The 72,089-nt window shown below is 35.7% G+C and overlaps 1 protein-coding gene across 3 annotated transcripts; it reads left to right on the plus strand.

The window, feature by feature from the left end:
- The first annotated feature begins 44,182 nt into the window (after positions 1-44,182).
- On the plus strand, positions 44,183-46,150 carry LOC149140818 (uncharacterized). Of its 3 annotated transcripts, none has more exons than XM_089448825.1 (3): positions 44,183-44,805; positions 45,082-45,138; positions 45,307-46,150. In XM_089448825.1, the coding sequence occupies exons 1-3, from the start codon at positions 44,545-44,547 to the stop codon at positions 45,631-45,633; spliced, it is 645 nt and encodes a 214-aa protein (XP_089304951.1). In that variant the 5' UTR covers positions 44,183-44,544; the 3' UTR covers positions 45,634-46,150. The 3 variants fall into 3 exon arrangements, with proteins under 3 accessions (XP_089304951.1, XP_089304952.1, XP_089304953.1); XM_089448826.1 differs by having other exon boundaries at positions 44,663-44,914; positions 45,314-46,150; XM_089448827.1 differs by having other exon boundaries at positions 44,663-44,914; positions 45,082-45,128.
- Positions 46,151-72,089: the final 25,939 nt, after the last annotated feature.

Raw genomic sequence — 72,089 nt, forward strand, 5'->3', positions numbered from 1 at the left:
ATAGTAAATATGGCATATTATGTAAGGACAAAGAAAATACTTACACTTGAGATAAACTCATTTCTACCTTGTAATCCCATATTATGTGCTAAATGGATTTTCCGTTGCTCGTTTTCGCCATGTGTATAGAGTTATTGAGAATTGTCATTTTGTGTGATAATTGGAATCACTTAATATAAACGAATAGAATCAAAGAATATATATATATGATGCATATGGTTAATATTATAACTTTTTTATTATTGGATTAGTATTATTAATTGATTACTTCTTCTATGCCCTATATAATCCCCACGATTAACCCTAAAACTTTACTAAGACCTATATACTCATTGGTTGAATTTATATTGTTATGTAGGATACAATATTTTGTATTTTTATTTTAGTATTATTGTACCATTCTCTATATCTAAGGAAACATAATCTTAGCATCATTATTTTTTTCTTTGTACATTGTATTAGTTTTAAAGGGAAGTTTTATTCTTAAACTGGATTATAATTACTGATTTATTATTAATTTTAAAGTTCATTGTTTATAAAATTTGGTGCGAGAGACATAATTTTAGAAAGTCATCATGTCATTTTATCTACGGCCATTTTTATGGGATGTTTTCAATGGTGAATCTCTAAGGATATCTGGAAGAGCTGTAAAGTAACATTTGGTTAAAATTTAAGATTTTGGTTCACTATAATTTTGGAGATATAGAATGTGTTTTAAACAAGTCATGTTGGTATTTTCACTATAATCTTTTTGGCCCATTTCAGATAATGAAATTTGGAGAAAATTGAGTATGTATCTCAATATACATTTGGTAAAAAGTTTAGATTATGTTTTACTATGCATTCAGAAAACTAGAAAATGTAGGAAGACAACACAAATGAGTGAGACTATAAGTCCTTAGGTGAGGAGTCCCTGAGGCTACCCAGAGTGCACTCAATTCATTGATTCATAAAATAATCAATACAGGGATATAAAGATGCATTCAAATAGGGAGGTTAAAACAAATCCCATAAAAATAGGATCTAAACCTAATATAGGAAACAATGAAAATAACCTAACATTCGTTTATCAATTATTTTCAAGTTCCCCCCCTTAATGGAGAAAGGATTGATTTCCACACCTAACATATCCCTAAAAATTTCAAATTTTATCTTCACAAGGGGCTTTGTGAAAATGTCAGCAACATTTTCACAAGTATTACAATATTCAATAAAAAAATCCTTAGACTGTATCTTCTCTCTAATAAAATGAAACTGGGTATCAACATGCTTCTTCCTTTCACGAATGATTGGATTATTTTCCAACTTGATTGAGCTCTATTTATCACACTCCATCATTGTGGCCTTCGTTTTTTCTTCTCCAACATATTGAAGAATTCTCTTCAACCAAACAACTTCACAAGTTGTTGCACACAATTATTTATCCTCTTCCTTTGTAGATGACAAGGATAAAGTAGGTTGATTCTTGTTGCTCCATGAAATAATCCTGGATCCAATACTAAATGCATAACCTCTAGTAGATAATATATCATCCAGATTACCATCTCAATCTGAATCTAAGTAACTTGTCATCTCAACATCAAATGAATCAATATAATTAAGACCAAAATCAATTGTTCCTTTAAGAAACCCGAGTACTCGTTTTGTTTCCCTCCAATGGCTTTCTAGAGGTCTCGCCTTAAATTAAATTAACAAACAAACAAGGTATGTTAAATCAGGTTTGGGTGTAGTAAGATAATTCAAGATACCCACTAGTTGTCTATACAATGTGCCATCTACCTCCTTTGATCCATCATCAAAATGCAGTTTCACATTCTTTTGCATTGGAACAAAAGTAAATTTTCACTCATCCATATTAAACCTTTAACTACTTCTTTGACATACATACCATGAGCAACAAAATTCTAGCCTACATCTCTCCACACTTCAAGACCCAGACGATAATGTAACTCATGAAGATATTTCATCTAAAATACTTGTGACATCTGCACCTTAATTTCATCTATTAGATTGACTAAATTTAAAGTAATAACTAATTCATCAACATATAAGGAAATGAGTATTGCATGCCTCTTTCCATCAAACTTGGTATACATATTTGGATCTCTTTGTTTCTTCATAAAACCCTGTAGAAGAAAGAAGGAGTCTATCTTTTCATACCATGACCAAGTTTTTGCTTTACCTCATACAAATATTTGTTTAATCTGCAAACCAAATTTTCATTCCTTTTTCCCATAAACCCTCCAAGTTGTTTCGAATACACCTCCTCCTTTAAATCACCATTCAAAAAACTAGTTTGTACATCTAATTGGTGCAAAATCCAATAGTACTTTGTAGCTAATGTAATTAACGATCTAATAATATTCAATTTAGCTACTGGTGCAAATGTTTATGCATAATTGATGCCCTCCTTTTTTGAGTACCCTTTTTCCACCAGTCTAGCTTTATATTTATCTATACTACCATATGCTTTAAACTTGGGTTGGTACAACCTTTTACATCATATGGGCTCTTTTCCTTTAGGTAGTTCAGTTAATTCCTAGGTTTTATTTTTAATTATCGATTCATATTCTTCCTCCATTGCTTTTATCCACTCTTCATGTTCATTAGCTTCATTAAAACACATGGGTTCTAAGACATTAAAAACACTATTCATGGGAGCATAGTCCTTATATCTTTCAAGTATTCTAACTTCTGCATAGATCTCCTTCGTGCTTCACTGTTTTCACCTCTATTTTCTGAAAGTATTTGTTCACTTTTGATTGGGCTTTGACTACTGGTGATGTCGACATTGCAAGATTTTTCGTGAGGATTTTATTGCTTGCTATCTTCTACATTTTCTTCTTCTTTATTTTCTTCAATTTCAGGAAGAATGTGCCATGTTTCATTGTTGCCTTCATCTTCATGCTAATGGAAAATTACATCTCTACTCGCAAATACTCTGTGAGTAGATGGAACAAACATTTTATATGCTTTAAAGTCTAAACATTATCCTACAAAAAACATTTAATGGCTTTAACATCATACTTCTTTCTATTATCCTTTGGAATATTTTCAATGGATTTACATGAAAACGCCCTCAAGTGATGAATTGTTGGTTTAAAAGAATACAAGGCTTCAAATGGAGTCTTGAAATCAAGATACCTTGTTGGACTTATATACTTTAAATAAACATCAGTACTAATGTATTCTACCCAAATAGAATTTGAGGGGTTCTTACATATGGTCATACTCTGTGTACACTCCGCCAATGTCCTATTTTTCCTTTCTAGAACACCGTTCCGCTGTGGAGTGTAAGGTACTATGAATTGTTGCATTATTCCATGATCCTTGTATTACTTGATGAAGTTTCCAAACCTATATTCTCCCCCTTGAGCTCAATAGAGGATCCTTATAAACTTCCATGTCTGCTTCTCTGGCATGTTTTTGAATTCCTTAAAATACTAAAAACCATCACTCTTCTTCCTAAGGAAGTACACCCAAGTGAACCTTGTGTAATATAATAGGCTCATCGTAGGGACCTATCTAGATGGTTCCACAAACATCGGATTTCACAAGTTCTAATACATCTCTTCTTCTCCTATCATAATTAAAGGGGAATTCATCTCTCTGATTTTTTCCTAATGCACAACCTTCACAAGAAGCATATTCATTCTTTAACATAGGGAGTTCTTCAACCATACTTTATTTCAACAACAAAAATAAATTATAATAATTGACGTGACCATACCTCTAATGCCAAAGACTTTATGTTGACACAGTTGTAGAAGTTAGTTCTTGATGCATTTTGTTAGTAACATCAAGCTTGTACATGCCTCAAAATCTAACTAGTGAAGAAATAGGTTTACACTGATCCAAAAAATATTTCACTATGCAATGTGTTTTAAATAATTCAACCTTCAGGTTCTGATCTGTAATTGTAGACACAAAGATCATTTTTGTTTTGATCCCGTGCACATACATAACATTATGAATGTGTCTCACATTTCCATTTTGTAGTGTTATAGGAATACCCCGACATTCATTGATCCGATGTGGGCGATCGTCTCGAAGATAGATATTATCACCATTGCATACCTCAAAATTCTCATACCATCTCTTGTTACATGTCATATGAATCGAAGGTCGGGAGTCCATAAACCATCTATTAGAATCATTCATTTTAGCAGAGAACGAAAAATTAGACATGAAAAACTTGAGATTTTTTGGAAGAGAATTCATAACTTCTCCTACAAAATTCCATGACTATCTTCTATGTTTATGCCTAGAGTCATCACTTTTCTTCTTATAATATTCGCTGGCAAGATGCCCACTTCTACCACAGTAAAATCATTTTATTCCAGATGACACACCTTGATTTGATTTTGGAAATGGCCTCTTCTGAGATGATCTTCCACCTTTGTTTTCTCCTATTTCCCTTTCAAGAATTTCTTCTTCACCACAGGTACCAAATTTGGATTTTGAGGCTTCAATTTTTTGCACCTCTCTTCTTCCAGCAATAGTATGCTTGCCAATTCCTCAAATTTTTGTGTTTTATCCCTTGCTACTAGACCTATAATAAACATCTAGTAGTCCTCTTACATTCTATTTAAAATGATTTCCCATTAGAAGAATTTTCATTTAAAAATTTTAACATTGAATTTCCATGTCATAATGTGTAATTCAATTGTCACGCTAATACATAACTCCTCAAATGAAATTGTTTTTATTCATTTAGATTGTTCATAGTTATATACACGAGGGAGTGACTCTTGAGTTTCATCTCCCGATGACTATTCCTTTTCCATTATTTAATATTTACATTATTTACAATTGTTCACCCAATCCCCATGATTAGGTGTCAACATTCCCCCCTTAATTTGAAGGGATGTTGGTGAGTCCAAGCACCATTTTGAATCTTTCAAGCTTTTCTCTTCCAATCGCTTTGGTGAAGATGTCTACAATATTCTCATTATTGGAACAATGGTGTAGATGGATTGTCTTGGCCTCAACATGATGTCGAATCAGATGGTATTTTGTATTGATGTGCTTTGTTCGATCACTGAACTTTGGGTTCTTGGCCAACTTTATTGTAGAGGTGTTTTCAATCATGAGTGGAGTCGAATGTACTTGTTTTACCTGCAAATCTTCCAAAATTTTCTGGAGCCACACAATTTCTTTTCTTGCCTCAACTGCTGCCACATATTCTACCTTTGTTGTGGAATCTGATGGAATTTATTTTTTGCGTGATCTCTAGGAGACAGCTCCTGATCCAAGACTCATAGCATAAATAAAAGTAGATACCACAGTTTCTTTGTCTTCATCGATGTTTGAATCAAAGTATGCAATCAAGCTAAAGTTTCCCACCTGTGTATACTTGAGTCAAAAGTCTTGAGTTCCATTCAAGTACTTTAGAACTATTTTTGCGGTAGACCAACGTCCCTCACTAGGTTTTTGCATAAACTTGGAGAGGATTCCAATAGAAAAAAAAATGTCTAGTCTGGTAGTAGTCAGGTAGTTGAGACTTCCTACAAGATGTTTATACCTTGCTTCATCCTCAAATTCTTTTCCTTCAATGGATGTGAGCTTTAAGTTTTGTTCCATTGGAGTGATTAGAGGATTTCACTCAACCATGCAAAGTTTGTTCAACAGATATCCAACATACTTATTTTGAGAAATGAATATAGACTTTGAATGTTGAGTTACTTCAATACCAAGATAGTAATGAACATAGCCCAAATTAGTCATTTCAAAACCTTTCCTTAATTCCTTATTTACAGATGCAATGTAGCTCTCATTTTTCCCTGTCATCAAAATATCATCTACATATACCACAAGATATACAACTGTTTTTCCAACTTTCTTGAAAAACAAATTTGCATCATCAAGATCATAATGTTTGAAATTGAGTTTCAGAAGATGCTCAGTTAAATTTTCATACCAAGCTCGCGGTGCTTGCTTGAGGCCACACAAGTAATTCAAAAATTTTCATACTTTATGTTCCTATCCTTTCAGAACAAATCCTTTAGGTTGAGACATAAAACACTCTCTTTTAGATTTCCATTTAAGAAAGCAGTTTTTACATCCAGTTAATGGACTTTCCAGTTGTTTTGAGCTGCTACAGAGAAAATTTCTGGATGGTAGCCCAATTTGTTGTGGGGGAAAAATTCTCCTCACAATCGAACTCTTGCTTCCATGCAAAATATTTTTCCACAATCCTGGCTTTGTTCTTGTCAAGTGAGCCATCAACTTTATACTTGTTCTTGTAGACCCACCTGCAGTCAATTGGTTTGGTTCGCAATGGAGGATCAACCAGATTCCAAGTGTCATTCTTTATCAAGGCATCATACTCCTTTTGCATCGCTTCTTTTCATTCATCATGAGAAGCGGCTTCCTTGAAGGAAGTGTTAGAAATAATACTGAGAGGGGGGGTGAATCAGTATTATCAGATCAGATAAAACTTTTCAATTTCATACTCAGATTCATACACGCAGCTTCAGTTAAGGATATCAGCGTATATACGCGACTTCGTTAAGGGCAACTAGCGTACATGCAGTAATCTTATGATTCAGTTAGCTTATCTTCAGTAAATGCATCAGAACATTATTAACCATATTAACAGTAAACAGGTGCAGTATAACAGAACAGATCATCACACATAAGGCACACACATGAACACCATGATATAAGGTGGAAACCCAATGTGGGTGAAAACCACCTGCTGCAATTTGTTTCTATCTTCCTTTAATAAGAAACTTCTTTTACAATGTACTGGTGCAGTCCTTTACTAGCACGCAGGCTACAGCCTGCAGAGGGCTACAACCCTCTTAGCTCTTGTACTAGCCGATCCATTTACTAGTACGTAGGTGCCTGCCTACAGAATTCTCCAACCTTTACTCGTTCTCCAGCTGCTCCTGGAAGGGAGCTACAACCCCCTGGCTCTTGTACTGGCTGATATGTTTACCAGTACGTAGGCGCCAGCCTATTGAACTCTACGATCTTCCCAGGACCACGTTTCATACATTTTCATACTGGATCCATAAAACAACCTGCATCATCAATCTCTGAATCACCCAATACTGAATCACTGAAACCCTGTCAACAACATAGACAACATGACAATAACCAGATCCAACTTCATCTTCAAATATCATACTTCACATTGTATACGCTACTTTGACAAACCCAACCTGCGTGTATACTCTCTTTTGCTAAAGACAACCTGCGCACAGATCTGCAAATCCTAACTTATAATTCCGTAGCTATATCAGACATCAAAACATACCCAGATCATAACAATAAACATGCGTCAATAGATCTAGTCTATCCACAGTCAAACCATATGAAGATAATCATTCCAAGCCTTGAGATCCCGTTCCATAGTTCATCATCCTCCACATGAGTGAAACCATGGTTCAGATCACCAACCCATAACCAGCAGTTGGATCTCACACTTCATCAGATATTCATTACTCACTCACAACCTTTGGCCTAATGATCTTCTCCTTATATAGGTTTAGGCCTTTCATAATACCACGGTCCAAAACCATAGTAAAACAATACCATCAACTCAATACTAGGGATCAACACGTCTGTCGAGATACTTTGGTCCAAAAACATAGGCTCAAGTACCAAGGACTAACTACCACGGACCAAAAGTAAGCTTTCCAACATGTACGCTCTTTTCCGTTCATGAACCTGCGTGTATACCCTACTTGGTATATAGTGAACCTGCGTATACGCGACTTGGTATATAGTGAACCAGCGTGTATACGCGACCTGCGTATATGAATTTTCTCTTCTTCTTATAGTCTGATCATCAATTCCTTGTTGCTGACCTTCTGCACTATGATTTGTCATCAGTGTGGTTTTCCATCAAGGACAACACTTATCTCATAATGCCAACAATCTCCCCCTTTGGACTTGATGGCAAAGCTAACTTGTTACACTTAGAACTATCATCTGATTCCTTTGAGTTGTCCTCCATTAGTCACATCTGATATCTCTTCTGAAGATTCATCCAGTTATACATAAGTGAGATGTTCTTCTATGAGAGGGTTGCCATCAAGTACAACACATGCATCATAATGCCAACAATCTCCCCCTTTGGACTTGATGGCAACAACACCAAATCACTCTCCCCCTTTGACATCAAGGGCAAAGGGTGGACCAAGATGTTCTCTTCCTTTGCTGAACATTTCGTTGTCCATACTCCCCCTGAGTATCTGTTAAAATCTCTGAATGATCTTCCCCTTTGTATATGCCAAAGTGTACCAATCTGTCCATGCTCCCCCTGAGTACATGCCGAGTCTTTGTACTGCTGAAGTGTGCTATTCATGCTCTTCCTGACTGTAGGCAAGATCTGCAAAAGATGTTCTTCAAGAAGAACATAACTCTATACATCATAAAAGACCTTCCTATCACCAAAGACTCATACATACATCCATCTCTCAACTAAGTGAGGATATACAAAAAATTGACTCATCCACCCAACCAAGTGGGGATACATCAAAAGTTTACATATGACAACCAATCACATTGCATCAATCATCCCAGGCATAGTGGGGAAACCAAAATAGGCCGTTACATGACCTTGACACCATGAAAGAGATACCACAAAAGAGATATATGTCATAGAGACGAAATATCTAGAGCAAGACTTATGAATGTCACCAATAACTGATATTGGCAACATCTGTCAATCACCATTCAAAGCAGCAACCAAGAGATCCTTCTGTTCTCCTTTCGCCTTTGTTCCACCTGAAACCAACAACAAATGTGAACTAGAACCAAAAGCTTCTAAGATAATGCCAACAATGCATCATTGGAAGATTATCAGCTCCCCCTGAACCTGTGCCAGATGGTCTCTGTCAACCCATATCAGACTCTCTGTAACCAACATTGTCCCTGCTGATTTCCTTCAAAACTCCATATACGCGTCTGCATCCACATAAACAAGCGTATATACGCGGATAGGCCTTATGAAACTCGCGTACAATCATTTCCATATCGGCAACTTGTAACTGTCCTACAACAATGTATGTCTGAACATAGATGTCAACTCCTCCTTTTAAACATCATCGTGAAATCATTCACATTAAATGTGAAACCACCATAGCCATTACATCAACATCAAGATCTACATGATCCAAGTATTACTACTTGGGAACATCTGCATCAATCAACATATGTAAGTATCAACCTATCATCATATAGATAAGAGTTCATCATCATCATCTCTACCAGCTTTGAGCAATCATTCATGTATCCAACACTATCATCAACATCAACAATCCTCATCCATACGGGCACCAAGAACTGTAGGAATCTTGCATCACAGCAATATTATATGTCAGCAGCATCAAGTAATGAAGATTGTGAGTTAAGCTTTGTACTGCTCCCTGCCCTTATGAGGATCATCATATATGCACCATCTAAGAACCAATCCACTAATATGATCTGATCATCAAATATATATAACTCCAAGAAACATATGAGATCAACTTATAGCCACAACATATCATAAGCATCATCACCAAGGACTATCAACCATAATGCCAACAATGCAATATTAAAGGCATATTCTCCCCCTCAACCTGTGCCATCTGTTTTCTGTTAGATCTGAACATGCATAAATCAGTAGTAAGCATCAAGACATCATCATCATCAAGTTAGGATTAAAACACTTCTAGCATCTTACAAGTATCAAGACATTTCAAGACATTCTCAGCAGACTGTAACTGTTAACCAATAGAGCAGATACTGGATTGAATCATATTAGACCCCTTTTCTGAGCCTGTCCCCACTGTTTTTCCACAGAATGACATATACGCGACTTTGCAGTGTATAACTCGCGTATATACGCGACTTCAATTTATGAAACTTGCGTATGAGTTTCAGGACACTGAAGTTTTACACCTTCAGCTCCCTCTGAGTTTATTATGTCTGTGTTGTGCTGAACCTGAGTATTTTGTGCTGTGCCACATCTTTCTGGCTGAACTTCCTTCTTCTTCCATATCTTCATGTGTGATGTTGTTTTCTCCTTTTGGTGAGATGTTCGTCCTTTGTTCCTGCATTCCTTTGCTATATGTCCAAGCTTGTTACATGCATAACATCTTACATGTTTCATATTCCTCCTGTAGCAATCAGCAGCTTTGTGACCAAACATATTGCAAGCAAAGCAATATCCATTAAAGTGCCTTGAATGTGGAGATCTTTCTGCATGATGGTCTTGAACTCTTCTTCTTCCACATCTGGCTGCAACATGTCCAAGATTATGACATACATAACATTCAACATTATTCATAGGAGGAGTAAAAGATTTTCTTTGAAGAATTTCTTTCCTTGGTTGATGATGAGATTGACCTTTCATCTCCTTGTTGATCATTTTGGATTTCTCTTTATAGTTCCTTGCCTCACCTTGTGAACTAGATTCACCTTCAACAGATTCATGAAAACCAAGACCAGTCTTGATAATAGGAGACCTTTGACTACTAAGAAGATCATCCAAGGCTTTAGTACTATCTTGAAATCTCAACAGTTTATCCTTTTCTTCTAATTTACCTTTCAAGATATTTACCTCAACTTGAAGTTGTTCCTCCTTTTCTAGACATTGCTTCTTTATGTCTTCTTCAACTTTCCTTCCTTCTTCCAACTGATGCCTTAGTTTGAGAATCTCCTTTTCTTGCTCTTCATTCAAATCCTGTTGCATTTGATGAATTCTGAAGGCACATTCCAGTTCAGATTTTAAGCTGATATCTTTGTTTACCTGCTTTTCAATAGCTTGGAGTAGATCTTTATTCTGCTTCTTTGATTCTTCAAGATCTTCCTTTAGCGAGCAGATCGTGGCTTCAATACTTTCATAGTAACTGGATCTACCTCTGAGTTTCTTGATGGTTGCGCTTCTTTTGTTGACTTCATCTCTTAATGATGTCACTTCACCCTGCAACTTTTGACATTGATTTTCCCTGTCCTTGAGTAACTTTCTTACCTTGTTTCCTTCCTCTGATTGAGATTTTAGTTTGGTAACTTCTTCTTTGAAAGCACATTCCCTTTTTTTCAATAGATCTTGTTGATCTTTAATTTTGTCTGTAAGCCTTCTAAATACTGCCTCTATTTGATACTTTTCTTGCTCACCCATAAAAGCAAGTTCAGTAGTTTCACTATCACTTCCATCTCTTTCACAAGGAAGTATAGCTGGAACATCAGGGGATAACACATTCATACCTGATAATGATTCTGAGTCTGATTCTGAATCTGAAGAGCTTCTTATACCTAATCCCCAATCGATTCTCCCACTGTCATAGTCCTTCTGAGATGTCTTCTTCTTCTTATGAGCTTTCTTCTTAAGCTTCTTTCCCATTGTTCCACGGATCTCCTTCAAGCGATCAAGCTTCTATCAAAGGACCTGCTCTGATACCAATTGTTGGAAATAATACTGAGAGGGGGGGTGAATCAGTATTATCAGATCAGATAAAACTTTTCAATTTCATACTCAGATTCATACACGCAGCTTCAGTTAAGGATATCAGCGTATATACGCGACTTCGTTAAGGGCAACTAGCGTACATGCAGTAATCTTATGATTCAGTTAGCTTATCTTCAGTAAATTCATCAGAACATTATTAACCATATTAACAGTAAACAGGTGCAGTATAACAGAACAGATCATCACACATAAGGCACACACATGAACACCATGATATAAGGTGGAAACCCAATGTGGGTGAAAACCACCTGCTGCAATTTGTTTCTATATTCCTTTAATAAGAAACTTCTTTTACAATGTACTGGTGCAGTCCTTTACCAGCACGTAGGCTACAGCCTGCAGAGGGCTACAACCCTCTTAGCTCTTGTACTAGCCGATCCATTTACTAGTACGTAGGTGCCTGCCTACAGAATGCTCCAACCTTTACTCGTTCTCCAGCTGCTCCTGGAAGGGAGCTACAACCCCCTGGCTCTTGTACTGGCTGATATGTTTACCAGTACGTAGGCGCCAGCCTATTGAACTCTACGATCTTCCCGGGACCACGTTTCATACATTTTCATACTGGATCCATAAAACAACCTGCATCATCAATCTCTGAATCACCCAATACTGAATCACTGAAACCCTGTCAACAACATAACAATAACCAGATCCAACTTCATCTTCAAATATCATACTTCACATTGTATACGCTACTTGGACAAACCCAACCTGCATGTATACGCTCTTTTGCCAAAGACAACCTGCGTACAGATCTGCAAATCCTAACTTATAATTCCGCAGCTATATCAGACATCAAAACATACCCAGATCATAACAATAAACATGCGTCAATAGATCTAGTCTATCCACAGTCAAACCATATGAAGATAATCATTCCAAGCCTTGAGATCCCGTTCCATAGTTCATCATCCTCCACATGAGTGAAACCATGGTTCAGATCACCAACCCATAACCAGCATTTGGATCTCACACTTCGTCAGATATTCATTACTCACTCACAACCTTTGGCCTAATGATCTTCTCCTTATATAGGTTTAGACCTTTCATAATACCACGGTCCAAAACCATAGTAAAACAATACCATCAACTCAATACTAGGGATCAACACGTCTGTCGAGATACTTTGGTCCAAAAACATAGGCTCAAATACCGAGGACTAACTACCACGGACCAAAAGTAAGCTTTCCGACACGTACGCTCTTTTCCGTTCATGAACCTGCGTGTATACCCTACTTGGTATATAGCGAACCTGCGTATACACGACTTGGTATATAGCGAACCAGCGTGTATATGCAACCTGCGTATATGAATTTTCTCTTCTTCTTATAGTCTGATCATCAATTCCTTGTTGCTGACCTTCTGCACTATGATTTGTCATCAGTGTGGTTTGCCATCAAGGACAACACTTATCTCATAATGCCAACAATCTCCCCCTTTGGACTTGATGGCAAAGCTAACTTGTTACACTTAGAACTATCATTTGATTCCTTTGAGCTGTCCTCCATCAGTCACATCTGATATCTCTTTTGAAGATTCATCCAGTTATACATAAGTGAGATGTTCTTCTATGAGAGGGTTGCCATCAAGTACAACACATGCATCATAATGCCAACAAGAAGTTGTTTCAAAATATGTAGAGAAATTAAATTCACAATCATAAGAAACATCCATATCAATAGGTGAATCAAAATCATCTACATCACCTCCATTTTACATGGTTGAATTTCTTGTTCATGTCTTTCCAACCTCATGAGGATGAACACTTTCAAGTGTCTTTGCTAGCCACTTTGGGGGATCTTTCTAAGATGGTTTAGACTGTTCAGTTGATTGGGTTGGGACTGAGTCAAGATGAGTCACCCAATTCTGTCAATCACATCAGTCAAAGTATCATCAGTGGTTGGAGTTTCAGGGGGGGGGAAGTGCTTCAGAAGAAAATTCCACAGGTTGATCTAGTATAGGAATCCCCCTTCAAGATGTGGAATATGATTATCAAATTCTTTAAATGATTTTGCATTTGTGAATCTATCAAGCAATCAAGTTGTGGCTCAACAACATTGCTGGCTTTGGAAGATTCAAGAAAGATTACATCTCTAGATAGAACAAACTTTTTATTAACTCCATCATAGATACGGTATGCTTTGGAGGTATTTGAATACCCCAATAAGATACACTTATGATTTCTTGCACCAAGTCTATGTCTATGTACCTTTGGTATCAAGGCATAAGAGCTGGAACAAAAGACCCTAAGATGCTTTACCGAACGAATGTGCCCATACCACATTAAATAAGGAGTCTTGTTTCTAATAGCATTAGATGGAAATCTATTCTTTATGTATACAACACATAAAACTACATCAGCCCAAAACATTAATTTTACATTCTTGAAAAGCATCATGGAGCACACCATATTTAAGATTGTCTTATTCATTCTTTCAGCTACTTCGTTCTTTTGGGGATTATAAGGCACAGTTGTTTGATGTTTCATCCCATGTTTGCGAACATATTTTTCAAATTCATTTAAAGTGTATTGTTTTCCATTATCAGTGTGAATAGAGCCAATATGACATTGTGCATCATTTTTCAATACATGTATGAAAATTTTTGAACGTTTGAAAAGCATCAGATTTGTTCTTCAATAAAAAAACCCAACACATTCTAGTGTAATCATCAATAAATGTCATCATATATTTATTTCCATTTATCGATGGAATAGGCATTGGGCCATATAAATTTGAATGGATGAGTTCAAGTTTTCTATGTTCTCTCGAATCTAAATCATGAAAATATTGTTTGCTAAGCTTTCCTAGAATGCAAGAATCACATTGCTTAAGTTTGCTAGGAATTGTAGGTAAACCAGTAACACCATTTTTCTTCAACAAGCAAAGGTTGTAATATTTCAAGTGTCCAAATCTAGTATGCCATAATAAACTTGATGGAAATGTACCTTCATCATAATGAGAATTCTATGAGAAATTTTGTGCACTAGCAGAGGTACCTTGCCGCTTGAGAAGCCTTTCTTCTTCTATCCACGTCATGACAAGTGAGTGATCTGATGCTTTTCTTACCTCAACCTTTCCATCAAACATATTAATGGAGTGTCCTTGCTGGAATATGTGGACCAAGGACATCAAGTTTCTCCTCAGCTGTGGGAGATATAGAACATCATGCAGAAGAAAGTCTGGAAGACCAAGCAGTTTGAGCTTGATTGTGCCAAGCCCTGATGGCGTGAGTTTTGATTTGTCTACAAAGTATTCTACTCCATCAACATTGTTAGTAAATTCTTCATAAAAATATCTTCTAAAAGTCATGTGGCAAATTGCTCCTAAATCAAGCGACCAATCATTTTTCCAAGAAGCAAGTGAAACATTAAACAAGTCTTCATTTAGTCCAATTTTACAATGTGCGACAACATAGTGAGCGGATTCAGGTGCTTTACCTTTCTCTTTGTCAATAGTTTTACCTTTGGGTTGATTTCTTCCAGCTAAATTCTATACCAAGGTAACTTGCATATGGATGCATCATGTGAACCATCTCTATTTCAATGTATGCAATGCAAATCTGACTTTTCTCCTTGAGAGTGTCTACCCCCCCCACCTCTGAAATTTCTTCTTCCTCTTCCTCTTCAACCACCTCTTCCTCTAGAAGAATCTTGAGTAAGATTCTTTTATCTATGTTCAAGATACACAACCTCTTCAGAAGACTAAGGATTCGTCTTCTTCCCAAAAGCTTTCTCTCTCTCAACAAATTTATTCACAAGGGAGTCAAAGGTAAGTGGGATAAAGTTCCCTGACAAAATCTATCAGAGGAATGTCTAGTTCAACATTAGTGACTTTGATATAATGCATAATAGATTTTACTTCTGATGCAAAAGCAAGAGGATCATCATTTTGTAATTAAAGGCTGAACAATTTAATCATGAGTTGAACAACTTCAAGAGTAGAGTGCGAGTCATAGAGTTCCTTCAGTTTTTGTAAGGATTCGAAAGCATTTGACAATGGCGAAATATGGCTTCTCACCTCTTCATTTATAGAAGCTACAATCATGGAATAATCTTTGTTTTTCTTATTTTCCCAAATGGCGAATTCCTTGTCTGAGGTAGGACTTTTTGGATCTTTGTCTCCTTCTCCAACACAAACTCCTTTCCATAGCTCATTAAAAATGAGATTGTGTTTGATCTTCTGCAACCATTCTGGATAGTTCTCCTTCCTCGTGAGAACCACTCCCACAATAGATATCAATGAATGCATTGTAAAATCTGTGTACTTTAAAAGAAATTCTTTTGCTGCCAATATATAAAATTGTACTTCTCATGGTAATATGTATAAAAATTTCACTCTCATATATCAAGACATAAGTATTTTGTGGGGCAGGTGGTTTATGGGGAAGTGTTTATATGAATATCATATAATGGGAGCAGGGTGCATATGTGGAGGAAATAACATATGCAGAAGGGTTTATATGAATTTGAAGAGGATTTGTTTGAAGGAATTATACTACAGATAGTTCTTTGTCCCACTGATTGCAGGGTTAAAACAATTACAAACTCTCAAGCTTTCTAAATGTTCAGGGGACTCAGATACTCTATTGGATATCATCACTCAGCATGTCACAAGACTTGTTGAGATTCTTTTGGAAAAATGGATCTCGCTCTGATACCATGTTCGGCTAGCAGGTAACTCCTCAATTGCAATTGTGTTTATTAATTTAGATTGTTCATAGTTATATACATGAGGGAGTGACTCTTGAGTTTCATCTCTCGATGACTCTTCCTTTTTCATTATTTATTATTTACATTATTTACAACTGTTCACCCAATTTGTGTGATTAGGTGTCAACACCAATCAAAATCGTTTAAAATTTAAAAGAGATACATGTGTGACTAGGCACTGGAAATTTTTTTAATAATATAACTTACCTACTTTAAGTGCGAATGGTGCCAAAGTGACCCAAAACTATATTAAATATTAAAAATAAAATTATTATCTTAATCTATAAAAGTTAGAATATCAAGAATATTTTTAATGAAGGGTAAATCATGGCATGTTAAATAAATAAATTTAAATATAAAATATAAATATATAGTTATTTTGATAAAAGTGCATTTATTTGGGTAACTTAAATTTAAATTTAAATTAAATTTAAATTTTAAGTTTCTTTCTAAATTTAAATTTTATTAAATCTTGTGTTAATAAATTAAATTCAATATTTTTTTTATAAAAGTGACGTTTATTTGGGTAATTTAAATTTAAAAATTTAAGTTTCCTTTAAATTTTGAATTTTCTTTTTTAATTTAAATTTACTTTTTTTAATTTAAATTTTATTAAATGTTGTGCTAATATATTAGTTTAAATACAATATATATATACAATTATTTTGATAAATATGACATTTATTTGGGTAATTTTGGTAAAAGAATAATAAAAATGATATATTAAAAAATTGTCTACATGGCATTATTTTATTAGTTTCTTAATTTTTTCATAGGTGGTTATTTTTAAGTTGAAAATTCCTCTAATGACAAGAAAAATAGCTAATACTAATTCTCCTATATCTGTTAGCTTATCTCTCAAATATTTAATTATGGAAATAAAGGAACTAACATATTCATTCTCTTCCATCTTAATATATAGGAGATCTCTCTTCGAAAACAAGACTCCATTTGTGTTCTTAGTTTCGTATAACTCCTTCAATGCATTCCAGAAGGCATTGGAGGTCTCACAATCATGAATATAAGGAATTACATTATCTTTAATAGACATCCTTAATAATACCTCTTTTTTGCTCTCTTGCTTCTCCAAGTCCTGAATTGACGCAGTTGGCGCAACAAGTTTTGCTTCTTTTCCCTTGATGATTGTCCAAGCGGCATAACCTTCCAATAATGTTTTCCCTTCATGATTTTTCAAGTGCCATAACCTTTCAATAATGTTTGCAACTTGAATTTCTAGTTGACGTAATTCACACCATCCTATCCATTTTCTTCGTCGAGGTATGTCTCTGCCAGTGGATTCAACCTCTTCTCCCAATGATTTTCAAGAGAACTTCCAAAGCCTTCAAATAAATTTAAATGGAGGCTAAAAAAGAATTATGAAGGTTCAATGACTCAAAAAATAAAGCCCCTTGTTTGAAATATAAAAGAGCCCTTTGTTTTAAAGGAATCAAAAAACCACTTTTTACCAAAAAAGAAAATACAATATTTGCTGCTCTCTCTCTTTGGTGCCCTCTTTTTTTTAACTTCTTAAATGTGCACGTGCTCATGGGCTTTTAAAGAAAGGCCTTATGGGCTCCAACCTTACCACCTTCGACGCGTTTGTCTATGGAGAGGTGCACCACACTTTTTGAAGGAGGGAGGCATATCAATGCAGGATTTTTAATTTTGGAAAATATAGGAAGGAAACACAAATGAGTGAATTTCGCAGTCCTCAACTGACAAGTCCCGAAGGCTGCCCAAAATTCTTGCTCAATTCATTGATTCATCAAACAATCATTACAAACGTAAATATTCGCATTATATATGGGAGGTTAAAACAAATACCAAAAAAATAGGATCTAAGCTTAATCTAGGATACAACCAAAACAACCTAACATCCACTTCTCCATTATTTTCAAGTAGAAATATACCCTATATAATTAGGGCATGTGAAGGGTCATTAAATTAGTTTCAAACAAGTGGCTTTGGCATATTTTCTATAAATTTATTTTTTATGATATTTGAGATGGTGAAATTTCCCGAAATCTAAGGAGAAATAATGAAGTAGAGCATGTAAAACTTTAATTTATATTTGACTAAATGGAAATATGGAAATCTATAGACTTCTTCTCTTGTGAAGAAGCCAAACATCACTAAATTTTGGGAAAATTAATATAATTTTCACTTTGCACTTGGAATTCTAGTTAGACCTATTACAATAGTATAAACTAAAATTTTAGATCATAAGGGCTTAAATGTAAGTGACATATCATGAAAATGTTCAATTTTTCATATATTCTACAAATTAAGGTCTTAAAGGGATGTAACTTACAAGTGACATAACATTTGATTACAAGGAATACTTGTTTTTTGTTGCTAAAAGTTCTTATAAAATGGTTTGATATTAATATTTTCCAATATTTGGAATTTATATTCTCATCATTAAATTAAAAATTTGATGAAATCAATGGTAGTTCATTGAAAATGGTTGATAGATCACATTTTCAAGAAAATATCAAAATTCTATTGATGGATCAAATGGAAAGAAAAGCAATGAAAATAAGGAAGAAATACAAAAATCCATGGATACTATAGAAAATATTATCTTTCAAAGGATTCATAAAAGAGGCACTGAAATCTAGGGGAATCATGAAAGTAGGGAGAACAATTTGTGTTGGAAATCAACCACTTATCGGTAATATTTAAAAAAATGGAGAGTAAATATATTGAGTCATAGAACCATAGTCATGATGTTTCACGCTATCATCAAAGCTTTTAATTGACACCAAGGAACTACTAAATTATGAAATTTTATATCATTAGAATTTATTGATGATCCTATCATATGGATATTTCAAATGAAGCAATACTTTGATGTACACTAAGTGGATGTCTTACAAAAGATAAATATAGCAGCAAGGCATTAGAAAAGATCAACAAGTAATATATAAATGTATTTATAAAAAAAAATATGTTATATCCTAGTAAATTTTTCTTGAAAATTTGATATCACATTATGGCGATATTAGGAGAAGAAAAAGAGGAGAGGTTGGGGTTCAATGTACAATAAGCTAGTTTGTTTGAAAGCTCCCATCGAGACATACTTGAAGCTGACAACAAAAAATCACTTAATACTTTTATTGATCACCACAGATACAAATATATAGGACATAGATACTGACTTTGACATATCTAGATCATGACTCCAACTGATGCATTGGAATCAATAACTTCTATATTGACTCCTCGTAACTCCTAATGAAAACTACACATGACATGGAAGCATTACTTCCAACACCTTCCCTTGATGCCTACATAGAAAACATTAAAAACAAATATTACAATAGTAATATTAATCTTTACATGTGTGGTCTTCATCAACACTCACAACCACTTTGGAATCTCGCAAACACCCCTCTTTTGTCACCACCACATCTTTGAGCTATCACTTAACATCCATTTAAAACATAACCGCTTCAGACCATCTTTCACGTTTTTTCCAGAATTGACGTTGACCTCCAATGGGTGAGTTTCGATACTAAACCAAACTATGGAAATACCTCCATTTGTGAACACATCTGTGTATTAAGTAGTTATCTAGGAGGACAGTTTGACTACTGGATGTATTTAGAAGTCAACTATATAAGATGACTTCTTAAAAACATAATCAAATTAACCTGTAAGCTTATGTTCCTAGCTCCACATGATGCCACCAGCTTATAACAAATTATAAATAATCAAATTGGTGATATGTTCTTGTGTCACCGTAAGCATCAAAAACCACAAATTCGAAAATATGTTAATCTATTCTATAATTAATTCTTCACCTGATTTTTTCACACATTATAACATCATAACATACTGCAAGCTACATCAAAAACTTACAAACAAACACACAATCAATCTTATATTCATGTCACCATTAATATATTATATTAACATCCAACCTCCAATAGATGTCTGCAATAGCAGTTGCCTCCAATCAATTCTGATTTAACACTTGAAATGGCTTTTGGAACTTCGAGCCAAATGTAAATATTTAAATCTCAGAAAATAGATCCAATTGACAAAGTTGAATTTGGCAACCTTCAATGGCCAAGACAACTTCTGCACATAAGAATAGACCAAACAAAACTTGTCCTCTACTAATGTTAGATTTCTAAGAAATGACAATAAACTTCAAATCTCAATTTGTCCACAGAGATTTGAATTTATCTGCGGAGAAACGTAGTTTATTTTTAAAGGAGAATATGACCCTCTTATGAAAAAAATTAGGGCCTTTCATTGATCTTTCCTGACTAAATATATAACAAATCCACCATCTCTTCGTAAAAAATTACAGCAATCCACTCTCCTACCCTAGTTTACTTATTCATTTACATATTTATTTACACTTATTCATTTACAGTGAATCAAATATTATGACTCTCACATCTTTCTGGTCTTTTTTCTAGGGAGTTGGTCAGAATAAGGTATGCTACCATGTTAAAAAAAATAGAGAAAGCACATTATGACACACATAAATCATTTGATACTTTTATTGATCAGATACAAATATATAAGATATAGATTACTGACTTTCACATATTTAGATCATGATTCACATATTTAGATCATGATTCCAAGTCATGCCTTGGAATCAACAATTTCTAGATTGATTCCCGATAACTCCTAATGACAACTACATATGACATAGAAGCATTACTTCCACCATTTAATGTACACTAAGTAAAAGTCTTACCAAAGATAAATATAGAAACAATGCATTGGAAAAGGTCCACTAATAATATATAAATATATTTATTAATAATATATAAATGTATTTATAAAAAAGAAAAAGATTATGTTATATCCTATTCAAAATTTCATGAAATTTTGATAACACATTATAGGGATATTAGGAGAAGAAAAAGAGGAAACGTCGGGGTTCAATGTACAGTAAACCGTTGTGTTTGAAAGCTCCCATCCAGACATACTTGAAGCTCATAGCAGCGAAGGCCTCAATGGGAAATATAATTTTCCAGCAAGAAAGGCATTTATCCTGATTAATATATATGCGTATTTTTGCTAACCTATATATGGTACCAAGCTGAATAATCCATTGAATATATACAAGTTTGAATTTATTAAATCTTCAAATTATTTGGATTAATGATGGATCACTTTCATGGTGATCCATTCAAATGGCTTTGCGTCGATGTATTTGCTATAGTGTTGTCAGTGCTGGACATTGTGAGCTTGACTAGGAGTGTATTAGTCTCCAACAACTGGATATTTGTTGCTAAATCTGACATTTTGTTGGCAAAATATTGCGGAGAGCTTTCGAAAAACAAAATTACAGTGAGAGCAAGTTCTCTGCATCATTGAGGACCCTAATTTGAATAATGGAAGGTGGCAATTGCATGGAACACTACGGAATTGTAAGTTATTGAGACAATTTCTTGACTTATCTTCGAGTTAAAATATTATCTTCGATTCATATCGATATGTCATGTGAATGTAATTGTTGATACCAATCACGACAGACGACACTCGAAGAAAATTTGCTCGCTTATCTTTTTCGATGTTATAGACGACTTGAAGGAATCTTTTACATAGAAGTTAGCAAAAGTTGAAGAGGGTTTCGATGGCAAGATCAAGCACATGAATATAAATTCTTTTAGTACAATATATTATTTATTACTTGCTTTACTATGATCTAGTGTTTGGAGAAATAATATGGATTAATCCGTGAGGGATGTTTGATATTGGGTAATTTTAGTAATGGTTTATATATATTTATTAACCCTTTATTATATTGGGTAATTTTGGTTATGGTTATATATATTTATTAATCATATATTTTACAAAAAGTAGAAATTTTATTTGAAACAATGAGGATTGAGGATTGGGTTATTAGGATGTTTTGGATTTAAGAGATCTGTGGTTTGTATCTTTTGAACCATTGACCCGAGAATCCACAGTATGAAAATTTTTACACCAACGTTTCAAATCCCAAATGGGATCCATCATCAGGGTTTGAGAATGATGATAAAAGAAGAGCAGAATGGATAGAATAAATACTCATGAGGATAAAATTTTTGAGGAAAAGCACAGGTCGGCTTGAATCAAATTTATTTTAATTTTTATTTTAATTTTTAATTTATTTTTCATTTTAATAAATTTCTTTTGTTTTATTGAAATTTTTATTAAAATTTTTAATAACTAGGTTTATAACCTAAAGATAGAATTGATATTAATTTTTTTTTTTTTTTTTTTTTGAATAATAGATTGAACTAAAATATATTTATTTCTATATAAATTAATTTAATATATTTCTATATAAATTAATTTAATATATTAAACCAATTTATATTAATAATTATAAATAATAAATATTTATAATTGATTAATATAATAATTAATATGTTAATTAATAGTTATATAGAAATTATTATATTCTAGCATTAGAAAGTTAATTATTAAGTTAAAGGAGCAATTTTAATAAAATGAAGGGAGGATTAATTATTAAAGAAAAACTAGGGAAATATATCAAATTCTATATAATTTTTTTTTAATTATTTGAACCAAATTATATTAATTCAATATAAATAAATAATATTTATAATTAATTAATATAATAATTAATAATAGTTATGAATTTTTATTTTTATTTTTTTTATTTTTAATATATTAAAGTATTTTAATGCTAATAATTCTAATTATGATAAAAATAAAAAGAACTGACCAATAGAATAGGATAGGATAGGGATAACTTACCTGCTGAAGGCTTACCTGGGGATGGGTTGACGCTTTTTGATTTCCCTGATCAGGGGAAGCCAGCTCCCGCTAATCTCCATACCATTGTCTCTGTTCAGATTACAAGGATGCTTAATAATTTCAAGTGCTTCTCTGATCTTTCGTCTCTGATGCTGCTCTTCCCTTGTGATAATTGATGCGTTCTCTAGGCAGATGTGGTGCTTAGTCTTCGAGGAGTGTTCTGCCAATGCTGAGGTATGAGATCTTCCATTCCTGATGTCAGCACCATGTTCCTTGAGTCTTGTGTGGAGGGAGCGACCTGTTTCACCTATGTAGCTTTTTCCACAAGAACAGTCTATTTTATAGACACCTTTAAGTTGATGCTTGTCAATATCATCTTTTACAGACTTCAAACTTTGCCTGATAGTACCAAGAGCTGAGAATTGTGTAATAATGTTTTTCTTTCTTAGGATTTTAGGGATTTTGTCTGTAACCCCATGGATATAGGGAAGAAAAACCTTACCACATTGAGGTTGGTCCTGATCTTTAGGCTTGGGAGATGTCAACCTTCTTTCAACTTTCTCCATGGCTTTTTTAATCTCATGACCTTTGTAGCCTATATTCTTAAAAGTTAAAACTAAATGCCTCTTTTCTTCGTTTATATGCTCTGCGTCAGAAATTCGAAGGGCTCTAATGGCAAGAGTGTTTAGAACGCCAAACTTTTGGGCTGGGTGATGGTGGGAATCCGCATGGAGGTAACTTTCTGTGTGGGTTGACTTCCTGAAAACCTTATGGCCCAAAGAGCCATCCTCCTTTCTGATGATAAGAATGTCCAAGAATGGGATGCTCATGTTTTCTTCAAGCTCCATTGTGAATTTTATTTCAGGGGAGATGGAATTTAGGTGAATGAAAAACTTGTCAAGTTCTGCTTTACCATGTGTCCACTTTATATTGGTGTCATCGACAAAACGCTTCCACCAGGCCGGCTTTAAAGGATATGATTCCAGGGCCTTCTTCTCAAAATATTCCATGTATAGGTTGGCCACGATTGGCGAGAGGGGTGATCCCATTGCTACACCAGATGTCTGCTCATAAAATGTTCCTTGGAAGGTGAACACAGTTGACCTTAAGCAGACTTCAGCCAGCTTTGCAGTCCCTGGATCAGTAACATCTTTTATAACCTGAATGGCTTCATCAAGAGGAATCTTCGTGAATAAGGAAACCACGTCAAAGCTTACAAGGATGTCACCACTTTCCATCCTTTCATTTTTAATAAGATTCACAAAGTCCTGGGAGTCTTTGATGAAGGAATCAGTATTTTCGATAAGGAGTTTTAGAATTTTAGCAACGTATTTAGCAAGCTCATAGGTTGGGGAGCCAATAGTATTAACTATCGGTCTGAGGGGGACCCCTTAATTATGGATCTTGGGTAATCCATAGATTCTAGGGATGGTTTCACAAGAGGGGGTTAATTTCTTCTTTAATTTTTCGTCAAGGTTGGAATCTGAGATTATCTTTTTTACATCCTTCATAATTTTGGCCATGGGATTACTGCTCAGCTTCTTATAACTGCCACAATTTAGGTGATCATTCATTTTTCGTACATAGTCTTCTTTATCCAAGATGACTGCTACTCCTCCTTTATCTGCTTTAAGAACTACTACCTTGTCATTATTTCGCAAGGACTTGAAAGCTTTTTGTTCTTCCTTACTCAAGTTGCTTTTGGGAGATTTGGCTTTTCTCATGATGAGAGAAAACTCTTGTCTTAATGATTCTTTGTCTTCCAGAGGGAGGTTGCTAATCCCATCTTCTATGCTACAAATCATCTTTTCAATGGGGAGGCTTTTAGGAGCCATCGCAAACCCCATACCTTTGCTGAGAACATTAATGGCTACCGGGTCTAATTCATGGGAAGACAGGTTGACGACTTTTCTTTTTGATATTGACTCACAAGTGTTTTCTGAAGACATACTTTTTTCTTCTTGGAAACTCATGCCTAAGTCTTGATTGCTAATGACTCTCGTGCTATCTTTGGAGTTCACTAAATCCTGATTGCTTTTGTTATCTGGGGTATTCTTTTTGCATTCACTGTCAACACAAGCCTCCTGGTCACCCTTGCTCGGCGCATTACTTTTTACCCTTTCATGTTGGATAAATCTGCCCTTTTTAATGTTTAATTTATGAATTTTCACTCCACCATAGAAATTGTTGACTCGGTCAAGAGCACCTTCCCTGGAAACCTGCATTCTATCCATAGTATTCATGCCAACTGCGCTGTAATTGTTTTCATCCTTCTGCGCCCTCATCAATGTGTTGTCATGACCAGTGCCGTTGTTATTCATTAGTTCTGGTTTAAGTAACTCTTTAATAACCTCTGCACATTTATTATCCCCAACGCTATCACTGATAACTCCATTTTTCAATGGATCTGCGCAGTTTCTAAGGGTGCTTGAATAGTCTGCGCAGTTTCTAAGGTTTCCAATGCCTGCACCGTGTAACATACATTCAACTGCGCCTTTAATGTTGATTTCTTGAGAAGCTAGATTATTATCTGCGTGATTTACATCATTTAAACTACTACAGCACTTATAACTGCCTTTTTCGATGATGGTATTGCCAGCGTTCTGGGTGCTTGAATAGTCTGCGCAGTTTCTAAGGTTTCCAATGCCTGCACCATGTAACATACATTCAACTGCGCCTTTAATGCTGATTTCTTGAGAAGCTGGATTATTACCTGCGTGATTTACATCATTTAAACTACTACAGCACTTATAACTGCCTTTTTCGATGATGGTATTGCCAGCGTTCTAGGTGTCATGTTTTATATTACTTGTGTATTTTATTGAATCTTCAACTGCGTCTTCTTTAATGCTGGTATCCCCAGAGCTAACATCATTTGGACTATCACCGATGTTAATAATTCCGTTGTCTTCCATTTTAGCTATGTTGTTTAACCTGGGCTTACATTCACCTGCGCAGTCACTGGTATTAACCTTAAAGCTGTTGTTTTGTACATAATTATTTGTGGGCTTCAGATTTGTGAATATCACCTGAGAATTTAAAAGCTTGGATAGCTTCTTGCATTGCCTTGCCTGAGCAATCTGACCCTCATTTTCTGCTTTCAGGGCAGCCCTGGCATCGATAATGGCCCAGAGATTTTTATCGATGCTGTTGGCTAGCTTAAGGTGGGATGAGAGGGCTAGCCATCCAAGATTTTCCAGGGAGGCTCTGACTCTTCTGATTTCTGAGCGGATTAGAGAGAGGCTAAGTTGAAAGAACGCTTTACTGTTGTATTTGTTCTGTAATCTATGTTTAACCTGTGCAAATGGAGGAATGAGATTGTTGTCCCGACAGTTTTTAAGAAAATCCAGATCTGCAGCTCTTCTTGTTATCCTCACTCTAAAACTTTCGAGTAAAAGGATTTCACTCCAAGTATCCCCTCCGTGAAGGGATAAGATTTTGGATTTAAGAGATCTGTGGTTTGTATCTTTTGAACCATTGACCAGAGAATCCACAGTATGAAAATTTTTATACCAATGTTTCAAATCCCAAATGGGATCCATCATCAGGGTTTGAGAATGATGATAAAAGAAGAGCAGAATGGATAGAATAAATACTCATGAGGATAAAATTTTTAAGGAAAAGCACAGGTCGGCTTGAATCTAAATTTATTTTAATTTTAATTTTAATTTTTAATTTATTTTTCATTTTAATAAATTTCTTTTGTTTTATTGAAATTTTTATTAAATTTTTTAATAACTAGGTTTATAACCTAAAGATAGAATTGATATTAATTTATTAATTTATTTATTTATTTTAAATAATAGATTGAACTAAAATATATTTATTTCTATATAAATTAATTTAATATATTAAACCAATTTATATTAATAATTATAAATAATAAATATTTATAATTGATTAATATAATAATTTATATATTAATTAATAGTTATATAGAAATTATTATATTCTAGCATTAGAAAGTTAATTATTAAGTTAAAGGAGCAATTTTAATAAAATGAAGGGAGGATTAATTATTAAAGAAAAACTAGGGAAATATATCAAATTCTATATAAAAAAATTTAATTATTTGAACCAAATTATATTAATTCAATATAAATAAATAATATTTATAATTAATTAATATAATAATTAATTAATAGTTATGATTTTTTTTTTATTTTTTATTTTTTTTAATATATTAAAGTATTTTAATGCTAATAATTCTAATTATGATAAAAATAAAAAGAACTGACCAATAGAATAGGACAGGATAGGGATAACTTACCTACTGAAGGCTTACCTGGGGATGGGTTGACGCTTTTTGATTTCCCTGATCAGGGGAAGCCAGCTCCCGCTAATCTCCATACCATTGTCTCTGTTCAGATTACAAGGATGCTTAATAATTTCAAGTGCTTCTCTGATCTTTCGTCTCTGATGCTGCTCTTCGCTTGCGATAATTGATGCGTTCTCCAGGCAGATATGGTGCTTAGTCTTCGAGGAGTGTTCTGCCAATGCTGAGGTACGAGATCTTCCATTCCTGATGTCAGCGCCATGTTCCTTGAGTCTTGTCTGGAGGGAGCGACTTGTTTCACCAATGTAGCTTTTTCCACAAGAACAGTCTATTTTATAGACACCTTTAAGTTCATGCTTGTCAATATCATCTTTTACAGACTTCAAACATTGCCTGATAGTACCAGGAGCTGAGAATTGTGTAATAATGTTTTTCTTTCTTAGAATTTTAGCGATTTTGTCTGTAACCCCATGGATATAGGGAAGAAAAACCTTACCACATTGAGGTTGGTCCTGATCTTTAGGCTTGGGAGATGTCAACCTTCTTTCAGCTTTCTCCATGGCTTTTTTAATCTCATGATCTTTGTAGCCTATATTCTTAAAAGTTAAAACTAAATGCCTCTTTTCTTCGTTTATATGCTCTGCGTCAGAAATTTGAAGGGCTCTAACGGCAAGAGTGTTTAGAACGCCAAACTTTTGGGCTGGGTGATGGTGGGAATCCGCATGGAGGTAACTTTCTGTGTGGGTTGACTTCCTGAAAACCTTATGGCCCAAAGAGCCATCCTCCTTTCTGATGATAAGAATGTCCAAGAATGGGATGCTCATGTTTTCTTCAAGCTCCATTGTGAATTTTATTTCAGGGGAGATGGAATTTAGGTGAATGAAAAATTTGTCAAGTTCTGCTTTACCATGTGTCCACTTTATATTGGTGTCATCGACAAAACGCTTCCACCAGGCCGGCTTTAAAGGATATGATTCCAGGGCCTTCTTCTCAAAATATTCCATGTATAGGTTGGCCACGAATGGTGAGAGGGGTGATCCCATTGCTACACCAGATGTCTGCTCATAAAATGTTCCTTGGAAGGTGAACACAGTTGACCTTAAGCAGACTTCAGCCAGCTTTGCAGTCCCTGGATCAGTAACATCTTTTATAACCTGAATGGCTTCATCAAGAGGAATCTTCGTGAATAAGGAAACCACGTCAAAGCTTACAAGGATGTCATCACTTTCCATCCTTCATTTTTAATAAGATTCACAAAGTCCTGGGAGTCTTTGATGAAGGAATCAGTATTTCCGACTAGGGGTTTTAGAATTTTAGCAACGTATTTAGCAAGCTCATAGGTTGGGGAGCCAATAGTATTAACTATCGGTCTGAGGGGGACCCCTTCCTTATGGATCTTGGGTAATCCATAGATTCTAGGGATGGTTTCACAAGAGGGGGTTAATTTCTTCTTTAATTTTTCGTCAAGGTTGGAATCTGAGATTATCTTTTTTACATCCTTCATAATTTTGGCCATGGGATTACTGCTCAGCTTCTTATAACTGCCACAATTTAGGTGATCATTCATTTTTCGTACATAGTCTTCTTTATCCAAGATGACTGCTGCTCCTCCTTTATCTGCTTTAAGAACTACTACCTTGTCATTATTTCGCAAGGACTTGAAAGCTTTTTGTTCTTCCTTACTCAAGTTACTTTTGGGAGATTTGGCTTTTCTCATGATGAGAGAAAACTCTTGTCTTAATGATTCTTTGTCTTCCAGAGGGAGGTTGCTAATCCCATCTTCTATGCTACAAATCATCTTTTCAATGGGGAGGCTTTTAGGAGCCATCGCAAACCCCATACCTTTGCTGAGAACATTAATGGCTATCGGGTCTAATTCCTGGGAAGACAGGTTGACCACTTTTCTTTTTGATATTGACTCACAAGTGTTTTCTGAAGACATACCTTTTTCTTCTTGGAAACTCATGCCTAAGTCTTGATTGCTAATGACTCTCGTGCTATCTTTGGAGTTCACTAAATCCTGATTGCTTTTGTTATCTAGGGTATTCTTTTTGCATTCACTGTCAACACAAGCCTCCTGGTCACCCTTGCTCAGCGCATTACTTTTTACCCTTTCATGTTGGATAAATCTGCCCTTTTTAATGTTTAATTTATGAATTTTCGCTCCACCATAGAAATTGTTGACTCGGTCAAGAGCACCTTCCCTGGAAACCTGCATTCTATCTATAGTATTCATGCCAACTGCGCTGTAATTGTTTTCATCCTTCTGCGCCCTCATCAATGTGTTGTCATGACCAGTGTCGTTGTTATTCATTAGTTCTGGTTTAAGTAACTCTTTAATAACCTGTGCACATTTATTATCCCCAACGCTATCACTGATAACTCCGTCTTTCAATGGATTTGCGCAGTTTCTAAGGCTTCCAATGCCTGCACCGTGTAACATACATTCAACTGCGCCTTTAATGCTGATTTCTTGAGAAGCTGGATTATTACCTGCGTGATTTACATCATTTAAACTACTACAACACTTATAACTGCCTTTTTCGATGATGGTATTTCCAGCGTTCTGGGTGCTTGAATAGTCTGCGCAGTTTCTAAGGTTTCCAATGCCTACACCGTGTAACATACATTCAATTGCGCCTTTAATGCTGATTTCTTGAGAAGCTGGATTATTACCTGCGTGATTTACATCATTTAAACTACTACAGCACTTATAACTGCCTTTTTCGATGATGGTATTGCCAGCGTTCTGGGTGTCATGTTTTATATTACTTGCGTATTTTATTGAATCTTCAACTGCGTCTTCTTTAATGCTGATATCCCCAGAGCTAACATCATTTGGACTATCACCGATGTTAATAATTCCGTTGTCTTCCATTTTAACTATGTTGTTTAACCTGGGCTTACATTCACCTGCGCAGTCACTGGTATTAACCTTAAAGCTGTTGTTTTGTACAGAATTATTTGTGGGCTTCAGATTTGTGAATATCACCTGAGAATTTAAAAGCTTGGATAGCTTCTTGCGTTGCCTTGCCTGAGCAATCTGACCCTCATTTTCTGCTTTCAGGGCAGCCCTGGCATCGATAATGGCCCAGAGATTTTTATCGATGCTGTTGGCTAGCTTAAGGTGGGATGAGAGGGCTAGCCGTCCAAGATTTTCCAGGGAGGCTCTAACTCTTCTGATTTCTGAGCGGATTAGAGAGAGGCTAAGTTGAAAGAACGCTTTACTGTTGTATTTGTTCTATAATCTATGTTTAACCTGTGCAAATGGAGGAATGAGATTGTTGTCCCGACAGTTTTTAAGAAAATCCAGATCTAAAGCTCTTCTTGTTATCCTCACTCTAAAACTTTCGAGTAAAAGGATTTCACTCCAATTATCCCCTCCGTGCAGGGATAAGATTTTGGATTTAAGAGATCTGTGGTTTGTATCTTTTGAACCATTGACCGGAGAATCCACAGTATGAAAATTTTTATACCAACATTTCAAATCCCAAATGGGATCCATCATCAGGGTTTGAGAATGATGATAAAAGAAGAGCAGAATGGATAGAATAAATACTCATGAGGATAAAATTTTTGAGGAAAAGCACAGGTCGGCTTGAATCTAAATTTATTTTAATTTTAATTTTAATTTTTAATTTATTTTTCATTTTAATAAATTTCTTTTGTTTTATTGAAATTTTTATTAAAATTTTTAATAACTAGGTTTATAACCTAAAGATAGAATTGATATTAATTTTTTTTTTTTTTTTTTTTAATAATAGATTGAACTAAATTTATATATTTATTTCTATATAAATTAATTTAATATATTAAACCAATTTATATTAATAATTATAAATAATAAATATTTATAATTGATTAATATAATAATTAATATATTAATTAATAGTTATATAGAAATTATTATATTCTAGCATTAGAAAGTTAATTATTAAGTTAAAGGAGCAATTTTAATAAAATGAAGGGAGGATTAATTATTAAAGAAAAACTAGGGAAATATATCAAATTCTATATAAAAAAAAATTAATTATTTGAACCAAATTATATTAATTCAATATAAATAAATAATATTTATAATTAATTAATATAATAATTAATTAATAGTTATGAATTTTTTTTTTTTTTTTTTTTTTAATATATTAAAGTATTTTAATGCTAATAATTCTAATTATGATAAAAATAAAAAGAACTGACCAATAGAATAGGATAGGATAGGGATAACTTACCTGCTGAAGGCTTACCTGGGGATGGGTTGACGCTTTTTGATTTCCCTGATCAGGGGAAGCCAGCTCCCGCTAATCTCCATACCATTGTCTCTATTCAGATTACAAGGATGCTTAATAATTTCAAGTGCTTCTCTGATCTTTCGTCTCTGATGCTGCTCTTCCCTTGCGATAATTGATGCGTTCTTCAGGCAGATGTGGTGCTTAGTCTTCGAGGAGTGTTCTGCCAATGCTGAGGTACGAGATCTTCCATTCCTGATGTCAGCGCCATGTTCCTTGAGCCTTGTCTAGGGGGAGCGACCTGTTTCACCTGTGTAGCTTTTTCCACAAGAACAGTCTATTTTATAGACACCTTTAAGTTCATGCTTGTCAATATCATCTTTTACAGACTTCAAACTTTGCCTGATAGTACCAGGAGCTGAGAATTGTGTAATAATGTTTTTCTTTCTTAGGATTTTAGCGATTTTGTCTGTAACCCCATGGATATAGGGAAGAAAAACCTTACCACATTGAGGTTGGTCCTGATCTTTAGGCTTGGGAGATGTCAACCTTCTTTCAGCTTTCTCCATGGCTTTTTTAATCTCATGATCTTTGTAACCTATATTCTTAAAAGTTAAAACTAAATGCCTCTTTTCTTCGTTTATATGCTCTGCGTTAGAAATTCGAAGGGCTCTAATGGCAAGAGTGTTTAGAACGCCAAACTTTTGGGCTGGGTGATGGTGGGAATCCGCATGGAGGTAACTTTCTGTGTGGGTTGACTTCCTGAAAACCTTATGGCCCAAAGAGCCATCCTCCTTTCTGATGATAAGAATGTCCAAGAATGGGATGCTCATGTTTTCTTCAAGCTCCATTGTGAATTTTATTTCAGGGGAGATGGAATTTAGGTGAATGAAAAACTTGTCAAGTTCTTCTTTACCATGTGTCCACTTTATATTGGTGTCATCGACAAAATGCTTCCACCAGGCCGGCTTTAAAGGATATGATTCCAGGGCCTTCTTCTCAAAATATTCCATGTATAGGTTGGCCACGATTGGCGAGAGGGGTGATCCCATTGCTACACCAGATGTCTGCTCATAAAATGTTCCTTGGAAGGTGAACACAGTTGACCTTAAGCAGACTTCAGCCAGCTTTGCAGTCCCTGGATCAGTAACATCTTTTATAACCTGAATGGCTTCATCAAGAGGAATCTTCGTGAATAAGGATGTTTTGTTGATATAGAATTTTCAAACTTATTTTAATTAATAGTTATATGGATTTTTACTCAGATAGAAAACTAAGTTATATGGATTTTTACTCAGATAGAAAACTAAATTGTTATTTTGATTTAAATATTTCTGGAGTGATATAGCGGTAAGTGGCACATTTCATTCACCACCCACTAGTTCTAATCCACTGAAACCTCTATACAAAAACTTTTTTAGATCCATGCACTAATGTCTCAGTGTTTGATCTCTTTTTTTATCTTCTTTCCAAATTTATTCAAAGCCAATGTTTTACAAACTATAACCAAATTTGAAAATGTATAAGTGTGGTAGGTCCCATATGAACTAGTTTTGGGGGGAGGGGGAGGAGAAGGGCAATGGTGTCAGCCCAGACTTAAGGTCGAAGATCAGACTGGTTTTTGCTTTCAAAAATATTCTACATGCATTGAATTTGTCTATGTCTCACTTGAATGACTCGGTCATGCCCCAATAGGGGGTTGGGCTTCAATATTCCCCATGAAAATATACCAATGGGCTCGACTATGCTCAATAAGGTTGCCCGAGTGTCCTGACTCAGCTAATTTGACCTCCCACGCGAGTCAAGGATTTCATTTCAAGTCAACCTTGATATTATCATTGCAATACATTGAGAACAAAACTAAGTCCCTACATATTCGGTCTCTCTAGAGATTTCATGTCAGTGTATCTATTAGGAAGAGTAATTAATATATAAATTGGAGAGGGAGAATCTTGGAATTCATAATCTAATGTCTCTTCTTCTCTTTATTTTCATATTTACAATATTTTCCCAATCCCTAAAGGTTAGGTGTCAACATTCCACCTGTTAATCTGAATCTTTCAAACATTTGCCTTTTTAAAGCTTTGGTCAAGATCTCTACAATATGCTCATTTCTGGAACAATAACATAGGTGAATAGTCTTGGACTCAACATGATGTCAATTCAAATTATGCTTTGTACTGATATGCTTGGTTTGATCATGGGATTTTGTACCTTGGGCCAATTTTTTTGCACAAGTATTACTAACTAGAAGAGGAGTAAAATACACTTGTTTCTCTTGCAAATCATCAATAATTTTCATGAGCCACACATTCTCCGTTTCTTCTACAACTACCACATATTATTCGTATATTATGGAATTTGTGGGAACTGATTATTTGTGTGACCTCCAAGAGACAACTCATGATCTAAGAATCATAACATAAACTGAAGTAGATAATCCATTTTCTTCATCTCCATCAAAGTCTAAATTAGAGTATCCAATCAAGCTCAAGTCATAACCTATGTATATTTGAGTCCAATGTCTTGAGTTCCCTTCAAGTACCTTATCATTATTTTTGCAACAAACCAATGACCCTCACAATACTTTTGCATAAACTTAGAGAAGATTCCAATATCAAATGGAATGTATGGTGTGGTAATAGTCAGTAGTTAGGACTTCCTACAAGCTCTGTGTACTTAGTTTCATTCTTAAATTCATTTCCTTCTTTCTATGCGAGCTTTCAATTTTGTTCTATTCGAGTGGTCAAAGGATTGCATTCAGTCATGCCAAATTTGCTCAAAAAATAAGCAATTTACTTCATTTGAGAGAGTAATATATACTGTTGATGATGGGTTACCTCAATACTAGATAATAGTGAACATATCCCAAATTTCTCATCTCGAAACCTTTCCTCAATTCTTTCTTTATGGATAAAATACAATTTTCACTGTTTGATGTGATCAATATATAATCTACATACACCACAAGATATAGAACAATTTTTCCAAACTTTTGGACAAATAAAGTTGCATCATCAAGATCATAGTGTTTGAAACTTAGATTCAGAAGATGCTCATTGAATTTCTCATACTAGCCTCAGAGTGTTTCTTTTAGACTATACAAGAATTTGATAATCTAACATACTTTGTGCTCTTATCCCTTCACAAAAAATCATTCTCGATGAGATGTAACAACAATTTTTGTTTAAGATGCCCATTCAAAAAGGCACTTTTTAAGTCCATTTGTTGGAGACTTTTCATCCGTTATGAGCTACCAAGGCAAAGAGAGCCTCGATGATAGCCCATTTTTTTGTGGGCGAAAAATCTCCCCAAAATCAACTCCTTCTTTCTATGCAAATCCTTTTGCCACAAGCCTTGTGTTGCACTTGTCAAGTGAGCCATTCCACACTCCATTTGTTGTCAATTACTGTTACTTTTTGCATTCTACCCCTCCATTTTGTTTAACAATATTTAACTTATCATTAGTTATCTCCTTGCATTATCTATTGAAAAATCATGAAATATGTGCTACCTAAGTTCTCCCACCTTCAAAATAACATCCATTATTTCTAGATAAAATAAATTTAAACTAGATAAAGAATTAAACTCATATAAATACATATAACAATTCAATGATTTTACATCAACACACATATAAATGAATAAACTCATAACTTGTCTTATATCTCTATAGTGTTTTAATAAGAAAATATTATTTTCATTGTAAACCCATTCAACAAATGTTTTCTTTGAAATCAATAAAATTTAAGAAAATATAAATGTTCAAAATTAATATCCCACAATTAATACTAATAATCTAAGACAACATTCTTAACCTGAAGAAATCCACAAGAAAGATCTCATTATTTTTCAACAACACTTAACATAACTTTATTATTAATATATTTATCATAAATAATTATACCTTATTATTATTAGTATATTTATCATAAATAATATAATTGTTACTTTGTATAATAATTGGATATCTTTTCGGAGACATTAGGAGGGAAGATGGGGTTCTGGGATCTGATGTGGCTGCAGGCGGGTAGGTGGCGCGCGCGCATCCCTACACCTACACAGTAACATAACACAATATTAAGCACTGTATATTTGGGCAACTACAATAGCTATAGCCCTACCACTGTGACCTTTCGACATCCGTTTTATTGTGCTCTCAGTCAACCTCACCCCAGGCAGTTTTCACAGTGGTTTCCATTAACAGGAGAGATGGACAGTGAAGAGGAGGCCCTTGATTATTCCCAGGACCCATTCGAAGGACATACCATCTTTATCAGACGAAGCCCTAACCCTATTCTTGCCAGATCTGATACTCCTCTCTTGGTTTCTTCACCGATTGTTTCGTTGCCGGGATCCTCAACCTCTCTATTACGCTTTGGTTCACTTTCTTTGGAAACATCGGGCCTAGACAACCCCACGCTATCCCCCGGCACCCTTGACCTTCTCTGTGCCATCTCGCCTCCATCACCTGCTTTCGATTCGCTCCCTCTCCATACCCCAACACCCCCACAGCACTCGCCTCCTCCGGCTTCTGAAAACCCTAATTCTCTCCCCTCTGGCTGTTTTGATTCTCCAGTCATCAAATCTAAAGCAGCGAGTCCCCTGAAGGATGCGGGATCAGATACATTAACAGAACACCCATCAGCGCTAAGGACAGGGAAAAGAAAAGTCAAGTGTGTGAAGACTTCTACAAAGGACCTTACAATCACCTTCGGTGAAGACATACCTATGGGCGAGGTGTTAGATAAGGCTAATAGGGTACTTGTTGGACATGTGAGAGGAAGGGCATATTCTGCAGCCAGGCTCACGAATTGGGTGAAAGAGATCTGGGGAGGCATTCTTCAAGAACTTCTTGAGGTTTAGAGCCTGGCTCAGGGACGATTTGCCCTACATTTCTCAAAGGTAGACTACACTGATCTAATTCTCGCCAAATACTGGCATATAGAGATGGCATTGGTCCTCCTCAAGTGATGGTCGTCGCTATTTGATCAAGAATGGGAGAAAATCGGAGCAGGACCTATCTGGGTACGATTACCAGGTCTTCCCCTACAATTCTGGTCTAAAGCGGTGTTTATCAGGATTGGAAATTCCCTTGGGACGTATCTGGAATATGATAGGACATATTTTCAGACTAAAAACTATGTGCTGGCTAGAATTCTTGTTCACTTGGACATGAGGAGGGTCTAGAAGAAAATATCACCAAATGGAGGCATTACACCAAAATTCAGATCTTGGATTACAAGGGGGTACCTTTCCGCCGTCGAAGGTGTCATAAGGTAGGACACGTTTACAAGGAATGTCCTCTTCTCGTGAAGACAGCTGAGCCTCAAGCACAAAATGGAAAAGCACTGGTGTCGACACCTCGAGCTCCTATGTTGGCAATGCGTATCAACATCTCGTCTCCAAAATTTAACTTGGGTGAATCCTCTAAGGTAGAGGAAGAAGTCTTCAAGCCGCCCTCGCCCACTCTGACTCAGGCAAGAGCTGCTACTGCGGCGGAGATGGCATGTTTTTCGAGTACTTCTCCTTTCTCTCCCCTATCCTTTCAATCATCTTCATTATCACTTTCCATTGTTTCACCATTGGAATTTTGTGCACCTATGGCTCCTGTTATTACTTGTGCGATATCCACCCCCCCGCCCGTCATAGCTCCCCCTTCCCTTACTGTCCATCTGACCCCATCCACATCATGGGTTTCGACCTCCTCCCATCCGGCATTGCCTCATTCCTACAACCTCTACTCTAGACATAGTCCGAGTTCGGACTCACAATCTGGGTTGGGTTTAGCCTTCCCTGGTCCTTCTCCTCAACCCTCTCGTGGACGTAAATCTTATCTGAAAAAGGCCATTCAAAAGTCGGTGCCGAGGTAGCATCTGGCAGACAATCTACAATGGAAGGGGTTCTTAGAGCATTGCAAACCCCAGATGGGGTTCTACCATGAAATGCCTTTCCTTTAATTGTAGAGGTCTGGCTAGTACCTCCAAAAAACTAGCCATGTGGAGGCTGATTGAGAACGATCCGGTTGATATCATTATGTTGCAAGGGACTTTGGGTAATGCTGATGCTATTGAAAAATCCCTTCTGCCCATTAGGCCTGGATGGAAATTCCATGCACTAGATGCCATTGGCAGAGCAGGGGGCTTAGCCATCGAATACAATCCTCGGACCATAAAATTTTTTGCCACCTGGGGAGGAATGGGCTTCTTAGGTATGGATCTCTTCTCGGTGGAGCTAGGGGATACCTTGAGGATCATCAATGTTTATGGCCCTTGCTAGAGGAGAGAGCAATTCTGGCAGTATTTTCGTGGATTAAATTTGAAAAATATGGATTGGGTCATCATATGGGGCAACCTAAATTACTCCATTGGATATGGGGAATCCTAGGGATCTCATGCCCAAGTTGACCCCCTGTCTGATTTCTTCAAGGACATAATGGATCAGCATCAACTTGCATACATCCCCATCAATAAGCCTATGCCTACTTGGAGGAACAGGAGAGTAGGGGATGTTGCCCTGGCTAGAAGACTTGACAGATATCTGATCAAGATCCCCTTGCTTCAAAGACTGACCAGATATAGACAATGGGTAGGGTCAGAAGGAAAATTTGATCATTCCCCTATTTACTTGGAGATTCTTAGACCTGATGCCAAGGCAAAGGCACCTTTCAAATTCAATCAAGTCTGGCTCCAAGATGAGGGATATTTAAGACTTGTCAAGGACTATTGGGCCACTCACCCTATTACAAATCACAGAACAGCAGCAGAAGGTTTCTGCCACAACCTATCTTAGCTAAAACATTTAACCATGGCCTGGGCAAAGGAGAAGAAGATTAAGGAAGATCAGAAGATTTCAGCCATTGAAGCAGAGTTGGAATTACTATTGGATGACAAGAATCTAGGCTTTACCTCAACTACTGAGAAGACTAAGCTGATTAAGCTAGAGATGTAGAAAGACTAGATTCTCAAGGAGAGGGAGGAATCTTGGAGACTGAAGAGCAGGGCCATTTGGTTAAAGGCTAGAGATGAGAACACCAAATTTTACAAAAAAATTGCCAAGGGAAGGAATATTTCAAACACAATTTGGACAATTCCCCTTCCTAATGGAGAGCAAGTTGATAATTTCCGAAAACTCTCCAGTTTGAGCACCACCCACTTTCAAACTTTGTTCAGGGTACCCCAGGAGGCAAATCTTGTAGATATCACACAAGTGGCAAGACTATTCCCTCAGATGGTAGGGGAGGAAGAAGCAATGGAACTAAGTGCACTTGTCACTCTGGAGGAACTTGAAGGGGTTTTAAAGTGGTTCAAAAGGACAAAAGCCCAGGCCCGGATGGATGGACTATCGAGTTCTATTTGGCTTTTTATGATATATTGGCCACAAATATCCTTAAGGTTGTGGAGGAATGCCGATCTTTAGGTAGACTATACAATTCCATCAACTCTACCTTCATAGCCCTCATCCCAAAGTCGGATTCCCCTGCCTCCTTTAATGAGTTCCGGCCCATCTCCCTCTACAACTGCTTATATAAGATCATCTCCAAAATCATTGCGAATCACATCAGACCCATCCTATCTCAGCATATCCTCCCTGAACAATTTGCATTCCTCGAAGATCGCAGATTCATGAAGCTATTGGCTTTGCTCAAGAAGCCATCCATTCCATTCGAACCCGTAGACTTAAGGGTATCATCCTCAAAATTGACCTGGCCAAGGCTTTTGATCGTGTAAGCAGGCTTTATATCAAAATGTTCCTCATCCACTTGGGATTCCCCCTCTTATTTAACAACTGGATAATGGCCTGCATATCAACCCCTTCTCATAGCTTGCTCATCAATGTCTCTACCTCTCCTTTTTTCCATACTGAAAGAGGACTCAAGCAGGGCTACCCACTTTCACCTCTCCTTTTTTTGCTTGTCATGGAATGCCTGAGTAGACTCATTCACCACGAGAAGCAGAATGGCAGATTGTCGGCTTTGAAGATTACTGATCAGTGTTTCCTAACACACCTCCTATTTGTGGATGACGTTCTCATTTTCTTGGATGGAAGCATTCGTGATTCGACCACTCTGCATAAGATCGTAGCCATTTTTATAGATCCACAGGTATGATGGCAAACAACTCAAAATCATCCATATCACTGGCATACACATCGGCACAAGAATCCAATGTTGCCTTGCAACGATTCCCTTACAGCCCTCGACCTCTGGATCAGGGATTCAAATATTTGGGCTTTTGGATCAAGCCACTGAGACACAAGATAACATATTGGACCTAGCTGATATCCAAATTTGAGAAGAGGATATCTCACTGGAACCATCGCTTTCTATCCAGGGCAGGAAGGCTGGTGCTCATTAAATCTATTCTAGAGGCTACCTCTGTATATTGGATAGATTTAGCTTGGATACCTAGGGGTATTCTAGCCCGCCTCAAGCAAATTTGTTGTAGATATCTTTGGAATGGAGGGTAGGACAAATGAGTATTTGCATGGATTAAATGGGATAATATTACTATGCCAAAAAAGTGGGGAGGATGGGGTCTTAAAGATCTAACATCATTTTCTCATGCGCTAGGTGCAAAAATGGGATGGACTTTACTCACCAAGCAAAATCTCTGGACATCTATATCATACCACAAATACATCTGGCCTCTACAGATCATGGATTGGATTCTAATGCCAGGTTGGAACAGAACAGGCATCTCATCGGTATGAACGCTCTACTATCCTCACTCCCCCTCATTCGGAGCCATCTTACTTGGAGAATAAATAATGGAACCAGGGCCCGCATTGGTATGGACCCCTGAATCGGTGGAGGGGGGAGATGTTATCTTCCTCGGGAGCTTATTCGAATACATGAACAACAGAACATCAAAGTAATTTCCCACATTAAAGATCAAGAAAATACAACCCTTTTCTCCCAAGCTTGGAAAATAGCTGTGCAGTTAAATTTGCCACCTATCTGGCACCACAGTTGGGATTAATACACCAGCGCATTGAGTGAATCCCACATTCGCATCAAGGAGGGCTCAGATGAGCTAATGTGGAGCAAGGCCGAATTTGGGTACTACACTCCCAAAGAAGGATACTTGTGCCTGATTATAAACAAACAACCAGAAAGAATTCAGAGCTGGTGGAAGCACATTTGCCACTTAAAGACTCCTCCCTGAACCAGACTCTTTTTCTGGTGCATACTTCATCATAAGGTTCCTACAAGGGACTCACTTATGCACAGATCTGTGTATGGTCCCACCTGGTGCATTCCATGCAAACAACAATCCAAATCAACAGATCATCTCTTTCTCTTCTACAACATCACAAAACATATTTGGAATGGTGTGGCCAATGAAATCAGATTTGCGGGAACATGGGAAGGAGAAAATATCACATGAGCTTGGGAGGTCTGGAGTCGATCACATGCTGGATCTAACCTCCCGTGTCTTCCTCTCATCATTTGCTGGGCAATTTGGCTGGCAAGGAATAAATTGATCTTTGAAAATGGCTCGATCTACTGGCAATCAATTATTACCAAAATCATTGCTTCTTATCATGAATTGCCTGAATCTACTCCTCCTCGTACCCGCAGATCAAGTGCCCTTGATCCCATAGACCACTCCATTCTCTGGGCTTTTTTCGATGGAGCTGCTCAACAACACGGATGTGGGGGTGGTTTCGTTCTTCATATATCAAAACAACATTTTTACATAGTCAAGATGGGCTTAGGAGTAGGAACGAACAACTATGTTGAACTCATATCTCTTCGTCATCTTATGCATTTTGCATTAAATCATGATTGCAGAAAGATACAGATATATGGTGACTCAAATATTATTATAAATTGGATCAATCATGAAACTAGATGTCACGCTCACACACTCATAAATTTGTTGGACGAAGTATTTCATCTCAAAGCACAATTTAACTCTATACTTGTTCATCATATCTACAGGGAGCATAACCACTGTGCCGACGGTTTATCCAAGGAAGCCACGCACCTGCCAAGAGGACAGTGGATAATCCAAGAACAGCGGGGCACCTCACAGTACCAATACTACCACCGGCCCTATGTAGATCAAATCTACCATCAGGTGGATGGTCACTAATTTTTTGAAGGATTATTGATCATATAATGATATGTAGATATTTTAGTTTTACCTATGGACAACACCCAGCGAGGTGTACATATGTTTATATAGCACATTATTACAACATCATCCAGTGTGATGATTTTTTTTTTTTGACACATCAGCATCCTGTGTGATGATTTTTTGATATTGACACAGCCATATATAAGAATGGTCTGTAGATATTATAGATATCTGGACACAAAAAGCATATGCTGAATAGCATATACTACATGTAATTTTTCACCATATTAATGAAAGATTACGATTTTTCCGGTAAAAAATAATGGGATATCTTTTCAATTAACTTCTCAATATTAAAAAAATATGGTTTACACCTAAAACATGAACATCATAAATAAACTTATCACTTTCTTATCTTCAATAATATGAGGCCTTTATGAATTGTCAGTGTGATTATTTTAATTATATATTCCAACTACATTATTTTATTAAAAATACTATGAAAAATATTATTACACATATACAAACAAAACCAAAAAAAACAAAAAAAAAAAGAACTCACTCCCTTATCTTAAATGATATGAAGCCTTTATGAATCGTCAATGTCATTATTTTCATTATGAATTCCAACTACATTATTTTATATTTTAAATGATATGAAGCCTTTATGAATCGTCAATGTCATTATTTTCATTATATATTCCAACTACATTATTTTATTTTATGGAAAAAATTATTACACTTATAAAACAAAACCAAAAAAAACAACAACTTGAACTCTTTTCACCTTAGATTATGTTGAGTTCGAATGATGTGAATCCTTTACCCGTTGTAAATATCATCTCGTAACTACCACATATTTTAATTGTCATTTTCTTAGTGTATACATTATCCATAAGAACCTAACTGTTTATTCTCTTTTATAAAATCGAATTTTCTTATTAATTTCTAATCATGTTATGTTACATTTAAAAATTATAATATACAATTTTATACGATAATGATATATACATTGTATATATAATTTATCAAAATATATATTTCCATAATAAATTCATAATTGAGGTTGATATTTTTATTGCTGAGTTTCTTTCCAGTGGTATTCTAACATTGATGTTTATTTGATGAATATTTAATAGAGTCCATTTTAATGGTAGTATTGATGTTTATTTGATGAATACTTAATATCGTATATTTTAATGGTATTTTTAATTCTTTGTAAGAGTATTTATTATTTATATGGTTATATATATTTTTAATGGTATTTTAATTTTTTTTTGTATTGTAAGAGTATTTTATCACTGACATTGTTGTGTCAAAGTACATAGAAAGTTTATATTATATAGTTAAGAAGGAGTTTTACTGTGGGATAAAGATAATTATGATAACTAGAAAGATGCAAGTTTTTATGTGAGTTTACAACTCATCATACTTAGTTCATAAAGAAATGAAGTGTTGAAAAATCCAATTCTAAAAAATGAAACATTGGAAAAACGAACTCTAACACTCCACTGAAGAAAACATAAAAAATAACTAAACATAAAAAAATAACTAAAAAGAAAGATAATCCAAAGATATAAAGTTGATTTTCTCTCCAACTAGTTCAAAATGATTTGAGCTATTCACTTTTTAAGAATAATTTGGGTGGCATAGAAGATTCTTATCTATTTCTTATACAAGTTGAATGTTTTCGTTATATTATATTTAATAATTTCTATTAAAAAATACATGACAAAAGGCCAAACAGTATTCAATTGAATCATTAATACTAACAATTGCTCTAATCTCTCTCTTTATTTCAAAATGGATTACATCAATTTATAAAATCTGCGTGCTGAGCAACAGCATAAAGAACCATCTATCACGAGGAAAATAAGAACTACGCATGCCTGACATGTTTCGTAACATGTTTTGTAACATCTTAAAAAAGAGAAAGCATTTTCTTCGAAGTTGCGTGTTTCTATCTCAAGCATATCTCCACTCATACTTTAATGATGTCAATGAAATAATTACCATAATCACCCTATTCATAGTTATTGTAAGGTGTACGATATGTAAATTGCACAACCCTTAGCTTCTAATGCATAGATGTGGAGACCTAATCTAGATTGAGTGCTTTATTAATTTGATTTCTATGTCTATGAACTTTTTATATAAATGTTTTGGGTTGGAATATTAAGTAGCCGAGGCTATATCTCTTTTACTCAAATCTTGAGCTACGAGGACAGCATAAGTGTTTTCAGAAAACATTTATTCCGTGCTTTTAATGATTAAATAAACACAATTTAATAATATCTACCTTTTGTTAATTTAGAGTAACCAGCTACACTAATAGGTGGTTCTGCGGTTGGTTTGAATGTATTAATAAACAAAGCCTAATACAATAAAATTCGTGGTAGGTCAGTCGTGCGTTAGTTCATTTGTTGATATGAAATAGAGAATAATAGGATTAAACAAGTAAAGATATTCAAAGCACAGTTGAAATGATATGGAAAGGCTGGCCCCAAGCAATTTGCAACCAGTTGCTGAAGAGGTGGGTAGGGAATAGGACAATAAAAGTGTTAATGTAGGGCCAACTTATATTGCCACTTGCGAGACTGGGGAATATAAATTCACCAAAGGCTACGATGGTCCTCAGCATTTTGATATGACACCGGGCAACTTGGCAACTTGTTGAAAACTGTCCGGCTCCATCTATATCAGACAGCAGAGGAAACGCATGAATTCTCGCGGGATATAGGAGAAGAAAAAGAAGAGACGCTGGGGATCAATGTACGGTATACTGGGGTGTCTGAAAGCTCCCCTCAAGGCGTACTTACAGCTCACAGCAGCAGAGGCCTGCATAGGAAAGGCAATTTTCCTACAATTTTGTACAATTCCGGTTTGTACAATTTAGAATAGGAAAGGCAATAATCCAGCTTTTAAGTCATAGATAATCGTATTGATGGTAGCGTATATATGGCAGAAAGCTGGATTATCGACTGAATATATACATGTTTGAAGGTATTAAATGTTGAAGTTATAAGGAAATACTTGGAGAAATGATGGACGACTTTCGTGGTGACCCGTTCGAATGGCTTTGCATCGATGTATTTGCTCTAGTGTTGTCACTGCTGGACGTTGCGAGCTTGGCTAGGAGCGTATCAGTATCCAGCAAGTGGAAATCTATTGCCGAATCAGACATTTTGTGGGCAAAACATTGCTGCGAGCTCTGGAAAGACAAATTTATAGTGAGAACAAGTCTGCTTCAGATTGAACCAAGGATTACATCCTATTGCCTTTCTCTTGAAGAAGGCCGCCGGGTAAATTATTTTACAGTACCACCAATGTTTTATTCCAATAACTAGGTCGCGTTCATAAAAAAACCCAAATTCACAGTAGAGGAGACGGTAATTTGAAGAATGGCAGCAGGTAATTATATGGAACCCTAGGTGGTAGTAAATTATTGAGAGGGTTTGATGTGCTATCTGCGAGTTAATTGTTTCATATCGATATGTGCCATCTGCTAGCTATGTGTTATCTGGTAGTAAATTATTGAGAGGGTTTCATATCGATATGTTGTGTGAATGTAATTGCAGATACGAATCACCGTCGACGATTTGTGCTCATACTCCTGGAATTTCTGGTACAAAACGGTAGGCCTATACAAAAGGGATATAGTTTATATGGAATTTATGGAATTTCTGGTACAACCATTAAGGTTTTTTTATAGTTTATATGGACAAAAAATTGGCAATTTTTGTATCAAGAGCATTCATAGGAATGAGTTTTGATTCATACTCATGGAAATGAATTTAGTGTAGGAAGCAGGGAATTACTGGGTGAACTGTGATCCATATTGGCGCGGGCTTCGTCCGATGCGGCGATACTTCCACCGGGATGGCTATGTCTCCGCAGATCCAGACGATCCACTGTGGGGAAGTCATGAATGCCGCTGGAATTTCACGAACATGCACAGAGAGAAGTCCTTAATGGTTTGTGTACGAATAAATCAGTGGCCTCCCTTGAACGTCTCACGTACGTCCTGCTGGGGATGGAGAATGGAGAACTTCATGGTTGTCTACCAGACATCGCATCCCCATGAATGTTCTCGACCAGGTTCGACTGTTGACAACCGTACGGAGTTTTAATTTTTAAAGATTCCCTCTGGTGCAGAAACACCCGCACTTCCGCATAAAATAGCCATGAAGTGCAGTGCAAATCGCTAGGACTCTTCCAAGGAGGTCAAAGAATAGAGGCTGAGAAGTTATTTATTGTTTCACATGTATATAATTCTATAGGAAGTTCTCAAATTATTTGGCATATCCTAATTTATCATGTATTTAGGATTTTAAAATTCCCTGTGGAATTCCCTGTGGTGCACCGAATTATAGTCAAGAAACAGCCGTACTTCTACATAAAATAGCATAAAGTGCAATGCAAATTGCGAGCACTCCTCCTTCAATGGAGGTTGGATTTGGTTATTCTGATTTATAATGTGTCGAGGGAATTGTTTTGTATGGTTTTTATTTATTTCACATATGTCAAACATAGGCTAAAAGAAAATATGCCAGTTCATCCTTTTGGATTTTAGAGACCACTTAGATGGAATCTTTTACAAAGAAGTCATGAATGGTTGAAAAGGCCTGTGACAGCAACTTTAGTTTGCATGATCAAGCATAAGAATATAAGCAGGGGGATGCGTTTGATGCAATATAGTATTGATTAGCAGGTTTTTAAATTTTTTTAACATACTATTATATGAATCTTTTTATTTCTTTTATATCTTATGACGGGAAACATACTAACTGTGATTGAAATAATACGGATTAATCAGTGGGATGTTTGATATTGCTTAATTTGTATTATGGTTTATATTTATTAACAAATTATTAAAAAAAACCTAGATTTTATTGATGTAATGAGTGAGATGTTTGATATTGGGTAATTTACATTATGGTTTATATATTAAGTCAGATGTTTCTTACTAGGATGTTTTTAGCAGCGGGACGAGGTCTGAACACATGCCATTTTATTAAGGAAAATTTTTCCCAACCTGGCTACTGGGACTCTACTCATTATGGTTTATATTTATTAACAAATTATTATATAAAAAAATCGATATTTTATTTGTAATGAGGAGTCAGTTATTAACATGCTTCATTCAAATGGAATTTTCCAATTTTGTTTTGATTAAAAGGTATATGGAGTTTCACTAATATAGAAAATCAAACTCAAAGTTATTTGGAGTTTTATGAATATTAAAAATAAAATTTTTGGAAGATTAAATTTTATAAAGATGATAAAAAAAAAAAAAATGATTAAGTTTGAAACTATTAAATATCCATTATTATATATCCATTTTCATATGGACTTTTCAATTTTGTTTTGATTAAAAGTTATATGGAGTTTCACCAATATAGAAAATCAAATTCAAAGTTATTTGGAGTTTCATCAATATAAAAAGTTTTAAAAGATTAAGTTTGAAACTATTATATATCCATTTTCATATGGATTTTCTCAATTTTGTTCTGATTAAAAGTTATATGGAGTTTCACCAATATAGAAAATCAAACTCAAAGTTATTTGGAGTTTCATCAATATAGAAAATGAAAGTTTTAAAAGATTAAATTTTATACAAATGATAAGGAAAAAATTAAAATGATGAAGTTTGAAACTATTATATATTCATTTTTATTTGGCATCGATTTGCAAAAAACAAAGAATAATTTACACTTTAAAACATTTAATAGGTAAAAATTTAAAATATATATACTTATATAGATATATAAATTTTTGGTAATTTAATATTAAAATTAATTATTTATATAACAATTTTGTTTATTGATACAATTCAAGTTTGTTCACTCATTAAGGAATTAATATAAATTACCATTTATGGTTATTGTATTTGAAATAACAAATACATTAAAAATGCTTAAATAATTCACTAAGATCTTATAGAAACAATATTCAATTATGATAAAGGGGATTTTTATGTATTTATAATATTAAATAATAATAATAATAATCACTCAAGTCAGGTAGTATTGGAGGTTAAGGAAATTAGAAATAATTATTTAGAAGATAATAATGGTGTATTAAAATTATTAAAATGTCATTATATTAAAAAGGAACTATATCAAGGTTTTTATTATAAATAAAGAAAATATTGAAAGGAGGGGTGAATCACTATTTCAACAATTTCAAAATTTTTACTTCTAAGTTAAAACACTTAGCTACAAAATAATGAATAACAATAACCAAATTCATAAATCTTAACACAAGATATTAATGTGCAAATCCAATTGGGAAAATCACCAACTTCTTTTTACTACTAGGTAGAATAAAGCTCCAACTTCAATATACAAAAGTTCTTTTTCTCTACAGCCACCAACTTGTTGATTATTAAAATGCTAATAAGAAGGAAGTTTCATATCCCTCTTTATCAATGCCAACTAAAAAGAAGTATCAAATCCTTGTCAAAACTTCTTGTTTATCAACAACAACTAAAAAGAAGCATCAAATCCTTGTCACACAATCACCTAGTTTCATAACATTTAAGATCCATTTTCATTTAATTTTCAAACTAAGATCATAAAGGCTTCCCTATCATAAATAAATTCTTCTTTTCTTCCCACATAATCACATAGTGGTAGTGGTAGCTCTCTCCAGCTCTAAAAAAATTAAAATAGTTGGGATAATGTTCATATATTTATACTCATACACTACTACATATAAAGATTTAAAACTACTTCGTTGATGATTCATTATTTTTGGGTTTGACAATTAGATTTATTTTCACCACTATTCTTCAAATTAAGTGTTTTTTATTTTTCTATTCAATAAATTAAACACTCTGATACTCTTTTCCAAGTGTACTTTTCTTATTCATCTCCATGTTTTATTCTTAGTTAGCCTCCTCAATTTTTTTAAATTGATATTATTTTGATTTGCATGTGATTTTTGCTTTGTCTTAACTATTGTCTTCAATTCCTTCAACATTTATCTTCTCTTGTTGTTAAATTAGTTAGAAAATTTAATGAGTGAAAATTTACGATTTTATTTTTTGTTAACCTCCTCAATTTTGTTGAATTGATATTATTTTGATTTTCATGTGAGTTTTGCTTTGCCTTAACTAGTGCCTTAAATTCCCTTAAATTCTTGTTTACCTCCTAAATTTTGTTGAACTAATATTATTTCTATTTATCTCTATTTTGATGTGAATTTTGCTTTGACTTAACTGGTGTCTTCAATTCCTTCAACCTTTATCTTCTCTTCTTGTTAAATTAGTTAGAAAATTTAATGAAAGTGAAAAGTTACTTTAAATCTATTCTACTTTGCTATTGGTGTCTTCAGTTCCTTCAACCTTTATCTTCTCTTCTTGTTAAATTAGTTAGAAAATTTAATGAAAGTGAAAAATTACTTTAAATCTATTCTACTTTGCTATTATGTTGATCTGGTACTTCATTCTTCATCATATATTGGTTCAAATATTATATTTGTGGTATTCATTCTATTTAAAATTCATTTTTGTTTTGTCTCAAAAATTGCCTTCACTTATTTATGTATTTTCTTTATTGATCAACTAGCTAACTCATGTTGCAATTATTTTTACTCTCAACCTTCATGTAATCATTGGATTTTTCATGCAACTCACATGCATGCCTTCCGTGTCACATTCAATAAACATGAAAACTCCATATATAGCATGCAACTCACATGCATCTGTTACATGTTACATGCAATTAACATGCAAACTCTGGATGTTGCATACAAATCACATACATGTCCTAAATGTTGCATCCAATCCACATGTAAAGTATGCATGTCAAATGCATCTCATGTGCATTCCTTGCATGTCACATGCAATCAACTGGAAAACTCAATATATTCGATGCAATATCTTAAGATGTGTTCTACAAACCACTTTTGACATCAATAACAATAATCTTTGATATCAATCACAACAATTTGCTAACAATATCCCCTTTTTGCAATGATAACAACACTAAACACTGCAAGTCATCCATTCATGGAAATATTTTTAAACACCATTATCTTGTTATTTATTGATTTGTATATTAGCCCCCTTTGTTTTTGAGAATATCCTCTCCCCTTGTCAAAAATATATTATACCAATTTTTTCTCATGTAATGCTTGCTCATACTACCCCTCCTTGACATAAATTACAAAGACTTTAGATATTTGGCTATAACTAATCTCACCTTATGATTATTTTATTCCTATGGATCTTTCAACTCTGTCATTCATGATATTCATATATTCCTAGACTTATTTAGACATCTGCCTTCCTTTCTTGTGAAAAAGGCTAGTAAAGAGAGAAGAGACTCTAATTTCACCTTATAATTATTTTATTTCTATGGATCTTTCAAATCTTTCATTTATGATATTCATATATTCCAAAACTTATTTAGACGTCTGCCTTCCTTTCTTGTGAAAAAGGCTAGTTAAGAGAGAAGAGACTCAATTATACTACTATTATAGAGACTCAATTATACTACTATTATAGAAATCATCCAGAAAGACACAAATCCCCATTGAACTGAGTCTAAAATCTTCTTACAATGTTGATTGTGTAGTTACCCCTATGCTTATTCATTATTTCTATCTTATTGTCATCCAACTTACTTTAATGTTACCTAATAATTGTCTACTTCTGTACTACTTGAGAATTAAGCTAGTCGACTTGAATTTATATTTAGGCCTTTTAATACACCACTCTTCTCCCACAACTCTTTTTTTCATTGATTATGAACTTCTTCACGTGAGTTGAGATAGTGTTGTGTACTCCCCTTTAGACTATGCTAGCTTCATTCTCTCTTTCTTCTATAATGTTATTATATATGGATAAATGAATTCATCTAAGTAACCTCAAATGGGAATGAATTTACCCAAAAAATTCATATGCATCACTATTTATATTTCTATCTGCATTGGCTTCACTTCAGGTCAACCTCTTCATTTAAATAAAGAGAGGCTAAGGATCTACTCTACTCCCCTTGATTAGATTTTCTTCCTTTTTCTTCCTTAGCTCGGTACATTGAGTGTTGAGAAGGGCATGACCTTATAATTTCTTCTTCATCGTATTATGACGAAGTTATTTCTTTATTTTCCATACCTTTATTTCATCATGTTTGGTTTGGGTAAGAGGGTTAACAAGGTTGCTACCTCTTTTGTCCGTTTGAATCTTACACATATTGTAGTTGATACTTTCATAGTGATGGGAATAAAATAATTATATTCTTTAATTTTACTATCTTTTTTCTAAAATTAAAAACTAAATATTTGTTGATTCCTGGTTCCTCTTAGCATTCTCCCTTGACACTTAGCAATGGATGAAAACTCATAGTCCTCTACCCATTTATTTGTAGTGGAAGAATTCTTCTATTGCTTGCTCTTTTCTAGAAAGGGGCCTTATATTGTCATATCTACATTTTGCTACTTTGTGACCAAATTTTCCACACTTGTAACATTCAACATGATTTAAGAAAAGGGAAAAGGACTTGTTATTCCTCATATCCTTTTGACCATATTATTTATTGTTGTATACACACTTATTTCCTAACATTTTATGCATTATTTTGTCGTTGTGATCCAACACATTATGATATCTTACATAATATCTACAGTTTATTCCTTTATGTCCATAATTATTTCAAGAAAGACCATAAACATTAAGGAATTTTTGATACTTGCATGCATTTTTCCTTTGAATTATTTGTCTCTTAGGGGAAAATGACATTTGTAGTTCTTCATGCATTCTCTCTAGATTTTCAAATTGTTGTTATGAATAGTTCTTTGTTGCTACTGACTCTCACGAGTGTTATTCAATTTTTTTGATGTCATTTATTCTCTTGCCACTATTACTATCTAACACTTCCTTTAGCTTTATTACTGGTGTACTTTTTATCTTCTCTAACATGGTTATCTATTTCTTTACCATTTTCCTTCCTAGAGCATGTTTCTTATTTATATCCATGTTCATTCTTCATGAGAGGAGATCTATTGATGCTAAGAATCTCATAATATTTTGATATTCTTTTCAATCTTTTAGTATCAACATAGTTGATAATTAGGTTTTTATAAATCATGTCTTAATGCAACTATCATAGCTTCTAATCTCTTTCAATGATCCTCTTATTCGTACAATGGATTTTTTCATTACTTTACTCATTCTTTTGACTTCTTCTTGTTGAGTTTTCAGAATAACAATAGTTTCTTTTAGTACATCAAAATCTTGATTATTGATCTCTTATTCTTGGAGTAAGTCCTTTTTTATTTTATTTGTTGTTGCAGGCTTCTTGATTTCTTGTAAATAAGATATAGCTTTCATTCTAAAATATATTTGTTCATAAAGATATTTTAATTCATCAAAAGAACTACTAGATTCACATCTAGGATCCATTTCATTTTTAGCTTCTTCAATATATTTTTTCCCTTTCTAAGTTCAAGTATTCATTTGTAGACATATGAGGTATATTTTATTTCTCACTACTATGGATGCACCCATTTTCTTCTTCAAATTAAGGAATTTTTTAAGGATTTAATATTTTTCCTATATATATCATTGTAGGCCACTATTTGAATTTGAAAACCCATACATATAGAATGTATGCTAATATTCAATAAAAATCATGAAATTTACTATTAAAATTCGTAACTTTTTGCCGAATATCATCCATTTAATCATATATATGTAAAAAATAAGCGAATTTTAACTGAATTTGAGAATAGTTTTTTCATAAAATTGCCAAAAAATAGCCTATTTGCGAAATTTTGCCCCTAAAATTTTCCCTACTTCAAATAAGTTTTTTTTCTTATTTTCTTCTTGAGTTGTTCTCTTGCCTTCTTAAGGAGTATCTAGATTTATTATTTCTATGAATATAAGTCCTTCCACACTACTATTACACTACTACTAGATGCATATCTATATCTTTCATTAGAAATTGGATACGAACCTCTAGAAGATAGATGAGTTATTCTCTTATAATTATTACAATGCATCAACTTAATTTTAGATTTCATCTCCATAGTGTACTTTGGGTGATGATCAACAAATTGTCCATTTTATATCGGGGAATCCTCTTCATGTTCTAAATGATCTTCAATATTCTTTGAACCGGTGTGTGATTCACCCTTATCTTCAATATTTTTTAAACCGGTGTGTAATTCACCATTTTGAGAGAACTTCTTGATATCATATATAACTTAAGAAAATTTATCATAGTAGTAATGAAACTCATCCAATATCTCTTTTTCATTATAATAATTGATTACTATTTCAAAATATGACTTACAAAACCCTTTCAGGATTTCCTAAATAAATTTTCATGCTCTATAAGTAACCATAGATCAAGTCAAGAGCCTTTAAGTAGATTTTGATTATTACCTTTTATGTTGTATAGTTTGATCCATTGAAAAATCAAAATCCATCTCGAGTAATCCAATATGGGTTAGCCACGATCCATGGAATTTACTTTCTAGTACCTAAATTGTTCACAAAAGAACCTACTCCAATATCCATTGTTAGGAAATAGGAAATTATTGTGGGGGTGATGAATTGGTATTTTAAAATTTTCAAAATTTGTTTCTCAAAGTAGAAATACTTAGCAACATAATAATGAATAACAATACACTAAAATCGTAAATCTAAGCAAATTATATTAACATCAAAATGGGAAGACCACCAGCTCTTTTGATTACGATGCAAAATAAAGAACAAACTTCATGTTACATTATAGTGAGAGTCGATCGTGGATAAGAATTCTACCTTGGGGCAAGGTTAGATCTTGATGTAGAAAGGAGCTCTCAACCTAAGGTGGACAAGGAATCTTATGATTCAGTTGGTGTGAAGTGAACTAAGGCAACAAAAGCAAAGGTTACAACATAGCTAGGTTATTGGTAACATGTAAGCACTGGGAATAAATCAAGCGGCTAGCCTTAAATCCCAGTGCCGAAACCCCAAGAAAAGTCGCACATACAATAAATTTATCTAAAGCACGTCCAATTGATGGAAACGAAGAAAAATTATATAGAATATTCAATAGAACTGCTCTGCATCAGTTGTAGTAGGTGTTTATTCTTTTAAAATAAGATAATTAATCTTACATAAGGAGTTGGTTAAACATAGAGAGTTAGTTAATTTAGTGATTGAGTAGTTCAATATTTCGAGTTAACTGATAGATGACTTTGAGTGTGTGATTGTATGTCAAGAAATTTTAGGCAATTAGCTAGTTGGAAAATGTTTAAATACCCTTCATCAGGTTCATTGTAATCACCATGTTTTGTGTGTGATCAATAGAAGAGCAGCAGCTCGTGTTTTGTGTGTGATCAATAAAAGAACATAAACTCGTGTTTTATGTGTGAATTATTTATGCTTTGCCTCCTCTACCTTTCCAAAAAATTAGTATCAGAGCGAGGAAAAAAAAATTAGCAACAATTTGTGTGAGAGGAGAAATATATTTTTTCTCGTAATGGTCAACTTTTAAAGCATTTGAAGTCTTTCTTATAAGTTACCATGACTTATTATGTTTTTGAAAAAGAGTTTACGTGAAGGGTGTGTTATGTAAAGGTTATTATTTTTATATATAAAGATTTTTTTTTTTTTAAATTTCGTTTAGGTATAAAAAAATATAATTAAGATTTTTTCAAAAGGGTATTTTGCAAAAAGATTTTTTTTTTTAGTTTTTTTTTAAATAAAATTTTTAGTATTTCGTTGAAAGGGGTATTTTTTTTGAAAAAGAGTTTTACAAAGGAGAAATTTATGGTTTTTTCGAAAAGGTATTTTTGGAGAAAGATGGCTTTCTCAAATTTCCAGCTCCAGTTCCCCTCCGTTTAGAGGGAATGATTATGATGTGTGGGCCATTAAGATGGCAACCACGTTGCAGGCACATGATGCTTGGGATTATGTCATGTTTGGGTTTTCAGAACCTAAGAATGAAGAAGAAGAAGAAGCTCTCAGTAATACAGACAAGAAGAAGAATGCACATGTGCTGCAGCTTATTCAGTAGGGAGTGGACCGAGCAGTGTTCCATAATATTATGATCATGTCTTCAATAAAAGTATCATGGGATACTTCCGTGACAAACTATATAGATATGGCCAAAGTCAATATTGTTAAGTTGCAGAATACTAGGAGAGATTTTCAAAGTTTGCAGATGAAAGAGACAAAGGACATCGATTCTTTCATGAATTGGGTCATAAGTGATGTAAATCAGTTAAAGATTTATGGTGAATATATAAAAGATCAAATAGTAGTTGAGAAGGTCCTGGGATCTTTCTCTACCAAATTTGATGTTATATGATTTGGCATCATTGACAGTTGATGAGATGATGGAATCACTTCTATCACATGAGACAATAATAGATAGAAATAAGAATTCCACTTTAGAGGCCGCTTTCAAAAGTCATGTTTCTATTTCAAGAGATAGAGGTCGAGATAGAAGGAGATCGAGAGGTAGAGGACGAAGTGGAAGATATGGTGGTTAGAAAGATGGATGAGAAGAGCATGAACATGCAAATGGAAGAAACTACAGAAGCTTCAACAATAATCAAAGAGTTGACAAATCAAAGGTGAGATGCTATTATTGCAATAAATTTGGTCACTATGCTCGTGATTGCGGGAAGAAGATAATTGATCAAGCGAACCAGAGAGCTAATGACACTACAGAGAGTACTAATTCCACCTTTCTAGCTTGCCATACCATGCATGAACCTTCTACTAGTGTGTGGATGTTAGACAGTTGTTGCAGTAATCACATGACAGGAAACAAGGATTTGGTTGTAAATTTTGATCAATATTTGAAAAGAGAGCTAAAGTTGGGGACTAACAAGACTGTGGAAGTAGATGGCAAAGGAGTGGTCAACATTCTGACCAAGTAGGGGGAGCCGAAGACAATCTCAGAGGTATATTATGTTCCTAGTCTCAAACATAATTTCATGAGTGTTGGTCAATTGACACAGATAGGATACAAAGTTATCTTTCAAAGTCAAGATGTTGTTATACATGATAAGCCCCTAAGCAAGAGACTGATAGCAAAGGTGTAAATGATGAAGAATAGAATCTTTCCTCTAATTTTGAATTACAGTGGTTAGGTGAGTTCTTTTACAGTTGCATGTTCTCATGATTATTGGTTATGGAACTTTCGATTTGTCAACTTGCATTTTTCTGGTTTAAGATTGTTGGAGCAAAAACAGATGCTGAAACGATTACCTCCCATCAAGGAACCTACTAGTACTTGTGAGTGTTGCATCTTGGGAAAGCAACACCGTGAAATTTTTCCAAAGGGAGTTGCATACAGAGCAAAGCAACCTCTTGAGCTAGTTCATACAGACTTGTGTGGACCTATGTGGACACAGTCTATTGGTGGAAGTTGTTACTTCCTCACTTTCATTGATGACTACAACAAAAAGACTTGGGTTTACTTCTTGAAGCAGAAGTCTGAAACTTTTGCAAAGTTCAAAGAATTTAAAGCCTTAGTATAGAACCAAAGTGATCAACAGATAAAGGTATTGAGGTCAGATCGTGGTGCAGAATATGACTCAAAGGCATTCCATGATTACTGCAAAACACATGGGATCAGAAGACAATTTACAACTAGGTACACACCACAGCAGAATGGTGTAGTAGAGAGAAAGAACATGATAATTATGAACACGGTAAGAAGCATGTTGAAAGGTAGAAACTTGTCTAATGAGTATTAGAAAAAAGTAGTTGCATGTGCTATTTATGTGATCAATAGATCTCCTACAAACAATGTAATGAACAAAGTACCAGAACAAGCATGGTCAAGTATGTATTGCAGCGTATCTCATCTCAGAGTATTTGGATGTGTAGCTTATGCACATGTGCCTAAGGAACAATGAGAAAAATTGGATGATAAAAGTGAAAAATCCATATTCACTGGTTATAATGAGAAATCAAAAGCTTACAAACTGTATAACCTTGTCACAAAGAAGATCGTAATTAGCAGAGATGTTGTGTTCAAGGAACAAGAGTCATGAATGGAATTGTAGACAAAATAGCTGATGAACAAGTGCCACTGATGGAAGAAGATGATGTAGCAGAAAAGGAGTAGCAAGAATAACACATAAAGACACCAAATAGATACACACCAACAAGGACTCCAAGATTTTCATAGCAGCATGGATCATCAAGCAGATCAACAGATCAAGATTCTCCCATCAATCAATCAGCTGATGAATCAAGAAATGGTAAGAGAAAGATGAGAAGTTTGAAAGATATTTATGATGATTTGGATGTTAGTTCAATTTTCTCATTATTGTCATTCCAACCTTCTTCATTTGAAGAAGAAATCAAACATGAAAATTGGGTGCAAGCCAAGGATGAAGAAATTGAAGCTACTGAAAAGAATGATACATGGGACTTGGTTGATTTTCCAAAGGACAAAAATATCATTCGTGTGAAGTGGGTGTACAAGACAAAGTTGAATGAAAATGGTGAAATTGAAAGATTTAAAGCAAGACTTGTATGAAAAGGATTCTCATAGCAATCGGGAACAAACTTTGGAGAATCGTTTGCTCTGGTAGCCAAATTGGACACTGTAAAAGTAGTTCTAGCCATAGCAGCTCAAACCAAGTCGAAAGTATATCAGATCGATGTGAAATCAACCTTCTTGAATGGAATTCTAGAAGAAGAAATTTATGTGTAGCAACCTCCAGGATATGGCGTATAGAGTAATGAACAGAAAGTTTACAGGTTGAAGAAAGCACTCTATGGACTGAAGAAAGCACCTAGAGCTTGGTGCATCAAAATCGATAGCTACATGATTAAGAATGGATTTTGCATAAGCAACATCGATGCTACCTTATACACAAAGGTAAATGAGCATGGAAAAATATTGGTTGTTTGCTTATACGTTGATGACATGATTTTTACAGGTGATTTTGACATAGATGAATTTAAAGCAACCATGATGAGAGAATTTGAGATGATAAATCTTGGTCTCATGAAATATTTTCTTGGCATAGAAGTTGAGCAATCTGAAAAGGGAATTTTTATTTTTCAAAATAAATATTCCAAAGATTTGTTGAAAAGATTCAGGATGGGATATTGCAAACCTGTCCCTACTCCAGTTGCAACATGTACAAAGTTAAGTAAGGATGATGAAGGGTTAGATGTCAATCCAACTTTATTCAAAAGATTGGTTGGTAGCCTCATGTATCTCACAACTACAAGACCAGATATCATGCAAGGAGTGAGTTTGATCTCTAGATTTATGGAGACTCCAAAAAACACACATTAGAGTGTAGGAAAAATAATTCTGAGATACATAGTAGAAACTAGAGATTGTGACATTATGTATGAAAGCACAGAAAAGAAGGATTTTACTGGATACACACATAGCGATTTTGCAGGTAGTTTGGATGATAGGAAGAGTATTTTTGGTTTTGTGTTCCACCTTGGTTCAGGGGTGATTTCATGGGAATCTAAGAAGCAACCCATTGTGACACTTTTTCAGTAGAAGCAGGGTATGTAGCAACAACATCAACAGCATGTCAAGCAGTTTGGTTAAGAAGAGTATTTGATGGACTCAAGAAGGAAAAACAAGGATCAACAGTAATATATTGTGACAACACCTCAACGATTGCACTATCCAAGAATAGTGTGTTTCATCATAAGAGAAAGCATATTGATACTAGATATCACTTATTAGAGAACTTGTGAGAAATGGATAACTTCACTTGAAGCCTTGTAAATCTAGTGATTAATTGGTTGATATATTTACTAAGTCATTAGCACAATATGTGTTTGAGTTTCATAGAAGAAACTTGGGTGTTGTAAGCCTAACTGAGACATAGACCAGCAAGCATGTTTGAGTTGTCATGAGTCATGTTTTAGTTTAGCAATCGTAATTAAGGGGGAGTGTTAAAATAAGATAATTACTCCATCATCAGGAGTTGTCTAAACATAGAGTCATTTAACTGAGTGATTGAGTGGTTGAGTGTTTGAGTGTTGAGTCAAGTCGAGCTAAGTGATAGACAACTTTGAGTGTGTGATTGCATGTGGTTGCATGTCAAGATATTTTAAGCAATTAGTGTTGAGATTGCAACAAGATGATGGAGCTTAGTGAAAAGAGTCGCCTTCACTAAGTGGGCCCGCAGGCTATTTTTGGCGCAAGTCTATTTTTAGACTATGTCTATTTTTAGACATATGGATCATGTCTATGGATTGCAGGATTGCAGGTTGCTGTTTATGGATGATTGATCAAGTTGGGAAAAAATAGATGGACTTCTATTTTTGATGAAAGTGTGAGTGATCAAAGTCAAAAATAGAAAAGTCAAATATTATTATCTCACAATAATATTTGGACTATAAACTTAATCTTATTCTCTTGGAGCACTTCAGTTTGAGCTACAGAGGTGGCACATGCAGCTGTCAGAAGGAAATACGCTTTTCTTATGAGTCAGTTGAGTTGTTGCATGTATGACTTCAGTTAGAACTCAATCAGTTGAGTTTGGTGGAGTTGATTGTGGAGTTGATGGAGTTGTGTTCAGTTTAGCTTTGTTAAACTGGTTGTATTTAGTCTAACTGACAAATAGACTAGAGATGAGTTGGGTGAATTAGTTATTAATTAATTCACAAGTTATTAACTCATAATACAACTAATGAATACATCAGTTAACTCAGTTGCATGTCAGTGCATGTTCATTTCAACAGGGACAAGTGGTAGAGAATCAGATTGCTATCAGTTGTGACTATAGTTGTGCACCAGATCTTGCACAATCAAGGGATTGAGTATGCCAATGAGTTTGCCCACGTATTTGCCCACATTATAGCTTGTGCTCACGTCCAAAAAAGAGTGAGTGACTATTTTGCAAGTGAAAAACGAGTTTGGTGAGCCATTCTCATCAGTTCTTGAGCAGGTATTGAGCAGTGGAGGCAGGCAAGCAGTGGAAGAGATTTGGAGATCAGATCTGAGCTGTATTGTGTGTAACAGAGGTGGAGATACTTGTGAGAAGTATTATGCTGTGTAATGTTACATGACTCAATCATTAATATACAGATAGTTGGGGTTTTTAGCGAGATGCTTTCCCCGGGATACATACTGTGTTAATGTGTGACTGCTCTTGATGTTTTATTGTTATTGATGTATCTATATTGATGATCAACGTAGAGGAGCTTATGTATTGTGTATGTTTTCCGCAATAGTACATGATCAGGATAATCTCCATTGAATATGTGTTAAATTATTCAAAATTTCTACATGGTATCAGAGCTGTTGATCATCAGATGTACTATTCAGGAAGTGTTTACATTCTATTTCTTTAGGCAGAGTCTGTAATCGGGCCAGGTAGCCTCTGGATTCATCCTTCCTTTGGAAGGTGAGATATCCGGTGAATGCCCATACAGTCAATCTCTGTACAAGAAATATTGTGTTCTCACGAATTCTAGATCAGACGTAGTTGAGTTGGAGCTGGTGGAAATTCGAATTTGCAGCAGTGTTGTTGAAAATGTCTTTCAACAAATTGCAAATGTTATTCCAAAGCAAGAGCGACCTGGTGCTCAAGGATAAACTCAGAAACAATAAAGGTGAGAATGGATCTTCATCAAAGGTATCTGATGAAGAGAATTGCGCTTTGGCTGCCAAAGCAAAGAAGGGGAAGAACAAGAAAGCTTCTCATTCCGGTGCAAAAGGCAAGAAGCAGGACATGTCCAAGGTGAAGTGTTTTCACTGTCACCAGCATGGAAACTGTGCCACAAATTGTCCACAGAAGAAGAAGAACAAGCAAGCTGCTGGATCTGCAGGGGGAGAGGCCTTAGCTTCTCAGTTTGAGCTTGATTTTTAATTGATCGCTTGCTTGGTTTCAAGTGTGATGGGATCAGTGTGGTTCTTGGACAGTGGTGCGTCTTTTCACATGATGGGAGATAGAGATTTGTTCTCTGATCTGGAGGAAAAGGATCTTGGAGTGCACATCGAGATGGGCGATGATGGTAGATACAATGCGACCGGTATCGGTACCATTTCCTTTGAGAGGGAGTCTGGTAAACCCTTTGTATTGAAGGAAGTCATGCATGTTCCAAGATTGAAGAAGAATCTCATCTCAGTGGCGATGTTAGAAGATAAGGGGTATGATGTTGTTTTCAGTGAGGGAAAGGCCTTCCTGTGCAGCAAGACAACTGGTGAGACCCGGAAGATAGGGGTTCAAGTGAGGAACCTTTATCAGTTGCATGTAGATGGATGTGCAGAAATGGCAGGCAAGGTAGAAGGATTGGTGAGCCGGGATGATGGCGAGTTATGGCATAGGAGATTGGGTCACCTTCACCATGGAGCCTTGAAGATACTGCAGCAGATCACTATAGGGCTTCCTAAAGGCACACTTGCGCAGTCAGATCAGTGCAAGGGGTGTACTTTGGGGAAGTTTGTGAAAGCCACCTTTCATGAGAAGGATAGTTGCGCCACGACGATCCTTGAGAGAATTCACACAGACGTGTGTGGACCTTTTTCAGTTGCTTCGACAAAAAAACACAGGTATTATGTGATTTTTGTTGGTGATTTCTCTCGTAAGTGCTGGATCTTCTTCATGCAGAAGAAGAGCGAGACATATTCAAAGTTCTGTGAATTCAAAGCACTGGTCGAGAAGGAGTCGGGGAAGAAGGTGAAGGCTCTTAGGAGGGATAATGGTGGTGAATACATCTCGGACGAGTTCAAGGATTTCTGCAAGACAGAAGGGATTCGTAGAGAGCTCATAGCTCCCCATAACCCACAATAGAACGGGGTAGCTGAGCGGAAGAATAGAACGATAGTGGGTGCTGCACAGGCAATGTTGCATGATCAGGGCCTACCCCTTCACTTGTTGGTAGAAGCATGCAATACAGCAGTTTATGTGCAGAAACGTTGTCCTCATAGGATACTTGGCATGAGTACACCCGAGGAGGCTTATTCTGGTAAGAAGCCTGATCTTTCTCATTTGAGGATTTTTGGTGCTAACGTTTACATACATGTGACGAAGGATGCCAGGAAGAAGTTGGAGCCGACCGCAGAGGTTGGGATATTTGTGGGGTACACTGATACGCCCCACAACTATCGTGTGTATTTGTCAGACAGTGGTAAAACTGTTGTGCGACGGGATATAAAATTTCAGGAGGAGAAAGCCATGAAGTGTTCGCTTGAGAGGGAGCTACACTTGCATGCAGATGAGGAGCTATTAGTTCCTAAGGATGAGCTTCAGGATGTGGATCAGCCACAGGATGAGGTTCATGGAGTGGACGAGTCCACTCATGCAGCGCCAACCATCAGAGGGAAAAAGCGCTTGACAGAAGCTGAGCGACTGGCTCAAGATGCACAAAAAGTTGTAGGACCACCTACAGCCCAACGTAGGCAGAGACAGTCACCTGATCGGTACACTGGATACATGGCTCTTATGAGCAAGTGTGTTGTGACTGGGCCATCCTCTTTCGAGGAAGCTGTGGAGGATCCCGCATGGGTAGACGCCATGGTGGAAGAGTATGATTCTATTGTCAGAAACAGTGCAAGGGAGATTGTTCCTAGACCAGAAGGGAAATCAGTGGTGGGTTTGAGATGGATCTACAAAGTTAAGCAGGCAGCTGACGGGAGTGTGGAGAAGTACAAGGCAAGATTTGTTGCCTGGGGCTTTTCACAGATTGAGGGGATCGATTATGAGGAGACCTTTGCACCTGTCGCAAGGGATTCTTCCATACGGACGATTCTTGCTCTCTCAGCGTAGATGGGATGGCACATTCATCAGATGGATGTGTAGACTGCGTTCCTCAACGGAGTCATTGAGGAGGAGGTGTACATTGAGCAACCCGAAGGCTTTGAAGTCTTCAGCAGTGAGTCGCATGTGTGCAGGCTCAAGAGAGTGCTGTATGGGTTGAAGCAAGCACCACGTGCTTGGTACACACGGATAGACCGCTATTTCACAGGACTTGGATTCTCCAAGAGCGAGGCGGATCCTAACCTATACCAGATTGTGGTGGAGGGTAAGTTGCTTATCATTGTACTGTATGTTGATGATTTGATTCTAACGGGTGATGAGCTGTTGATACTGTCATGCAAGAAGGATCTTGCTACAGAGTTTGAGATGAAGGATTTGGGCCTCCTTCACTATTTCCTGGGATTGGAAATATGGCAGCGCAGTGGTGGACTGTTTGTTTCTCAGGGCAAGTATGCTCGGGAGATACTGGAGAAGTTCAACATGCATGGCTGCAAGCCTGTTGATACTCCTCTTCCTGGAGGTTGGAGGAAGGAGGATGCCACTTCAGGAGAAGAAGTGGATGCCACTGTTTATCGACAGTTGGTGGGGTCGCTGATGTATTTGGTCAATACACAACCTGATATATGCTATGCAGTTAACCAGCTTTCACAAGCTATGGTTAAGCCTACCAAGCTCTTCTGGAAGGCGGGCAAGCATGTATTGCGCTACTTGAGAGGCACATCGGGATATGGTTTGTGGTACAGACAGGAGGATGAGGTGAAGCTATGTGGCTTCACGGATGCAGATTGGGCAGGGAGCCCAACAGACAGAAAGAGCACATCAGGAGGGGTCTTCAGTATTGGATCGACAACAGTTTCTTGGTACAGCAGGAAACAGAGATCCGTGGCACTCAGTTCAGCGGAGGCCGAGTATATGGCAGCAAGTTTGGCTGCATGCGAGGCTATATGGATGAGGAAGATCCTGGTTGGTTTGTTCGGTTCTCATATGGATCCTACTGTGATTTACTGTGATAACCAAAGTTGCATTAAACTCTCGGCTAATCCTGTATTTCATGATAGATCTAAACATATTGACATCAGGTACCATCATATCAGAGATTGTGTGCAGCGGAGGATCATGTTACTTTCGTACATTCCAACGGAGGATCAGGATGCTGATATTCTGACGAAGGCTCTCACCAGGAGCAAATTCGAGTACCACCGAGGTAGGATAGGGGTTGCTGATAATCCATATCTTGTCGAGAGGGAGTGTTGAGATTGCAACAAGATGATGGAGCTTAGTGAAAAGAGTCGCCTTCACTAAGTGGGCCCGCAGGCTATTTTTGGCGCAAGTCTATTTTTAGACTATGTCTATTTTTAGACATATGGATCATGTTTATGGATTGCAAGTTGCTGTTTATGGATGATTGATCAAGTTGGGAAAAAATAGATGGACTTCTATTTTTGATGAAAGTGTGAGTGATCACAGTGTGAGTGATCAAAGTCAAAAATAGAAAAGTCAAATATTATTATCTCACAATAATATTTGGACTATAAACTTAATCTTATTCTCTTGGAGCACTTCAGTTTGAGCTACAGAGGTGGCACATGCAGCTGTCAGAAGGAAATACGCTTTTCTTATGAGTCAGTTTAGTTGTTGCATGCATGACTTCAGTTAGAACTCAATCAGTTGAGTTTGGTGGAGTTGATTGTGGAGTTGATGGAGTTGTATTCAGTTTAGCTTTGTTAAACTGGTTATATTTAGTCTAACTGACAAATAGACTAGAGATGAGTTGGGTGAATTAGTTATTAATTAATTCACAAGTTATTAACTCATAATACAACTAATGAATACATCAGTTAACTCAGTTGCATGTCAGTGCATGTTTAGTTCAACAGGGACAGGTGGTAGAGAATCAGATTGCTATCAGTTGTGACTATAGTTGTGCACCAGATCTTGCACAATCAAGGGATTGAGTATGCCAATGAGTTTGCCCACATATTTTCCCACATTATAGCTTGTGCTCACGTCCAACAAAGAGTGAGTGACTATTTTGCAGGTGAAAAACGAGTTTGGTGAGCCATTCTCATCAGTTCTTGAGCAGATATTGAGCAGTGGAGGCAGGCAAGAAGTGGAAGAGATTTGGAGATTAGATCTGAGCTGTATTGTGTGTAACAGAGGTGGAGATACTTGTGAGAAGTATTATGCTGTGTAATGTTACATGACTCAATCATTAATATACAGATAGTTGGGGTTTTTAGCAAGATGCTTTCCCCGGGATACATACTGTGTTAATGTGTGAATGCTCTTGATGTTTTATTGTTATTGATGCTGCTATATTGATGATCAACGTAGAGGAGCTTATGTATTGTGTATGTTTTCCGCAATAGTACATGATCAGGATAATCTCCATTGAATATGTGTTAAATTATTCAAAATTTCTACAATTAGCTAGTTGGAAAAGATTTAAATACCCTTCACCAGGTTCATTGTAATCATCATGTTTTGTTTGTGATCAATAGAAGAGCAACAACTCATTTTTTACGTGTGAATTATTTTTACTTTGTCTCCTCTTCCTTTCCAACATATTCGAGCATACCCACAGTGATGGAATTTCGATAATTCAGTAATAGGAGCTCTTCCGGCATACCCGAAATTTTATGGCTCTGAAGATGAAGATGACAATTTTCTCACAGCATGTAAAGCATCCCTGAAATTCCTAAAAAATCAAGTTGGATTGTGAGTTTCAATTTCCACCAAACTTTTACAAATTTCTACGATTCCCGACATATTCCAATACCTAAATGTTAATCCATGAACTAAAACTTGAATTTGAAAGTTATATCAGTGCAAGATGTGTCCATATAGTATTCAAATGTCAAAATATTGCAAACTTGGACAAAGATATATGCTTGTGCAACCAGTTTTCACTCAAAAATGATTGAATTATGAATTAAAGCTTATCAATAGTTGTTTATTACAACTTGAACTAGAACTTATAAACCAAGATTGAACTCAATGGGTGTAAAGTGTTACATTCCCATGCCCACCTACACTATGGCCTATTCTGAGTGGTCATTCCTTTAGTTTGTGAAATGAATGGATATGGAACTACAACAATATCTCCTTAATATGTGAATTTGGAATTGACTGAAGGTACACTAGATATTGATCATAAAGGGATGTTTGTCCTAGATGTGTTGCGAGGCAAATTGATTTTACTAATTACTATGCTTTTTCCATGCTTCTTAAATAGTTGAAGGACATAGTTTTTTAAGCTCACATTGAATAGTAGAGAAAACCTATAACGAAACAAGGGAGCACCGTATGGGAAAATGAGAAAAATGAGACTCATAAATGAAATGTGTAAGTCCATGAAATTTGTCTTTATATCTGTGACTAAGTGTATCACTATATATTACAATTAGAAAGTAACTAGAGGACTATCGAACTTTTTTAATGTAGGAAATTATTGATTATCAAGATGAGGGTGAGCCATTGAAAAATTGAAGTCCAAAGTTGGGATGTGCATGTTCATTTCTCTAATAAAATCTTCATTGTGCATAGAAAATACCACTTTTCTACCTTTGTCAAATTCCACACCCAAATCTTTTAGATTGAGTCTGCTACACAGATCATCTACAATAAGAAGAAATTTCTTTGTCCTAAGATGTGTAGGCAAAACAATATCTTCCTCAACATTGGAACAACTTGCAATATCTAAGTTGATTTTCTGAGCAATATCTTGAAACTATGAAATGGGAATCTAGGTAACTATAAGCCAAATTACAACATCAAAGATGTTAGTAACCTTGAAAGTATTGTAGAATTTTTGGAGCATTGTCATTTTTCCAACCCCACACATTCCATATATACCAATGATGTTAACATGGGGATTTGTAGTTAGCCAAAACTTGAGCTACATCTGGGCATAGGTAATCCCCGAACTCAAAATCTTTTTGTAATAGGTAATGTTGATCATGTGCCGAGGAGACACCATAATCTATTGAGAATTGCAAAATGTTGTGAAGTCTCTTTCAAGTTGGTGAAATAGCTTGTCAAATGTTGTCTTCCACTTTTTTATTTTCTTCAAGAGTTTCGGTTGGAAAAGGAGGAAATCAGGACATGGTTGTTGTTGTTTCCACCTATCAAACAAGTATCTTGCCTCATCAACTATGCCTTGTATAATTTTGAAGCAATCTTTCACTGTGTCTAACAACTTATTTTCTTGGTCTTAGAATTGGTTGTTTATATCATGTACAAGCCTCTTCATTTGAAGTAGCTTAGCATGTCTGAAAAGCTAATTGTTTACATTCATAAGACTTTTTGCATTGGCGGGGACTTGCTCCTTTGCAACCCTCCTTGTTCTTTCTTGTATTCTCTCATGTACCTAGTTTTATTAATATGTTGTTTTCCCTTGAAATTATTATAAAGGGTTGTATATTATTTATGTTTTTGTGTAATATCACGGTCGGGTCAGATTTTACTAATATTACCTACGACTCACTCCCTTGGCTTCGTAAATTGTAATACAATCCATTATTCTAGACTTTTTTTTTCCTAAAACTAGACTATCAGTGAGACCATCTTCCTAGGAAAATAACACTCAATCCATTGACCACTACATACCTATAATTAATTATATTAAGGAAAATTGGTATTCAAAGTATTAAATTATCGTCCAAGTATATTCACAAACCAAGTCGCGTGATATACTTGATTTACGTGCTTGACTCATCAAATGTTTCCTTACCTAATAAAATTCTTAGTGTTTAAATATAAACTATATGTTTTGTATATTTTTCTCCTTTGGAGGGTACTAATATCCTCACATAACGATATACTTTCACTCTAGTTATTAACCTTTCTCCTAAAATGTAAACCAAAATAAGTAGCGAAAGTGTGATTACTCTAACAAAAGTAGATGTTTAATTTTATTATTGCCTAAACCGACAAACACTTTAGGCTTATTACTTATTTTTTCTAAGAGACCTAACATGCTAGTATTCTTACAAGTACTTAATAAACTAGGATAGAATATAATTACTCCTTAATCATCTGTATACAATTTTTCTACCATAATTACTTTCAATTTATTCGTGGACATCTACCTACAATTTAAAACATGATAGTAACCTATAATTGATCTGAAGATGGGACATTAAAAGGCTTCTTGTGAGATTACAAGAACCTCTCCCACTTCCAAAGCTTAATTATTCCCAAGACAACTATGATTAACTAATGCGGAATCAATAATGTGCTTGACAATAAGGTGTATGCTTATGTTTATTTTAATTGATTATATGCTTTAAAATATGTTGTTTGTGTTGGTATGTGAACACATGTAACAATGTAGCAAATAACAAACACATGGACAACAATATTAATTTGGAGTTCACCCAAAACTCTTGGGCTATGTCTCCTTGAGCTCTAGTCAACTCAACTAGGCTCTCTCGGATTACGGAAAAGTACTTTTACAAGCTCCACGCTCAACTCCACTATTTTACACAGAACACAATGGGTTTGGATACCATCTTATCCCTGGCTCTGAAGCTCTTAGGCTTTCTGGCTCTCGGCTCTAGCTCTAGCTCTTGGCTCTTCACTTTGGCTCTGGCTCTCGGCTCTTCACTTTGGCTCTGGCTCTTGGCTCTGGCTCTTGGCTCTCGGCTCTAGCTTCTTTGAGCTCTCTCTCTCAGCCTCTGCGTGCCTCTGTGATTCGCTTGACCCCCAAGTGATCCCCAGAAACCTTCCAGCGACCCTTTTTCTCAGTCCTCTTGCTCATCTCTGCAATTATGTGTTTTGTTCTTTTTTGAGGCATTCTACCAGCTTTCCGACTTCCTCGGTCATTTCTCTGCATGCAATCATCCCTTTACGGCTCTACGTCTTCCCTGCGCGTTGTCTATTCGATTGGCCATCTGGCTCTATGGCTCTATTGTTCAAATGCATCATTTTCTACAAAAACACCCGCTTGCAACATGGCACAATGGTCAAGGGTCATTACAAACGGATCGGGGCCGTTTTCTAGGCAAAAATTCGAAAATGGAGAAAAATCCAATACACAGAGAGTTACTGGAAAATAAACTGTCGGGCATGAATTCCAGACATGAAATTCCATCAAATCATCCCTAAAAACCCTATTGGGTCCGCCATTAGGAAAAATACCGCATTGCATAAGTGGATTGGGAAAAACCCCGAATAGACAGGAAAACACTGAAAAACTAGTCAAAATGCTTTTTATCAGAGTTCAAATATTATCGCATCTGCCTTATAATCATATCGGGTTTGGCTTTAGTCGCTATTGCAAGCCCCACCATTGATCTGTGTGATCTCTGATCCAATGGTTGATATTCATTTTCGGGTGGCTTAGGAGTACGGAGTTTATCTTCCTGAAAAGGTAGTTTCTCTCTCTCTCCTCTACCAGCCACACGTCTGCCATTGTAATGGATTGGGCAGAGCCAACCCAATACCACTTACTACCAAAGGCCCGCCCGAAATCCCGCTTATGGAACTCAAATAATATAGGGCCGCTTCTAAAATTCCTTTCGGGTCTGACTTTATCACATCGGGGAATTTTACTTTGTATTTCGGCTTTTCTATTGAAATCCATTAAGAGACAGAAAACCCAACAAATACCCTTTTATCGGAACTCAAAATTTATAAACTGTGCTTATAAAATCTGTCGGGTCTGGCAATCGCAAGTCACATGTTATTGCCCCTTTATATCACTGTGATGTGATGACTCGATGTGATATATCACAATCGCATGTCACACAGCCTTGGGGGTCCTTCCCTTACCTCGTGGCATCGTGGATGCCGATTTGCTAATCATCGCAGTCGCATGTCACATTGGCCCAAGGTCCCATCATCGGGCGAAGGCTTACCTCAGATGCGATAAGTCGGAGGTCACAGTCGGAGATTCCTTCGACCTCTGCGTTAAGTCCTCCTCTTGACCCATCTCCGATTCGATTTCCCTTTATAAGGTCTTTTTTGCATTTTTGAAGATTTTTCCTCTTTTCCAAAGAAAAAAGGGCAACTTATTTCTACAATAACTTTTTCCTCCAAAGTCCATTTTAGCCCATTAAAGTTTCAATAGATTTAGAAGGAAAATATCTCTGCAATGGGGCTATTTCTAGGAACATCCTTGGACTTCCATTTTCCTTTGTGAGGAACACTTTAGACTTAGAAGTCTATCCAAAATCCATTTTAGATCACGCCTTCCCACTAAAGAACTTTTGGTCTCCAAAATATTGATATACTGATTTGAATAGTAAACGAGAGTACCTCACCCTCTTATTTCAGCCTCCACACACTTGCCTTGCATAGTGCCTCTGAACCAAAGCCTTTGACCACTTTCCTTCCTAGATGTGCTGGTCTTCCTGGGAAGAATTGTCTTCCTCCTTGCCTTCCTGCAGAACTTTTGCTGAAATGGTCATAGAAGGTAATTTGAACTTCGCTGCCTTGATCATTGATCCAAGGTGGCTCAAACAAATGTGAAGTACATATGCTTCACAAAAACTTTCATTTGTACCTATTTGACAAGGTGTCAACAACAACTGTTAACACCAACAGAAATACAGACAACAACTGGATGGAATAAACTCCCGCTTCAATAAAAGAGACAGATTTCACATCTTGTGAATACCTCCATGTCTTACATCTGCATACAAATGATGGACTAGATAACAAGCCCACAAAACATGCCTTTAAAACAAATGACCCTTCAAGTCAAGCATGTAGAAAAATACCTCTAGGACTCTTTTTCGAAGATGAAACACTTCATCATTATCTCCATCTTGGAGACCAAGTTAACTTCTCCCAAGTCAACATTACATGCATGTTTACAACAAAGCAATCAACCCTCCAAGTTAATTACACATACATGTTCAAATACAAGGAGATCATCAACATCCCTGTGTTCATGCACATCAAGCTTATGCATGCATTTCATCCTTCAACTTTTGCTTACGCACACTGTTCTTTCAACGCTGAAATGAAATATAATGTTGTAGCAACAAAGTGAGTCTCCTAGTCAACTTCTCCATTTACCTTCTTAGTAAAACCCTGCAACTTTTATCCTCATTAACAAATAAATGCAAATAGATGCATCAATAGACATGCAATCTCAATTGGATAAGAACTCTAACCATTTCTTACTAATCATTTTCAAAGGGCTTTCCTTTGTCCGCACATCAACATCAACATGTGAATCATCCTGAAACACATCATTCATGGAAACTACCTTCCCATTTCTGCCATCTTCTCGTTCCACTTTCTTAAGCTTTTGTGGAAGCATTGTTGGATTCAGAGTCCAACATTTTGCAGCAAGATGCCTTTGCTTATGGTAGTAAGTGCACTGCATGTGCATCCTCTTGACAGCATGAGTTGCCTTGTCCAATGGACCTTTGGCTTCTTGCTTCCTTTCCTTCAAAAGTTTCTTGTATGTGGCCATTCTCTTCCAACATATAGAAACATTATGGTTATCCAAACCATAAAAGGAACAAGAAATTCTTTTCCCATATCTATGTGGAAATTTATCATGCTTTGTAAAATCAAAAGGAAGATGATTAGAACCAGATTTATACCTTTCTTTTTGACCTTTATTTCCTTCATGAGGAGGTGAATCAAATGAAGAAGTGGATTCCTTTGGAACACCATCAATCTCTTCAAGGCTATTAGAGTTTCTACAACTCTCTGGTTCAAGTGTGTGCTTCTGAACACCTGCATCCTTAAAATGTTGTTTCAAGCTATTGCATTCTTCCTTAATATAATCTTCATACTCTTGAGGTGGAAGACCTGCAATCCAACTCCTTCTTAGAGTTGTTTCAATGGTCTTCATGGCAGCTTTGGAACTTTCTCCATAAGCTTATCCATAGCCAAGACCCAAATACTTAGGCCTTTCCTCAATTATTATTGGCTCAACAATACCTTGTGCATGTCTACGTAAGCATTTTCCTTCATAGCCCATCATGGACATTAGCTTCGAACCCATGCCTTTGGTATGTTTTTCGAAAGACCCAATATAAGCATTCTTAAAATAATTTGAAGACAAACAGGAACTATTTACCTCTTCTTCAAGCTGATACTTGACCAAGGCTTCTTTGGCAACAAGGAGATGTGACTCCAACTCATGCATCCTTTTCAGGTTCATATTTTCCATATGAAGTTGCCTCTCCATTTTCTCCAATTTTTCAGAAAGCATATGCTTTTCTTCCTCCATGGAATTCGACTGCTCCCTAAGTATGCTTCTCTTTCTTCCATCCTCGTACATTTCTCTCACCATATCCATCATGGCGGCTAAGTCTTGCTTCATGTCTTCATCAAAATCTTTTGTGAAGAAAGAAGAATTTGAGGACTCACTTGTAGAAGTAGTCATTATGCCAATGAACAAAAGAACTTCAAACAAGATCAATAAAGAGATTATTCAACAACCTTTTGCAACAAACCTCTTGTTCTTCAAGGATTTCTTTTAGGTCCTTTGGGATCAGAGGAATGCCTTCATCCCTTCTTCCTTCTTGTCCTTCCTAGGCTGAGCTATCGATAGCTTTCCCTTCACCTCTGCAAACTCACACAATAGTCAATATACAACAAGCATACAATCAATCAGACAATCAATCTTTGACCACCCAAACACCTTTCCGACAAGTAATCTTTGCTATGTCAATCAAGCATTCTGATATAACCTTCTTTGAAGGTGGGGTTGACCAAACCTGGCTCTGATACCACCTAATCTAAACATGGGGCATTAAAAGGCTTCTTGTGAGATTAAAAGAACCTCTCCCACTTCCAAAGCTTAATTATTCCCAAGACAACTATGATTAACCAATGCGGAACTAATAATGTGCTCGACAATAAGATGTATGCTTATGTTTATTTTAATTGATTATATGCTTTAAAATCTATTGTT

Source organism: Pinus tabuliformis, chromosome X (genome assembly GCF_031772625.1).
Source record: "Pinus tabuliformis cultivar Carrire ecotype Pingquan chromosome X, CPIR1, whole genome shotgun sequence".
Taxonomy (NCBI): domain Eukaryota; kingdom Viridiplantae; phylum Streptophyta; class Pinopsida; order Pinales; family Pinaceae; genus Pinus; species Pinus tabuliformis.

Coding starts and splice junctions, on each gene's coding strand:
- LOC149140818 (XM_089448825.1), top strand. CDS start 44,545: ATGATGGACGACTTTCGTGGTGACCCGTTCGAATGGCTTTGCATCGAT. Junction 44,806..45,081: donor CTCTTGAAGAAGGCCGCCGG/GTAAATTATTTT, acceptor ATGTAATTGCAG/ATACGAATCACCGTCGACGA. Junction 45,139..45,306: donor GGAATTTCTGGTACAAAACG/GTAGGCCTATAC, acceptor AATTTAGTGTAG/GAAGCAGGGAATTACTGGGT.